Source organism: Nycticebus coucang, chromosome 1 (genome assembly GCF_027406575.1).
Source record: "Nycticebus coucang isolate mNycCou1 chromosome 1, mNycCou1.pri, whole genome shotgun sequence".
NCBI lineage: Eukaryota > Metazoa > Chordata > Mammalia > Primates > Lorisidae > Nycticebus > Nycticebus coucang.
In genome coordinates this window covers 185,475,672-185,547,760 of record NC_069780.1, presented here as the reverse complement: position 1 = coordinate 185,547,760, position 72,089 = coordinate 185,475,672, and positions in this window count along the sequence as shown.

Below are 72,089 nucleotides of genomic sequence, written 5' to 3'. Positions count from 1 at the left end.
ATATAGATGCAAAAATATTCAACAAGATCCTAACAAACAGAATCCAGCAACACATCAAACAAATTATACATCATAACCAAGTCGGTTTTATCCCAGGATCTCAAGGCTGGTTCAATGTACGTAAATCTATAAATGTAATCCAGCACATAAACAAATTAAAAAACAAACCCATAAGATTCTCTCAATTGATGCAGACAAAGCTTTTGATAATATCCAGCATCCCTTCATGATCAGAACACTTAAGAAAATTGGTATAGAAGGGACATTTCTTAAACTGATAGAGGCCATCTACAGCAAACCCATAGCCAATATCATATTGAATGGAGTTAAATTGGAATCATTTCCACTCAGATCAGGAACCAGACAAGGCTGCCCATTGTCTCCATTGCTTTTTAACATTGTAATGGAAATTTTAGCCACTGCAATTAAGGAAGAAAAGGCGATCAAGGGTATCCATATAGGGTCAGAAGAGATCAAACTTTCACTCTTCACAGATGATATGATAGTATATCTGGAAAACACTAGGGACTCTACTACAAAACTCTTAGAAGTGATCAAGGAATACAGCAGCGTCTCAGGTTACAAAATCAACATTCATAAATCAGTAGCCTTTATATATACCAACAACAGTCAAGTTGAAAAAATAGTTAAGGACTCTATCCCATTCACAGTAGTGCCAAAGAAGATGAAATATTTAGGAATTTATCTAACAAAGGACGTGAAAGATCTCTATAAAGAGAACTATGAAACTCTAAGAAAAGAAAAAGCTGAAAATATTAACAAATGGAAAAACATACCATGCTCATGGCTGGGAAGAATCAACATAGTTAAAATGTCTATACTACCCAAAGCAATATATAATTTCAATGCAATCCCTATTAAAGCTCCACTGTCATACTTTAAAGATCTGGAAAAAACAATAGTTCGTTTTATATGGAATCAAAAAAAAACTGGAATAGCCAAGACATTACTCAGAAATAAAAACAAAGCAGGAGGAATTATGCTACCAGACCTCAGACTATACTACAAATCAATAGTGATCAAAACAGCATGGTATTGGCACAAAAACAGAGAGGTAGATGTCTGGAATAGAATAGAGAATCAAGAGATGAATCCAGCTACTTACCATTATTTAATCTTTGACAAGCCAATTAAAAACATGAAGTGGGGAAAAGATTCCCTATTTAACAAATGGTGCTGGGTGAACTGGCTGGCAACCTGTAAAAGACTGAAAGTGGACCCACATCTTTCACCATTAACTAAGATAGACTCTCACTGGATCAAAGATTTAAACCTAAGACATGAAACTATAAAAATACTAGAGGAGAGTGCAGGGAAAATCCTTGAAGAAATGGTTTATGAAGTGAGTGTATGATGCCCCATAATCATATCATTGTATACACTTATGATTTAATAAAAAAATTAAAAAAAAAAAAAAAAAAGAAATCGGGATGGGCGAGTATTTTATGAGGAGGACCCCCTGGGCAATTGAAGCAGCTTCAAAAATACACTACTGGGACTTGATCAAACTAAAAAGCTTCTGCACAGCCAAGAACACAGTAAGTAAAGCAAGCAAACAGCCCTCAGAATGGGAGAAGATATTTGCAGGTTATGTCTCCGACAAAGGTTTAATAACCAGAATCCACAGAAAACTCAAACGCATTAGCAAGAATAGAACAAGGGATCCTATCATAGGCTGGGCAAGGGATTTGAAGAGAAACTTCTCTGAAGACAGGCGTGCGGCCTTCAGACATATGAAAAAATGCTCATCATCTTTAATCATCAGAGAAATGCAAATCAAAACTACTTTGAGATACCATCTAACTCCAGTGAGACTAGCCTACATCACAAAATCCCAAGACCAGAGATGTTGGCGTGGATGTGGAGAAAAGGGAGAACTTTTGCACTGCTGGTGGGAATGCAAATTAATACATTCCTTTTGGAAAGATGTTTGGAGAACACTTAGAGATCTAAAAATAGATCTGCCATTCAATCCTGTAATTCCTCTACTGGGCATATACCCAGAAGACCAAAAATCACATGATAACAAAGATATTTGTACCAGAATGTTTATTGCAGCCCAATTCATAATTGCTAAGTCATGGAAGAAGCCCAGGTGCCCATCAATCCATGAATGGATTAATAAATTGTGGTATATTTACACCATCGAATATTAGGCAGCCTTAAAGAAAGATGGAGACTTTACCTCTTTCATGTTTACATGGATGGAGCTGGAACATATTCTTCTCAGTAAAGTATCTCAAGAATGGAAGAGAAAGTACCCAATGTACTCAGCCCTACTATGAGACTAATTTAGGGTTTTCACATGAAAGCTATAACCCAGTTACAACCTAAGAATGGGGGTTGGGGGGTAGAGGGAAGGGGATTGGTGGGATTACACCAGCGGTGCATCTTACAAGGGTATATGTGAAACTTGGTAAACGGTCTGTGAAGCTAGTGAATGATGCCCCATGATCATATCAATGTACACAGCTATGATTTAATAAAAAAAGAAAAAAAAAAAAACAACGGAAATGTGAAAGATACTGCAGGTTATTCAGGCTTTAAAAAGGATCACAAAGTGATCTGATGAATAATTGTCTGCTCATAAAGAAAACCAAATAAGGAAAAGGGAGCAATTCTTAGTATTAATCTGAATAATCCTCTATCCATTGAGATCATTCATTCTATGCTGGCAGCAGAAATCTCACCAGGAAATAAACAGTCCCAGCTGACTTTGTTCAACAGCCAAAACTCATCGCAAAAAGTAAACAGGCCGTGATCTGGTTAAGGGTGTCCAGAAGGTACCAAGAGCAGCCTCATCCAGAGGCAATACAAACACAGTAGGCATGTTTTTCCCCTCTCACTTTGTCCGTACACTCCACAGGACATCCGGAGACCCTCTGAGGCATGATTTCAGGGAACTTCATCATAAAGTCACCTTTTATTCATTCTCAGGTCTCAGGATAATGATTCCTCTGATCCCATATAGACAAATTATATTTTTCCAAGATTCCCTGAGTTTGTCAGCACAGCCTCTATGTGCGTTTCTGTGTGGCTCCTTGTACATGGTAGCAACGTGTATTTTAATGAAGGTAGTAAGAGTGTCACATCATTTTACAGTGTGAAACTTCTAGTTTATTAAAAATCTACTGTAATACATTCAGCCAAGGTCCAGCCTCTTAAGACACTGGGATATGATCCATAAAGCTATATAACAGCATGAGTAAAACAGAAGCAAGCACCCTGAGAAGGTGAGTGTTCTTAGTACAAGTGCACACCTCTGCTCACACATAAACATGTATGCGCATTGACACCCTCATCACACAGCCCTGGTGTGGCGAAAATTTCCACTCTGCTTCCCCTTTTCCTGATTAAGAAAAGTGCTATCAAGATATTTCGCTTATTTCTTTATCCCAATTATTGAATGGTAGTTAAAAACTCTAATAGGATAGAACCAAATACAATATCTTGACTATAATCTCTATTTTTCTTTCTTCCTGAATGTCTGGTATTCCCAGATTTTTTAAACCATATTTTCCCTCTGATTCGGTTTCAAAGTTAAGTTCTACAAACGTGAGCCAGGCAATGCCACTCGAGCAGATTGCGGGGAAGAAAGCATGCAAACATATCAAAGAACCATTTCCTTGTCAGCCTTCTCTTTTTACAAAGAAAATAAATCCTCAGAAGACTAAAATGTGCTAGTGAATACTAACTGGAGAATTTTCGAGCCCTACTTCAACATTTTGATTAAACAGGATTATTTTTCCATGTAGACATTTATTTTAACTAACAAAATTAATACTTTAGTTTATGAAAGTATAAGAGGAATAAAATTTTGTGTCAAAATTCCTTCTTTCATATTGTTCTTAATCAGAAAATATTTCAAACAGCTGAAGCTTTCAAACAATACATAGTAAATATATAAACCCTAACTCCATTAGCCAGTGCATCGGACTCTAGATTTAATGTTATCAAGAATATTTAATTTGTATCTCATTCTAGAGCCCTTTTAAATGGCCAGTCTCCTCCAAAGTCTCAAGTCAGGTTAATAAGTCTAGGCATTTTATCAAGTCATGTCAAACAGTTGTAATAATACTGGTAATGTCGGCCAGGTATGGTGGTGCACACCTGTAATCCTAGCACTATGGGAGGCCGAGGTGGGTGGATTGGCTGAGCTAAGGTGTTCAAGACCAGCACCAGCCTGACCTAGAGCAAAACCCTATCTCTAAAAACATCTGGGCACTGTGGTGGGCACCCATAGTCCCAGCTACTTGGGAGGTGTAAGCTCAAGCGTTTGAGGTTGCTGTGAGCTATGATGCTACATCACTCCACTGAGGGCAACAAAATGAGACACTATCTCAAAAAAAAAAAAAAAAAGGATTTTTTTTGAGATAGTAATGTAGTAAATAATAACTAAAACTTCAATGACACTGAAGTTTATTCACTTTTCTAAACATTTATTTATTTAAACCATAAAAGTCATAATTTTTGTAGATATAAACGCATAGAGTATTTAAGTAAGTTTCTGAAGCCCGCCTTGTTACTCAGTGTTGAAATTGAAATTCAAACTGAAAAATTTGCTCAGGAAGTAAAGGTTTGTTGAGGTTGTTCAGTCAGAATATCCTTTGGGATAAGACAGTTCTAGAAAGACTGTATGATCAAGGAAAGCAATAAAAAAGCCAAACTTACGGCTGTGAAAAGGGAAAATTGTTTAGAAAAGGATTTGACAGTGTTGAAGGTTGTGAGATTCATGCTGCCCACAGGGTAGAGATCAGAACTGGACACAGAGATTTCATCAGCAGCAGCAAAAACTTGAAAAACACAAAAAATGACCATCCACCCAGAATTCCATGAATGTACAAGCTTTTACATAGGAGTTAAAGAGAAACAACATTATTGGTTTGTTTACCTTCACATGATGAAAGTACGCAGCAGCTCTAATGAAGCCAGCCTTACTATGCTAAGTCCACTTAATTGAGGCTCAGTCCTTATCCTTGGTCCTTGTTCTCTGTGACTCTAGATTCTGTCCCCCAGGTCACCTTTCCACTTCCATAAAAAGTATCGCAGGCTTTCTAATGAGTAGCTAAGAGCTGAGTCATGACACAGGGTTTTTACATCACACCCTTGGTTTTAATTTTACCAGGTTTTCCTGAAAGCACTCTAGAGCAGTGGTTCTCAACCTGGAAACTGTATAAAAGGGCCGTGGCCTTAGGAAGGTTGAGAACCACTGCTCTAGAGTATATCTTTGTTTTAGAAGCCATTATTCAATGTGAGATTTGTGTCATCAGGAGGAGGTGTGGAAAATTTTGCAAAGATTTCCGAATAAAACAGACTACTCTTTGCCATGCAGGAAATACACAAACAGAAAGAGGTAAAGTAAATATGCTAATTTCTAACCCACTGCAGGAAGCAGACTTAATCAGGTCTTTCTGATATTTCAGTCTCTAGTATGGCTGATTTCTGATCAATCTCCTTCATTTAGTTGATCCAATTCAACTATTAAATTCTTTATCCGAGTAATTATCCCTAAAGTATACTTCAGCATTTTCTAGACTTGGAGAAATGCAAGTCCAGGGAACAGGTTATAAATACACAGCATGCCTGGTGTCTAAAGTCGCTCAGTGAGTTCTCATAATAGTTATCACATATCTGCACAAAGTGAATTTTTTTTAATTTATGTCTTCCTTAGGAGTGAAGCTCTGCTTTTAAAATGACATATGACCTGAAACTGCGAAAGGCAAGGAGTAAGTTATCAACTACATTGTTGATAACTTCCTAACAAAATATCAAGGCATAAGTGTGCATTGGCTACGTGCATGGGAAATTGGTGTCACAGAATCCCCAATTTTAGTGAGTAAGAGATGAGGGGAAAGCTGTTTTCAACTGTAATTTTAAGAGCATGTCCAATTGACTTATCTAGGATTTTCATCTAGAAATTGTAGTAGACCATATAAGCAACAGTAAAAAATTAAGATGCTATATGGGTGCAGAAATTCCATTTTAAGATGAGAAAACAAATATAGAAAAAATACCACTTAAGCTTGGTGCAAACAGATTGAGTGAGAAGCATTATGCTAACCTGTGATAGGAGTGTAGTGAGAATACTCGAATAACAAACTTTACTTCTTACAGGAGCACTTCAGGAAACTATTAAATGGATATCTCTGATGTGGAGTAACATTATAGAGGAGACAATAAATCCCTAAATCTTCTACTTGAATGTACATGGGCTGACAATGAAGTTCCTAAACTCATTCCAGAAAAAGTGCTACAAACTTCACTGGTGAATATCACTAGGGTCACTTTAAAATACTCTCCTTGGAAAGCTGTGCACCAACGCCAGGACCCAGTCTGCACTTCAAAGCAACTTTGGAACCCTTTCTCTGGAATAGTTATCAGAGATTTTACTGAATGGGACACAACAACATGCAACAACAAAAATGAGTGCCACACTACAAGACACTGCCACACACTGCCACAGACACAGCTGGGAGACACGTGTGTCAAGGCTATGAAATATTACCGGGCTGTTTGTACAGGGCTATCAGCATAAGCACACAGTGGCAAGTTCACGACCCTAATCACCAGAACTTCTCAGGATGACAACTCTCACAGCCATTCCAGAAAAAGTGTTCTGATTTGCTCTGAAGGGTGGCTGAGGTGCTGGCGTGGGTGCAGCGCCCTCGGAAGGCAATCTTCGTGATGCTTAGCAGTGAGGTATGTAACACTTTTCCAGCATGAATTTGTGAACTTAATTGGCAGACTTCATAATTAATTTTATTATTTTATACATCCTGCAATTCATACATTTGTACTGTATACCTACTAAGTGTCAGTGAACATGACATGTATTGCAGATTCTGTGAACTGATTCCTCTCCCAAGGAGATCACATGACTGATGAAGGTGCCCCAGATAAGAGAATGTCAAAGTTATACCAAGGGAGACGCTTTGAGCAAGCTATGTTCCATCAGTGAAATCTATTAATCTGCTTAACAAACATTTATCCTGACCATACTATGTGTTAAGGGCTGGGATAGAATGATACAATCTACAAAGCAGCAAAGACAGAAAAAATGGAAAATATCTACTCATACTTTGCATAGGAATGACTGCCATAACAAGAAGATAACAGGAAAGGAAATTCGAATCACATATCAGGAACCAACTATTTTCTAGAGTAGAATGGATTATTTCAAATCATTTTAGCCTAAACCAGACCTACCCTCTAATTTGCCTCTGATTCCCTGTCTACTTATGAATGATATTCAATTATCTTTCATATCTGATTATCTATAATGTTTCCAACATCATAAGGGCACTTATAAATTGTTTTCCCCAATCTCTAATGTTTTTATTAAAGCCTGTTATTTAGAAAATGTTCTTCAATTATGCAATCAGGTATATAAATAAATCCTGCACCTAAATCTAGATTGAGATTAAGACTTAGAAACATGAAAATAACACAGCTCAAAAAAAGACATAGGAAGATATACTGTAATTAATATTTTGTATAGAATCTTCAAGATTAATAAAATGAATACTGGTCATCATACAGTTTAAATTATGTCAAAGAGTTAATACATATTAGATAAGCAATTGTAATGAAACTTACCGTAGCCTTGAACTCCTGAACTGAAGCAACCTTCCTGCCTTATCCTGCCAAGTTGCTGGGACTACAGGCTTGTGTGATCATGCTGAGATTCTTTTGCCTCTTTTAACACAATTCCTAGAAAATAGAAGGCAATCCATGACATCTTTATTTACGTTAATCAGGTAGTTTTTTTTTTTTTCATTGCCAGTTACCCCATAATATAGCTGTAGTGTAAGAACATGGACGGAACAAGTATAAAACAGAGAATTAACATTTCTCAGGAATAATAAAATGTGAAAATAGAGAAATCTTCATATCTTTTAACATCACTGTCTTGAGAACTTTATGAATACTTCTCATGCAATGATGATTAATTTTCAGTGACAATGTCTCTGTGGAATCCCTCATCATTTTGATGAGTTACTAGGTGGAATCATTATTTATTCCACTTGTGCCATCAGTCAGTAATGCTCACTCCATACCCAGGACATAATTAGTACGTTACCATTTTCACAGCAAATATTAATCAGCAGGAATTTTACTATGGTGCTGAAATATCATGAGTTAAATTGGACTGAATTATGATGCACATTAATAAAGTAGAACTCTCCAGAGATTGTTAATATATGGCAGTTGTAATTCCACTTTTATTAATCACACATGCAATTGTATTAAGGTGCAAAACACCCATTAAATAAATAAATAGACTCTGGTTGAATAATTCAGTTCATAAATCAATATGTGAACATGGTCTGTGAGTCACTGCCTTCCCCAGATCAACTATTGTGATGGAGATAGATAGAATGTGCTCAGTTACTATTCACTGCCCTCTGGCTGGTAACTCCTGCTTCTAAGAATTAGAGATTAGTTAACATTCAGCATGTTAACTAACATTCTTTATTAAAATGTGTTATTGTTGCCTTTTCTTTATCATTAATATTGATTCATTGCTGTAGGGGTTAGAATAAAACCATTAGGGCTTCATAAATGTTCATCAGTAGTTTGCACAGCTGAATTAGATTTTAAATAGTAAGTTTTTTTATTCACTTGTTGCTGTTTAAAATATTATTTTTCTCAACATGTAGAAAATAATAATTTATTACATCAAAGGAATAAGGGAAATATCCTTGCAAAAGGTGTATGGTTTATTCTAGGAAATCCAAGCGAATGCATTTGAAATATTCTGTGTTAAAAAGAGATTAAATCTCATAATTTTGCAATGATTCATAGAGCCATTTAAATCGGTTATGTATACTGTCAGGCACACAATAGAACTTTCTTATTCAAAGTAGTTTATTTCTTCTACAAAACATGCTTATTAATGCCCAGAGTGGGTTGAAAACTTTCTATTAATGGACTATGCCTATTTCCATCAAGTGAAATATTATGATTAACAAGAGTTAACTGTGTTGGCTCCTAATCCTCTTGTCTCAATCAGGGTAAGCTCACTAATAGTATGGAAACAAATTACCCTAAATTCTCAGTGTCTTAACATAAGGAAAGTTCACCTCTTACTCATGCCACGTCGGCTGCACGTTTGGCAACAAGTTAATCAACTGTTGTTTATCAAAAAACTTGACTGTTTCTGTCATAACATGGCAAGTTACGAGATCGCATCGTTTGTATTGCTGCTATAGCAAAATGCCATAAACCAGGTAGAATAAGCAACAGAATTTTATTTCTTGCGGTCCTGCCATCTGGGATGTTCAAGATCAAAGTGCTACTAATTTGGTGCCTGGTGAGGGCACCCTGGCTGGCCTACAGACAGGCCCCTTCTCTGTGTGTCCTCACATGACAGAGAGAAAAAGAAGGCTCTCCTGTATCTTCTTAGAAGGGCACTAATTCCATCATGAGGGCTCCACCTTCATAACCCCATCTGAGTCCCTTATCTCCCAAGGGCCCTGTCTCCTGATACCATCCCATTGGGATTTAGGATTTTAACATTTGTATTTGAGGATGGACACAAGCATTCGGTTCATAACACAATCCAACACTGACTTTGATCCATTTGTTAGCCTTTGTAAAGGTAATATTTTACTGTCAGTAGCTGTCTCAGGAGGCTTGGGCTGCCCTAGTACAACGTTCAAGACTCAGGTGGTTTAAACAACTTAAGTTTGTTTTCTGGCAGTTTTAGAGAAAAGGAAGATGTTGGTTAAAGGGTGCAAAGTTTCAGTTAAGCAAGATGAATAACTTCAAGAGATGTACTGTACAGCATGACCATAATTAACGAGCTGAAAATTCCCAAGAAAAGAAATCTTAAATGGTCTCACCGTACACAAAGTATAAGTCTGTGTCGTGATGGATACGTGTCAGTGCCACACGCAGGAACAGCCAGTATGGGATTGAAAGTACAAGCTTGCCGGAGGTGAGGCTCACCAGAGGTGCAGGAAAACCACCCTCTCACCCCACCAGCCGAAGAGCCCCAAGCCTCTTCCGCAATGGCTATTTACTGAGGAGATTGCAGGTGTGGGGAGTGCCCAGCAATGACATACAAGGGCTAAGTGCTTAAGGATCGCCACATGCTCTTTTCCCACGGGCTTGACGCCCACACAAATGTTCAAGGTTCAACACCTGTTCACTAATGAGCAACCACTTTCATTTCCTCCCCAGAGCTCTGAGCTACCCCAGGGCTTGCCTCCACCCCAGACTCAAAACATCTCTGGGCTTCTACAGATACGTTAGCCTGATGTAATCATTTCACAAGGTAACATGAACACGTACCACAATGTCACGTTGTACACGTTGTATATTTATTGTATGTAAAATCTGTACAATTTTTATTTGTTAATCACACCTTAGGAAAGCTTGAAGAAAAAATAAATAATAATTTGGAAATAATGCAATTCCTTCTAGAGTTTAAGAAACAAGAAGAATATATCAGAAGGAACAAGACGGCATTGAAATCGTGAGTCCAGCATGAATCAACAGCATAGATGTCTGTCAGATGGAGGAACACAACTATTTCAGAAGCCACAATATTTAGACATACAAATAGCTGACAGGAAGCAGGCGCCGGAAAGCCTCTAACAAACAGCCAAAAACATCAAAGACGGATTTTCTCTTCACTTTTCATTCAATTAGACTCTTAAGGTTATAGCTGAGTGTGGTTGAGGCTGAGGCTAAGGATCCCATGAGTTTAGGAGATGCAGGTTTCAGTGTGCTGAGGTTGTGCCCATGCGCTGGCCTGGATAACCCAGGGAGGCTGCAACTCAAGGAAGATAAAGATTCTCCGTGAACGTGACGGCCCCTAGACGTGGGCGTCTGTGACAGCTCACAGCATACTGTGAGAGACCATTATGTAAGTAAACAAATTGAGGGCCTGGAAGTTAATGCATGATAGGGTTTTATTCCTAAAATCATAGGGACAGAAAAAAAGGGACATTTTTCTCAGCTGCAGAAAAGTCATAGATGGAAACCTTTCTCATAGGTGTGACTGAGGAGTAACAGGTATTGAGTAATCATGGGGGAGTCAGCAGAGCATGATCTCCAATTGGAACCTCAAGAGTAAAGTGAGGAACCAGGAAAAAGCATGTTAGGTAGCGATAACGGAGTAACTCATATGATTTATTTATAAACCGCCAGGCAGGCAGTTGGGCGGTGAGCTGCCTAAGACTTAGTTGAGGACCAGTTTGAGGGACAGCGGTCATTTCCCAGCTGTGGAGTGCAGAGTGAGGGAGTCAGTGAAGGCTTCCTTGAATCACAAATCCACCCAGACTTGGGCCTTAGAAACTTCATCTTGAGTTTATGAGGAGATGGATTTAAAGAGAAAATAATACAGGTAGAAAGGCATCTTAAAAAATAATTGGGGCTTTACCAAGAAGAACATTCAAAGAGTAAACAGAGAAATATGAGCCTACAAAAAAGCAAAGAATTATCAGAAAAGTGTGAAGAAAGCCAAAAGAGAATGGTACCTTCGAAACAGCCACAAAAGCAAAACAGCACATTTCTACTGTGCTTAGAATATATATAAGTTTCTCTCAAGCAGTTAATAACTAGGTCACATTTTAAAATGCTTCCTCAGGCAAATACATTAGAGAAATGCTGTTAACAAAGCATAATTATTTTCTTCAATGCAAGGCTTCTTGGAACATGAATACGGTACTTCACATCATAACCTTCCAGGAGGCACACAGCACCTATCACTGCATGGCGGAGACCAGTCACCGTGGAATTCATATCCTTCAACTGAAACTATCATCCATCCAGTTGAACAAACACTCATCCTGGGATTAATCCCCCACTCCTCCTTTTTCTTCATAATAATAGCCAAAGAATTGTATCATGCTAATTATTTTTGCTACTCTAGTATTTGTTAAATGGTTCCATTTTATCTCTATTACTCCTGATCTATATTCTTTGACATGTTTAACACAGTCTTTCTCAGTCTCTTCTTACTCTTTCCCTGCATCATTTCATTCACGGCAGGCAGAGTAATACATTTTGTTTTCCCTACGTGTTTCCTTGTAGCTTTTTTTTTCTTAGAACTTTTTACTCCATCTTCCAGGAAGCTTATTGCATGAATTTCCTCAAGACTTTCTATGAAAAACAATGGAACTGTCATTGGATGTCCAAAATCCTAAGTTTTGATTTTAAAAGGCTTCAGGAATATAAGGAATTTTGAATCTGGGGAAAATATTAATTAATTTTAGGAAAGATTCCTGGACGTAGCACTAGATAAAGAATCAGTGCTTTTAGTGAATCAATGCAGAAGAGAATTTGAGAGAAAAGAAGGGTACGTGTGTGTGTGCATGATATGTTTATGAGAAAAAGAACTAATATTTCTCCATACTATGTTCCTGGCATGTCTGTATTTGTAGATTTGCTTCACTCTTAAAAAGATAATTATTGTCCAACCATCTTCAAAACCTTCCATTATAAAACTGTTTGGTTTTTCTTCTGGGTTTTTTTTTTTTTTTTTTGGCCTGGGCTGGGTTTGAAGGTTTGAACCTGCCACGTCTGGGGGCACTACTCCTTTGAGCCACAGGCGCTGCCCTCTTCTGTTTGTTGTAGTTGTTGTTGTTGTTTTTTATAAACAACACAATCCTTCACATGTCCCACCAGGTCTTCATGATCCGGCATCTGCCTTCTTCACCTCCCACATAATTTGCTGATCTTCTCAGCATCTGTGTTCCAGGATGAACACAGGAGAGAACTTTCTTTGGCTGATCCCGTATGGACAACCTTTCGGAAAACACACGTCCAACTCACTCTTATAATATGAAACAAAGGAAACTCACAAAAATTGTTGTTGTTAAGATGTGATATTCCTGTTCTGCAGTTCCCCCCCCTTCTGGGGGAACTGACTCATGAAATATTATTCTCAAAATGAGTCCTTTCTCAAGTGTTCATTTGCAAATTCCAAGTATACTTCAGAATTTTTCTCATTTGATGTCAGTTTAATTACTCCAGGTACTAAGCTTTTTTCTAAATTTAAGCCAAAGGAAGGTCAAAATCACTAATTATATATTCTTAAATCATGAACTATATATTTTAGTTGATTATCTTTCTGAGTAATCCAATCAATTCCATTCTATCTTGACATCTGTACTTCAAGAGCATGTGACATTATATCAGGAGGTGACTCTATTACATGTCTAAAGTAAGTTCACACTTTAACAACTAACTACATATCGAGCTCATTAATGGTCCTACATGTAACCAACAAAAGATATATGAGAAAACATATATGATTTATTTTATAAAATTATACTGCATAAAAAAGTCCTCAGTTCAGTACTCAATAGGATGTGAATTCTAAGTAAAATATGAAAGTATTTCCATTTACTTTTCTATTAGTTTCATTTTTTCTTAGATTATTAGGGCAAAAAAATGACAAATCCAAAAAAATTTACAATAAAAATGAAAATGCTTAAAAGAACAATCATCTGAGCTGATTTTCCTCTCCTCTGTAATTGTGAAATGATAATTGTAAAAATGATACGCCAGTGTCTCTTGTGGGTCTTCTCACACCTCTCTGCTTTATCAGGGAAAACAATTGACCAATTTCACTGTTTTTCTGCTTTCTAGTCAAATGCTAACATTAATTGATAATGTCAATTTGAACATATTCAAATTCTACCCAGAATGAAGCACACAATTTGCATTTATTTTTATCTCAACTGATAACTTGGGTTAGGATCAAACATTCTGCCTAAAACCAAGAGGACCTTTAGTTTTAAGTCTGATGAAGTCTTTATACTTTAGTGTAAGGGGAAATAACTCACTTTAGAAAGAGATTGAATAAACAACTCACTTCGCAGCCTCCCTCAATACTTAGACTTTGTGTTTGGAAATTCATAGCTTCTATAAGTTTGATGGAAAACATTGAATTGAAAATATCGTACTGCATTTTTGAAATCTAACAAAAGAAACTTATTTAAAAATAAATGATGTAGCACAACTTTCAGAAGAGCTTCTTGCATATGGCTTGTACTGCCAAATAAATTTAAACAGAGCAGCTGGTTTCAGAGTGAGATTCCCTGTGGTCCTGCGGATAGATGTGTTCCCAATGGTTAGGAGAGTTCTGTTTTATTGTCTTTGACAAGCATAGCAGTCTGGTCACAGGTGTGGAAGACAGCTAAAATCAAAAAAGCAGGAAATACCCAAATTTGGGCCATCATTTTGATTACATTTTTATAGACATTAAAGTAAATAAAATTAATGTTACAATTTTTTAAAAAATGTGAAATCTAAAAGTATGTTTTTTATTTTCATCATAGGAAATCTGCTTTTAAAAATGCATGGTATGGTTACCTTGTCCACGTCCTTCCTAACATTTTCACATATACATATGTTTGAAGGGATTCATAATTTAGCAACATTTATTTGTTTATTCATTTAATTCAATAGGAACATCTTAAAGATGACACAACATTTAATAGAAACAAAATTGGCATCTAATGTACAAGACTTATTATTAAACCATAGGCTATAATAATTTGATGGTTTCAAGAACCCTGTATATTCCTTCAAAACAACTTTCAGAATAAAGCAGGAATTGCAGGAATTAGGTCAATTAAATTAAATTGTACATTCTGAATGTATGTTTTTAAAGGGTTTCTGTCTTGTCACCCTTGGCTTCCTTTGTAGTTCCTATAGAGGTTTATATTTCTCCGATATAAGCTTTCATTTTAATTACAGATGATGTAGAATCCAGATCTAATTCTTCTTTGTAGTAAGTTTTACAGCCTGGTCCTCCTCAATTCCTGCCATTTTCTTAATATTCATATACTCTTGGTAGGTCTAACTCTGTGTAGATGTATTTATTTATTTTATTTATTTATTTATTTATTTTTTGAGACAAGAGTCTCACTTACGTTGTCCTCGGTAAAGCGCTGTGGAGTCGCAGCTCACAGCAACCTCAAACTCTTGGGCCAAAGCAATTCTCTTGCTTCAGCCTCGCAAGTAGCTGGGACTACAGGCACCTGCCACAATGCCTGGCTATTTTTTGTTGCAGTTGTCATTGTTGTTTAGCTGGCCTGGGCCGGGTTGGAATACACCAGCCTTGGTGAATGTGGCTGGCGCCATAACCACTGTGCTACAGGTGCCAAGCCCATGGAGTTTTATAAATGTATAAATCCCCATACTTTTAAAATTTTTTAAATTTTTGTATCAAAACAAATTATTCCCCTTCTAAAGTTTAATTCGTGTTTTACAATGAAATTTTAGAGTTCTCACAATATAACCATTTTAACAAATCCCCCCAAAGAGCTGAACCAGGAAAAATAAGGCTATATTCAAGTCAGAAATAATTTTGGTGCTCTATTTACAATGGTTGTCACATGTGTCCGTTTATATACCTCAGGCATTCTAAGCATGAAATAAAAAGTCAAGAATGAAGGACATAGCTCCTGGGTGAAGGGCTCAACTACGACTTGGACTTTACTGAACAGATGCAAACAATGTAATCTGATTGTTTATAACCTTATATTAACATAGTATCTTTGAAAAATCAAGTATGAAGACTCCTGGAAATATAATAATACTTGCAGCAATCATTCAGTCAATGTTACAGTTTAAAAATTAGAGGCAGAATTTCTACATTATGATGCTCATTAAGCGAATTGAACTCATGCAAGTTACATTTTGATGGACCCTGTGATATGCCTAAATATGTCACAGTACAAAGTTCCTTCTCTAATACCTCACCTGGTTGTGAGAAACTTTGGAACCCTACAAGTGAGGGGAGGGGTGATGAAACTCTACTCTCGCATCTCCAAATCCATCTACTACACACACATTACACTTTCTTTCCTACCCGAGGTTTGTCTTGGTGGAAGGATTCTCAGAGGATCATCAATGTCTGAACTTTTTCTCTTTTGAAACTTGTACCCACTATACCAGCCAAGAGACCTACATCTATTCTGGTGGATGGAACAATCTGGAACTTCATGAATTCTTTCAAAGTCATAGATTCCTTAAGGACCAAATATCAGAATCTAGGTTCATATTGTCTCTGTGTTTTACTATATATATATATATTTTTTTTTCTTAAAACAATGTGGACAATGGGTTTAAATGATTGATAAGGAAAAGTAAATAACAGAAGAAGAAAACAATGTGGTTTATAAACCCCAGGGGGGACCCTGAGACATTTTCAGAGTTTTCTTGATGTCAGAGAAAGAAAGAAGTACCCTCTAGCACCCAGGAGCTGGCCACACCCAGACCAGCCTTCATTCTGCTGAACATAATTTCATAGAATGTCAAGAACAGACAAGGCCATTCTGTGACCATATTGGATCAAAACATGAATATTTCCACTTTGTAATCAATTCTGAACCCAGATAACCATGGCCAGTGTCCATCCCCTGATTTCAGCTCAGTGACTGCTAATTTCTTATGAGTTATAGCTTTTGTGGCATCTGTAATCTGCACTCTAGAAGCACATATTTATTGAGATTGTCAGTAGAATTATCCCTGCTTCCTAACAGCAATTCAGAGCTAAACTTCACTTCTTAAACCCTCTTTAAAATGACCAAAACATAGGCCTGTACCCTATAACTCCTTTCTAACACTCTCTACTGAGACAAGCCATAGTTCTTCACGATGATGTGTGCTTTACTAAGAAGAGGAATACACCTGACCTATTCAGGTGTGTCCCAGGTGGTATTGGGAGGTCAAAACTATCTTCATTATAATACAAAGATATTATTTAGCCTTTCCTTTGTTTTAGAATTTGCATTGATTTTGGAAAAATCAGTAAGTGATAAATCTATTAGCATCCTTACCACTCAGTGGCTTGACTAACTGCCTTGTGATTGCTACACTAATAGTAGTACATCATGGGAACATCAGCACAACACACTTGTAGAGAAAAAGGAAAAAAGAAACATCATTGCTTAAAGATGTCCTTGTCAAACTAGTAAAGGTAATTTATTTTGTGATATTCTATCTGATGAAATTGGAAGTAACACACAGGGCACTTCTGCTCTCTCCTGAAGGGTGATGAGCCTTGGGGAAAAGCAAATGAGTGAGTGATTGAGCTGTGAACAGATCAAACCAATTTTCTAAGTACCAATTGCACTGAAATGAATGAATAACAGACAAATTCTGATTATTCAACTGGGGTCTTTGGCAGACATTAAAAAAAATAGACAAAGTGAGCCCGTCACTTCAAAAGAAACAACTGGTAGAATTTGCTTTCAGTAACAACATCCATGCCTTCCGTTCAAGATTAGAAGTTTGGAGAATATAACCACCACCATGAGCTCTACAGCTTCCAACACTTAAAGAAAATATATCAACATTTGGTAAATTTGCATACTCACTGAACTGATATTTTCTAAATGGCAAATACATGATAATCATACACATGTTAACAATTCATCCAAGGTTCAAGATAGTTCAATGGATTTTAATGCAACAAATTATGAAAAGTTCATTGATCTGGTTTCAAATTAAAAATTGTAAATAACCTTTAAGTAACTAATACATATCAAATTTTAGTGTGGCATGAAATACAAACACCATGATTACTTTAAAAGACAATTCAAATATTCTTCCCATTTCCAAATACTCATCTGTGTATGGCTGAACATTCTTCATAGACTTAAAATAAATCAGGCAATATTGATTCCAAACACCCTGGATTACTTCAGGCATTAAAGAGGCTTAAAAGATGTGAAAAGATGCCTGTCTTATCATTCTAATTTTTTGATAATGTAGTTCCCATGAAAGATAAGCTATTTATGTTAATACACTATGCATTTCTGTATTGACATATAGAAATATATGTAAATTGGTGAACTTTACTAAAAATCCTAAGCTCCCCATAAACTGTACAGACCTCCTCTTGGCCAAGGGGACCCCAAAGAAATCATAAAATTGAGTTTCCAGCCATGATAAGATGGGAGTTGAGACACATTTTATTATATCTCCTCCCTTAATAAAGACCAGGAAGCTGTTTTTTTCCCCCTTAAGGGCTACACAGAAATCAATGTCATGATCTATTCCTCCCTTTTTGTGGTTTTAGCAGGGCAACTAACCAGCATTCTTTTTTTTTTTTTTTTGTAGAGACGGAGTCTCACTTTATGGCCCTCGGTAGAGTGCCGTGGCCTCACACAGCTCACAGCAACCTCCAACTCCTGGGCTTAAGCGATTCTCTTGCCTCAGCCTCCCGAGTAGCTGGGACTACAGGCGCCCGCCACAACGCCCGGCTATTTTTTGGTTGCAGTTTGGCCGGGGTCAGGTTTGAACCCACCACCCTCGGTATATGGGGCTGGCGCCTTACCGACTGAGCCATAGGCGCCACCCCTAACCAGCATTCTTTTCTGATAAAAGACCACCAATCATGGAGTAGTTCTAACAAGACTACAGAGCATGCAGAGAGGGTTTCATGCCCTTGCTACATTTTTGACATCAGAGGACCACCAGTTCCTGAATATGGACCCCATAAAGCTCAACTGCACAGGTGTGTGCTTCTTCATTCATGAATATTCATGACTCCTCCTATAGCTTATTAAGTACCTATATTGGCCACCACACTTAGAAACTCCTGTTCCCATTTTCTTTTCCTCTAAGTAGGTGTTCCTGGGTTCTGGCCAGGGCTCTGCTTCCCAGCCTGTCAGAATGGCTACCAACAGACTGCAACCCTTTATGAGAAATAACGCTTTCCTGTCCAAATTTATGAACCTTGTCATTTTCTTCATTTAACAAGTAATGTACAATGAAATAAAATATACACAAACAATATTTAAACATTCATTAGTTTTAATCCCTAATAAAATAAATACTGAGAGAGAAAGAGAGATAGGTATTTAGGCTATTTAGAAACTTCAATAATAGTTTTACAATATAAAGTCTTCCAGAGACCAAAACATTTGAGAAATTCTTGGTTAATATATTAAAAATATTTTCCATTATAATTTTAAGTTATTCTTAAAATTAAGAATAACTTAAAATTTAAGTTATTCTTAATAATTTTAAATTATTCTCCTTTCTATTAGAAGCTGAGTACATTAAACATAATACAGATAAAAGAGTGGAAGGATGTCTTTTTTTATTGAGCAATAATAATAATACAAAACTAGTAATATTCACATTGTCAAATTAGAGTATGTCTATTATAGAATGCTGTGACGCTGAACTCGGTAAGGAGTCATCAGTTAAATTCTTATTTTTTTTCCAAGTCTCAAAAAATAGACAACTAATATTTATAAATAAAAATATTTATAAATAAAAATAAATGATAATTTCAAAAAACAGATCATGCCAAATCTTATAGACAATAGAAAAAGAAGAAACACTTCAAAATCATTCTACTTCATCTGGATATACCTGATATTAAAATTGGAAAAAATATATTATTATAAAGAGAAAATTACAAACATATTTCACTTATAAATGAGGATGCAATATCCTAAACAACATCTTAACAAGGTTGAATTAAAAATTAATGTTTAAGTTAATGTACATTTAATATTTAAGTAATCTACATCCATCCTTTCAAAGGTTGTCTTTAATTAGATATAAGAGATTGTCAACAAGCTAAGAAAACAAAAAAATTGAAAGAAATCTGGTTTCTTTAACATACTGATTTCCAGGGTGACCCTATTTTCATGACAATCTGACCAAGATTCATTTTTGGAAAACTTTTGTTTCCTGACATATTTTGGATTTAATTTTTTAAACACTTTAATATTTGGAATGTATGGGTGGTAATACACTATAAAACAATATCAACACTTCATTATATATGGGTATAAATCACACATAAAAAGTAATATCCATTTTTAGAAATCAAAGAAAGGGGAAGTTATAAAATCTTCAGAGTTTAGAAATAAATTGGGCGGCGCCTGTGGCTCAGTGAGTAGGGCGCTGGCCCCATATACTGAGGGTGGCGGGTTCAGACCCAGCCCCGGCCAAACTGCAACAGAAAAATAGCCGGGCGTTGTGGCGGGCACCTGTAGTCCCAGCTGCTCGGGAGGCTGAGGCAAGAGAATCGCATAAGCTCAAGAGTTAGAGGTTGCTGTGAGCCATGTGACGCCACGGCACTCTACCCGAGGGTGGTACAGTGAGACTCTGTCTCTACAAAAAAAAAAAAAAAAGAAATAAAATATGAAAAAACAAGGACTGTGTATAAATAGTGATAAAAGAGAGTTTCCAATGACAAAAAAGAAAGTGTATATGAAACCACAGTCTTTATGTTACTTTTAGTGAATCCAATTATTTGGTATTATTAAGTAAATTGAGTTCTATTTTTATATAGCAAAGCTAGTTAATTTTATTTTCCATTAATTGTCTTTGCCTTTGTTTTTTGTTTGTTTGTTGTACTAAGAGGAGGGTGAAAGGAATATTAAACTATACTATCACTAGGAGTGAAAAAAACTCTATATTATTAGGACACTCATATTTTCGGAATAGAAAAAATATTGTGGTCACCAAGAAAAGCTGTTTTTATGAAAATTAACTAGATAAGTTCAGTAATTTGTGTAACTCCAATAAATATTAGATGAACCTAAATTCTTAAAAGGATTTTAAGAAATTTACCAGTTGAGAAAAATTTTACTATTAAAACCTAAAAATATTTTTCTGGGGTACTCAAAACTCAATGTCTTTTGGAATATTCACAAATAACTTAGATAGTTAACATTATTCTAAGAGAAAAATCAAAATATTCTTTGAACCCAAATTTTAAAAGAGTTCCTCTTGGCTTCTGGACAATCTAGCCACTTCTCCCCACTTTTCTTTGGTACATGCTGATTTGTACTATCCCACAACAATTAAAAATATTATATGTTATATTGTAATTACGGGTAAAGGAAAAACATGAGGTTTTCTAATATTGTTGCTACTGAGATTTTAATCTTAAACTGAAAAAAAGCAATTTTCTTAACAATAGACAGAAAAATTTTTATTTACAAGGCTTTCAGCAAGTTTAGATTTACCAAGGCTTAAAGTAAGCAAATGGGAGTGTAACCCAGATTTCCTGTCTCTTGTCTAACCAACATTCTTTAAATACTGAAGTCAATAACTAGGACCAAATACGCCATGCAAAATATCATCCTTGTTAAGTTTGACTTACTTTATTGGGTAAGATGATAAAAATTACGAATATTAATAAATAGCATTAACATTATGAAGGTTAGCTCATTTGAAAGAGAATTGTGCACCAAAACAAATTCTCTACTTTCACCAGAATCTACCCCTTACCTGATTTCATTGCCATCACACCAACTTGCCTATCAATATTAATCTACTCATACTCTGCTCTTAAAATATTTCCAAAGAGATAGCAATAAACTCAGGGAAAGCTGTCAGAAATAGCATTTCGTCTGGGGGGAGGGGGTGTATTTTCACAATTTTAGCCAAGAAAGATTTGGGTTTTACTTACCTATAAACACCAGCAAACTGAGTGCTTTCAGTAACAATATTTTTCTTCTTTCTTAAACCGAATGTCAAGTAATTTAATAGCATTTTTAAGAGGGGACACTCTTCTTTCTGCCCTTGTTATTTAAAAATAATAGAAATACGCCTCAAAACAAACATTTTAACCTTTCCTATATGGAGAACTGGGCACCCTGGCTTATCCCTGAACGTTAAGAATAGATGTATCCGAACTTGTCATAATCCATATCCATCTTGCCTCTGTGCTTCCACATTTTGGTTTTTAGTCCAAACTTTGGATCCCTTGAAAAATAAAATCCTGTTCATCCTTCAGGGACTTCTCCTCTGCCTGAGTTCCCTAATTGGGGTTAGAGGATAAAATCAATAGCTCAGCATAAAGGTGTCAACAGTTATTAAACTGCCTCTTTAGTGCTGTTTATACTCTTAAGAACTTTGGCCGGGGTGTTGGGAATCCATTTTGAGGAGACAAAATTGTCAAACGAAGCTGTTTTGCAGAGAAATTTCCAGTAAGAAATGTAAGGATATGAGCTTAAACCACTGACAATGTGAACTTTCCATACTTTGGGCCTTCAGGGGATCAGGGTGTGTCGGTGAGGTCATTTGAAGGGACCTATCAGGACAGACTTTGCATCAGCTTTGAGACGGGGCAGTAAATGAAAAGAAGTGCCGCCAGGCAGTGACAGGGCGGTGAGTCTTCATGCAAAGGACGCAGTATCTTAATTTGACTCTGCACATACAACCCACTTTCAGAGAAATGAATAGTTCCCTTTAATATTCTCTATTAACATCTATAAGAACATTTCCTCAACTCAAAAATATGTTACAATTTATATACTAGCACTTACAAAATGTTTTCCTGCCATAAGCAAATGACCGAATAATATTTGTTGATTTAAAAACACATTAGAGAAGTAGAAGCCTCTGAAAATAAAGATGCATGATCAAGTTATAAAATATTTATTAATGCTTTGTTAATTATGTCTGGGAGCACAAAAGCTCAATCAATTCAAAATAGCATGAGAAATAAAAGTGCAGTCCCCATCAGCCAAAAGGAAGAACAGGTTCAAAGTACTTAAAATTCACAAGCACGTTAAGATGCACGGGTCCCGTAGAGCTCATTAGAGCATAGATCTTATAAAGCTCGTTACATTAGACTTCTCTAAAGGAATTTAAACTCAGGTATGATTATTATTATTATTATTATGAGGAAAATGAAAGTTAAAGTGCCATCCCCCTTAGAGGCTAATAATTTATCAGCCTAATGTCTTATAAAATGGATTTAATTGTTAGATAAAAATCAAATAACTTTGCTAACAACTTTAAACAAAGAAATACTTTAAATCAAAATGGAATAATTGAAGCAAAGAAAAGTAATTGCTATTTAATGACAAATCATGAATAGTTACCATTTACCAGCAATCGATAGGTAGAAAACACAACAAAATATTGACCATTGAAATAGCATCTTATCATGGATCTTTATTGGGATGCTATATACTCTGTCTCATTGAAGCTTCAAAGAAACAAAACATGATCTGTTCTGTTTTTGTCATCCAATTTTTCTTTCTTTCAAACCTTTATTTATTTATTTATTTATTTATTGTTGCGGATTCATTGAGGGTACAATAAGCCAGGTTACACTGATTGCATTTGTTAGGTAAAGTCCCTCTTGCAATCATGTCTTGCCCCCAGAAGGTGTGGCACACACCAAGGCCCCACCCCTCTCCCTCCTTCCCTCTCTCTGCTTTTCCTTCACCCCCCATGACCTTAATTGTCTTAATTGTCCTCATATCAAGATTGAGTACATAGGATTCATGCTTCTCCATTCTTGTGATGCTTTACTAAGAATAATGTCTTCCACTTCCATCCAGGTTAATACGAAGGATGTAAAGTCTCCATTTTTTTAAATAGCTGAATAGTATTCCATGGTATACATATACCACAGCTTGTTTTTTGTTTTTTGTTTTTTTATTGTTGGGGATTCATTGAGGGTACAATAAGCCAGGTTACACTGATTGCAATTGTTAGGTAAAGTTCCTCTTGCAATCATGTCTTGCCCCCATAAAGTGTGACACACACCAAGGCCCCACCCCCCTCCCTCCATCCCTCTTTCTGCTTTTCCTCCCCCCCCATAACCTTAATTGTCATTAATTGTCCTCATATCAAAATTGAGTACATAGGATTCATGCTTCTCCATTCTTGTGATGCTTTATTAAGAATAATGTCTTCCACTTCCATCCAGGTTAATAAGAAGGATGTAAAGTCTCCATTTTTTTTAATGGCTGAATAGTATTCCATGGTGTACATATACCACAGCTTGTTAATCCATTCCTGGGTTGGTGGGCATTTAGGCTGTTTCCACATTTTGGCGATTTGTAAATTGAGCTGCAATAAACAGTCTAGTACAAGTGTCCTTATGATAAAAGGATTTTTTTCCTTCTGGGTAGATGCCCAGTAATGGGATTGCAGGATCAAATGGGAGGTCTGGCTTGAGTGCTTTGAGGTTTCTCCATATTTCCTTCCAGAAAGGTTGTACTAGTTTGTAGTCCCACCAGCAGTGTAAAAGTGTTCCCTTCTCTCCACATCCACGCCAGCATCTGCAGTTTTGAGATTTTGTGATGTGGGCCATACTCACTGGGGTTAGATGGTATCTCAGGGTGGTTTTGATTTGCATTTCTCTAATATATAGGGATGATGAACATTTTTTCATATGTTTGTTAGCCATTTGTCTGTCTGCTTTAGAGAAGGTTATATTCATGTCTCTTGCCCATTGATATATGGGATTGTTGGCTTTTTTCATGTGGATTAATTTGAATTCTCTATAGATCCTAGTTATCAAGTCACCAATTTTTATATATCGGACTATCAACCATTTTCATCTTTCTCTTGACCCAATTATCTGAAACTCTTTACTATACAGTCTTTCAAGGTTTAGGCCACTCTAATGTCCAAGGAAACCTTAGACAAACTTGTGTATTGAATTCTATAGAGCATATTACAATCCTGAACTCCTTGGTATAGTCAATGTCATTTTGATTCTATTTTAATCTTGCTTTCTATTTCCTTATAGTTTTGCTTGGATCTCCCCTGCCAGAGTAGAGAATAACAGTTAACAGAACAGTTTCTAAAGCTATGCTAGCTGTTAGGGTTTACAAGTATGTGTAACAGAATGACCTGCTTCACCACAGCATTTGATTAGGTATCAATCTACTATGTAGAGTGTTAGAACAGGCCTTGGCCCTTCGCAAGTGCTCCATATTCTTTATGTAATTCATATTTATTTGGACTTATTCTATCATACCTAAAGTTAGGTCTTTTATTTATCAATGTTCAGCTTTTTTGTTTTCTAATTTAATTAGATAAGGAAAATCAATAATGATGGTGCCAAATGTACGAAGTACATGAGTTTATCCAGGGCTCAATTTTAGCCATACGCTGCATTTGGCCAGTCTGACATAAGCCTCCCTCACCTGATGGTGAGACGGGCCATAATGCAGAAGTTGAGCCTTGGTCTCTGGGGTCAGCCTGCTCCTGCCACCTACGTGCAAGTGAGCAAGCCACTTAACTTTTGTGAGCTTCAATTTCTCATCAGTAGTCTGGGTAATAGTTCTCATGACCTTAAAGGATGTGGGAATGTCTAACTACAGTCATAAAATGCCACGCTCAAAATTGTGTCCGGTGTGCATAGCCAACATATAACAAATGCAAACTATTAATTTCCCACCCAAAATTAATATTTGTTTCACACAATTTTCTGAAAAACCATTACTACTTAAAACATCAACACATTTTACTCTGTAAAGAGTTTTGCATTCCTTCCTACATTATTTATAAAAAAATAAAAAATAAGTGACTAAAGTTGAGCCTCTCCTGAGGGCTTAGGTGATGATCCTTTTCATGGCCACCCATTGGAAAGCCCAGAAATGAACAGAAGGTTCAGAATTTATTTCTGCTGGACCTGGTTGCCCCTGTAAGAAAATGATTCAGGTTGCACTGATTTGCTAGAAAGAAATCTTGTTCCCTCACAGTACACATGTTTTTACTCTCCTGAAGACACTGAGTTTAACAGCCCTTGTCTGCTTAAGACTACCAGAAAAAATACCACAAAGAAATTAGTAAAAAAAAAAAAATAATTGGAGTTTTAAAAACAATGCAAACTCAAGTGAACTTCAGTTCTTGCAGAACAAAGTAAAGAAACTAATTTCAGTGCTTTCCTGCTATTTATAAAAGCTCGGAAGCCTTTATGCTTATTTTAGCTTGATAATTTAAACTATGAGTTTAAGTTGTGGATTTCTATTGAATTGGAACATTATTTTTTTTTGTCTGAGATATAAAAATTTCAAACCCATATGGCTTTGAAATACATACCATGCCAAATACAAAGAAGTTATACAAGAGGGTTAACTCTATGGGTGTTCAGTAGTAAATCAGTGCATCAAGCTCGGTCAAGTCAGAAAACAGAATCTACAATGGATATTTCAATAGAGTAAAAGAGATACAAAGCAATGAAAAGACAGGAAGGGTAAAAGGCAGACGATGAGGCAATCCGGTAATATGTAGTAGCACAAAGCTGCTACCAGGCCTTGGATTCAAGCCTTTTGATGGAAGTAAGGACCAAAGATGACACCAACCTATTTCAGAAACGTCCCTGGAACCACAGAAAGAGAATCTTCCTCCATCCCTCACCCAGCAGATTTCTTCTGGTGCCTGCGTGTTGTTGGGAAAGTAGTTGATTAGGACAGAATACATAAGAGGGCAGACAGGCAAGAGGCAACAGGGAGAGTGTAAGGAAATAAATTAAAATACAATAACAACCCCGAAACTACTACGGGAGAGATAGGAGTGTGTGTTCAGATAGTCTCAAAGGCATGTTCTTTGTTTTATCCTAAAATTAATGTCCCATAATGACTTGGTCCCTGGTTTCTTCTTTTCTTTAAGTGCTTTTGCCACAAATAAAAACATAATTAAAATAAACTTGATTACATTGATGAAAAGTCAACTCCATATTGAACTTTAAAGTAAAATTAAATGTCACTCAAATTCCAGGTAAAGTTGAATGTGGAGAAAAAGAAACCAATCTGTAATCATGTATTAATGATACGCTGGCAGTCTGAAGCAGCCTCACTTCAGAATAGCCTAGAGCCTTGTTGATAATTATATCCTGGGCCTTCTAATAAACAACAGCAATAGGTAGATATGATATATTTTTTCAGTAGATTAGCCTCTTGCAATACTTTCTAAATAGGCTTAGAGAAGAAAAGTGTTCCAAATAAAAACAAATGTTAATAATGAATAAAATCTAGTGTAGCCCAATTAATTTAAATGGGGCACTTTTACAAAGTTGTACTCCATTTCATGCATCCTATACGGTTTCATTTCATACAATACTGAAAGTACTGACATTTCTATTGTGCTCCATCAGGGAAGGAAAATATCTACTCTGATGTGTTGAGTAAACTTCACTCTTATTCTCTTGTCAAAGTTCAGAAATTAATTAAATGTCGTTGAATATAGCTTCAACATTTAATATAGGAAAGAAAGTAATGAACATAATTTACCAAGAACAACATTTCCACATTAGGAGTGTATTTAAAGGATGTCACTAAACTCTCACAATATCATACGGAGGTGTTTACCCCATTTTTTTAGAAAAGAAAAGAAACTAAACCCAAGGGAGTCAAAATGCTAGTTTCCTACAGTCATAATTGAAGAAAAGCCATAATTTTGGCAAAACCTCTGTCCTATAACACAGCAAGTAAGTCTATGAAAAGATGCTTCAGGCCAGGGGTGGTGACTCACACCTGTAACCCTAGCACTCTGGGAGGCCAAGGCAGGTGGAACTGCCTGAGCTTAGGAGTCCCAGACCCCATGTCTACTGAAAATAGAAAAACCAGCTGGGCCTTGTGGCATATAGGTGGCTATATTCCAGGCTACTGGGGAGGCAGAGGAAAGAGGACCACATGAGCCCAACAGTTTGAGGTTGCTGTGAGCTGTGATGCCACAGCACTTACCCAGGCTGACAGTGTGAGACTGTCTCCAAAAGATAAATAAAAATAACAACAACAAAAAAGAGGCCTATATCAGTCATCAACTGGGAATTGCACATTAAAACAGCAGAGAGATATAGCTGCACACCTACCACAATGAACAGGATCCAGAACTGTAACAAGACCGAGTAAATGCTGGGGAAATGTGGAGCAACAGAAATTGGCATTGCTGAGGGAATCAACAGTGATACAGCTGCTTTGAAGGATAGCTGGGCAGTTTCTTACAAAAGTAAACATGTTTTATGATAGGGTCTAGCAATTATATTTCTTGTTATTTACTCAAAGGAACTGAAAAATGTGTTCACACAAAAACCTGCACATGGAGAACACTCAGAGATCTAAAAATATATCTGCCATTCAATCCTATAATTCCTCTGCTAGGCATATACCCAGAAGACCAAAAATCACATCATAACAAAGATATTTGTACCAGAATGTTTATTGCAGCCCAATTCATAATTGCTAAGTCATGGAAAAAGCCCAAGTGCCCATCGATCCACGAATGGATTAATAAATTGTGGTATATGTACACCATGGAATATTATGCAACCTTAAAGAAAGATGGAGACTTTACCTCTTTCATGTTTACATGGATGGAGCTGGAACATATTCTTCTTAGTAAAGTATCTCAAGAATGGAAGAAAAAGTACCCAATGTACTCAGCTCTACTATGAAACTAATTTGGGGCTCTCACATGAAAGCTATAACCCAGTTACAACCTAACAATAGGGGGAAGGGGGAAAGGGGAAAGGGAGGGGGTGGGTGGGTAGAGGGAGGGGGATCAGTGGGATCACACCTGTGGTGCATCTTACAGGGGTATTTGCGAAACTTAGTAAATGTAGAATGTAAATGTTTTGGCACAGTAACTGAGATAATGCCAGGAAGGCTATGTTAACCATTGTGATGAAAATGTGTCAAATGGTCTATGAAGCGAGTGTATGATGCCCCATGATCATATCAATGTATACAGTTATGATTTAATAAAAAAAAAAACCTGCACATGGACGCTTATAGCAGCTTTATTCATAACTGCCAAATCCTGGAAGTGACCAGGGTGACCTTCAGTAGGTGAATGGATAAATAAACGGTGGTGTGAAAAGTAATGAGAACTGAATATTCTTCAACATGACAAAGTGATGAGCTGTCGAGCTATGAAAAGACAGGAAAGAATCTTAAATGCACTGTAGTAAAAGAAAGAAGACAGTCTGAAAGGCTGTGTTCTATAGGATTCCAAATACATGACATTCTTCAAAAGCTGAAACTATGAAGATGGTAAAAGTATCAGTGTTTTCTCAGGGTTGGGAGTAAGAGAAAGAATGTCTAAGAACACAATGGAGGATTTTTAGGACAGTGAAAATGCTGTATATGATACCCTGTTGATGGATACAAATCATTTCGCATCACCCGAGCCCAGAACTCAAAACACGGAGTGAACCCCAATGTGAATGGTGGATTTCAAGAGATGATGGTGCAAAAACAAAAAGTGTCAATACACGCACAGTGTTTTATTATTAATCATATCTAAGTAGGTAATTAATTCAATCAAATAAAATATATTTAATCCATCATAGTATCTCTCCATGAGGAAAGAGACTCTGTGCCCACAATTGTGCATTAAACAGCTAAAATATAAATGTCATCATGTATGCCCTCCTTCTTAATATTACCCTTTAATTCGACTTTCACTCTTAATTCCATATCAGAGTGCTGAATGTTTAATGTCATGTCTGTGTCTTACTAACTTTAGATTTCTTCACTTCTCATCCAGAACAAAATTATTAGTTTAATTCTAATTGTAATGTTAGAATGTTGATGTTGAAGAAAAGAATTTGTCACTGAAAGAACTGATGTCTAAATCTGGGTATTTAATGCACATTAGGAAGCTATCAGTTTCTTTCTTTACACTCTTCTAATTCTAAAGGAGACTTTACCTCTTTCATGTTTACATGGATGGAGCTGGAACATATTCTTCTTAGTAAAGTATCTCAAGAATGGAAGAAAAAGTATCCAATGTACTCAGCCCTACTATGAAACTAATGTATGGCCTTCACCTGAAAGCTATAACCAATTATAACCTAAGAATAGGGGGAAGGGGGAAAGGGAGGGGAGGGGAGGGAGGGGGGCAGAGGGAGGATGATTGGTAGGATTACACCTGCGGTGCATCTTACAAGGGTATATGTGAAACTTAGTAAATGTAGAATGTAGATGTCTTAACACAATAACTAAGAAAATGCCAGGAAGGCTATGTTAACCATTGTGATGAAAATGTGTCAAACGGTCTATAAAACCAGTGTATGGTGCCCCATAATCACGCTAATGTACACAGCTATGATTTAATAAAAAAAAAAAAGAGTTCAAACACTACAAATAAAAAAAAATAAATAAATAAATAAAGGAGCAATAAAGGAAGCCTGTATTTCAATAAAATGAATATTCCAAACCACCAACTAATGTTCACTAAGGGTAAAGCATTGGTTTTTTTGTTTTTTTTCAAGTTACTTACACTCTTTTTTTTTTTTTTTATTAAATCATAGCTGTGTACATTGATATGATCATGGGGCATCATTCACTAGCTTCACAGAAGCATTTGTATAGATTTCAAAGAGACTTATCTGGAGGAAAAAAAGAATGTCCAACAGTCTAAAATGGAGATTTGGTGGAGTAGCAAAGTTAACATTTGGAAGAATAAATATTATTGCTCTCATAAAATACGTTTATAAGAAAGCAGAATAAGTCCTGAATATGACTTTTAATGGTCTTTGGTATATACTTATTTTCATATTTTACAAATCTAATTTTCTATACCTACTAGTTTTGCTAATTTCAATCTCTCTAGGCTAAGTAATAAAATAAAGAGTGGATTTAACAGAATATCCTCACTTTCCTTGTATTGTTTACAAGAGGATGTCTCTGTCAGTTCAATCACCAGTGAAAGTTGCCCTCCTCTAACATTGGTTTTTGTCCGTTGGTTTCTTGTTGTGATTTTCTGACGGATGTTTTCCTTAACTTACTCCACTGATTTGTTCTTTGTTGCACAGTTTGGGGAGGGCTGTATCTATGATAATGTTGTAACAAGAGACACCTTTATGGTTTATGGGATATTTATAAAACAATGAATACAACTAAAATGCTTCAAAATTTGACCTAGCCTAGAACGTTTTTGCAGTTCTTATTTCTGCCATACCAAACCTTGAGATACATTTTAAATATAATGAAAATCTTTGCATGCAGAAATATATACAACTGTGAGCAGTTTTGTGACAGATGAAAACACAGTTTTGCAGAGCTTTAAGAAGAAGGTATTGATTTATGCAGACTGAACATAAGCCAAAGCTTCATAAAAGAGGGTACAACTTAGGGGAGTCTTAGGAGATGAACAAGATTTTGACAGTTGAAAATATATGGCTGAGTTTACTAGATATCCTATTACTAAAAAAATTGACCGTGCAACATTTTTGGAAACTTTTCATTAACTTTTCCTCCCATGTACTTTGGGCAGAAATTTTAGTAATTAATCTTCTAGTGCTTCAATGTGATTACAGTTATGAATTCTCAGTGTGAAGATAAAAGCAAACAACAAGAACAACAGCAAAGACGAAAGAGACAAGTCTAGAATAATAAAAAGTAATCACTTGCCAATGATTAGAGTTCCCAAATTCTAAATGTCACTACACAGCCTTTATCAAGCACAAGATGTTAATGCTTTTTTCCTATTTACTTGCCATGATGGTGTCTCAGGGAAAGAGAAGGCTACAGGAGTTTGCTTTTTACCAACTATACCCTAGCCTGAAAATAAACTTTATCTGAGGAAGGTAAATTCATCATTTCAATGACCGATTAAGAAAGAGATGGTTCACTAAAATGTGTAATTAAATATCCACTTACTTTATAAACTACTTATCTTGGCTCAAATTTGAATTAAAATTGCATTTGTATTCTCTCATCATCAGTATCATCAATCTCATCTTGTTCTCTATATCATGATATATGCACTTACTTTCATGACAATGTTCCAGTTTTAGTTTTGTCATATTTTCTGTTGGTATCATTGTATATTTAGAGCATACTGTATGCTATTTAAATATTTTTTTCCCAAAATCCTGTATGTTCAATATGGTGAATTTATTTTTCTCCCTGGTGGCAATATTTAGGAGATTTTTAAGCTAACAATTAACAAATCTTCCAGGATAAAATGTGCTCTTGGCTGAGGTCAAGGCAGGAAGATCACTTGAGGTCAGGAGTTCCAGACCAGCCTTGGCAATATAAGAAGACCCCATCTCTACAAAAAAAAAAAAAGAAAGAAAGAAAAAGAAAAAATAGCCAGGTATGGTGGTGCTCACCTATAGTACCAGACATTCAGGAGGCAGAGACAGGAGAATTGCTTGACCCTGGGAGTTTGAAGTTGCAATGAGCTATAATAATGCTGCTGCACTCTAGCCTGGGTAGCAGAGGAAGACCATGTCTCAAAAAAATGTGCTATTGATGAAAGTGAAAATATCAAAAGTTTGTTAAACACAGTCTGAAAACTTTCTAGAACTAATTAAATGATAAAATTAAATACAAATAGTGCAAGTATATATTTTTGATTTACCTTTTACTAAAGAACCAGAATTCTGCAAATGGTTTGAACTAAGAATTTGAAAGATGTGTCTACTTTTGAAAATCGTAAGAAAATGATGTGGAATTGAGGAGCTTTAAGTAAAAATGAGGTCTCAGACTCAGGATACATAGCCATTTGCAACAACTTAGAAAGGACATGTGACTATCTTACAGCTAGAAGGAATTATCTTTTTATTTTCATCTAACAAAGATTATTCTATCTCAAGAATCTAAACTTTACTAAAGAATAGAAAAACATAAACTAGCTAATGAATACATATTATTTATGCATTTTATACAGGAGCATACCTGTAGACCATACTAGAGATAGCAGAGGTTCCAGAGCCACAAAAATTAGTCAAGGAAAAGAACATGGTCATAAAGTAATGCAAAGGGGTCATGGGCTAAATTCAGTAATCCACTGATTTGCTACTGGTTTGCTACTGTTCTGTTTCTATTGACATATTTTTCTCTTGACTCTAGGTCACATTTTCCCCTTCCCCCCCCCAAAATGTCTTATATTTAATTTATTCTTTACTTATTTTATTTCATATTGGAAATTCAGATGATACAGTTTAGACTCCAGGTTTTTTGTTGATTAATTTATTAAGATTTTTCTTTGTTTTATCCTAGAGGAAATAAAAAAATAAATTAAAAAAAAAGAAAATTTGACTACTGGTAATTATGTTGATTATGTGAATTCAGGTACAAGTAGACATATACTAACAGTTTCAATCAAAGTATCAAGAAGAACTAACCAAGACATCTATAAGATGTAGTCTGGTATGCCCAAACACAGCACTTGAAAATACTATTTGGCCACAATAAGAAAAGGAACAAAGTCACAGGCAACAAGAGAAATAAACCATAAAAGCCATAATGTTAAGTAAAAAATTGAATACGATATGATTCCACAATGGGTCCAATGAAAACCTACTGTAAAGTTCAAAGTAAAACAAGGAATTGGTTGCCATAAACATCAAGCAGGTGATGTGAAAAATACTGGAAAATGTAGCCCCCAAATTTAACACATGTAGAAAAGAAAATGCAAACTATAACAAATAAAACCATCTGTACCAATGGCAATAATAATAATACAGATAATAATGATGTTTCTAGTACTGGGGCTTTTAGCTATAAGAGCATCACAGCATAGAAGAAATAACAACTGACACATTAGACTCCTGTAAGGTTATATGTTCATTATCTCATCATTGAAAACAATTAGTAGAACTTTTGAAATTAAATGATAGCACTTCCGTAATCCCTCAACCTGAAATTTGAAGGTTTTTAATTTCAAGTACACTGTAACAGGTGAGAAAAGACAATTCCTTGGGGTTCTGGTATTTTTTTTTAAATGAGGAAGTTCTACTAGATGTTCACAAGTGTGCACTTTAGATTTAAATTTCTATTTCTATACCAGCATATTTGTATATGTAATTTTTCTTTTTAAAAAACTATACGGTATATTTGCCCAGGGACAAGCCAAGTAAGAGAAAATTTATAATTTTCAAATGAATGATAATTTTAGAAAGTGATTTTGTATTTCCATTAAACTTAAAATAAATACATTGCTATGATTTACCATGAAGCTTATTTTTCTATCTTAAGGAATTTTGAGTGAAGATAATGCTCGAAAGATGATCTCCAAAATTCAAGAGAATGCCAAAATGTATAAAAATTAAATATTGTGACTTTTAAACATCATTTAGGAAGTAGGACTCATATACAGTGACTTCAGTTAAGACTGATTGGGACAATTGCTTCCCATTCAAAGGTCACTCTCAATTATATGCAGTTTTATAAAAATTTTTGCTCCACTCTTAATTTCGTCTCTTCAGAAACAAATGACTGTGCCCTCTTCTTTTTTAATTAGTCAGAGATTGAGAGAGAGAGAGTTAGCTCATGCTTTAATTTTAGCATGCCACTTCATGCCAGTTTCTTCTTGAGACTTGTAACACTAACAACTGAAATGTAGTTAGAGCATCCATCTTTAGATCATATCACTGTGATTTGCCTCCATGTTACCTTCATAAGCCATGTATGAATAGGAAAAGTTCATATTGGAAGTGCATATACCATTCTGTTACCATTTAGGGACATGAAATAGGAGATATTAGGGGATCACCGGCAAACAAAAAAAACACTTCAGTTCAGAGGGTAGACAGGATATAGGAAGCAAAGTGTCCCTTCACCAGAGAATTATTTTTCCTGTAGTTAACTGGTGATTACAGCAAATGCAGTCATGATTCATTACCACACGGCAGTCTTGGGAAAATTGTCCTTCATATGTTCGTATCTTTCAGTGACTTGAATTATAATTGTCAGAGAAGAAAATAACACTATAAAGATATCTCCAAGTAATTAAAAAACATTTTACTAAGTCACATCACAAAAGCAGTTTGTTTTATCCACAACACTCCGTGATATGTACTTAATGAATGTTTCAGTCTCTGTAATCTCGGGAACTATGATCGTAACTGAGCCGTACAGATGCATCACTCAGGTCAACACATTATAAATATTCATGTGATGAAATCTGTGTTCAGGTTTCCTACTTGCCCCCCTTGGCCCCAGTGATGACTAACCAGTGAAAGATCCGTACCTTAATTGCTCAATAAGGATTCATTAGAACCAAAAAGAAGAAAGTGGGCTACGTGTGGTCCCTCTGGCTGGAAGAAAGCCAGTCAAATGAGAGTGATCCCCAAGGATGAGTCTACCACTTTTAAAGCAGCCATAGATAGAAGCAAACACCAGGATGATTTGTCACTAGGGCCAGAAACTACTGGAAATGTTTAGGAAGATTATACTTCTAAAATGATTATGAAAAACTGTGTTTTAAGCAGACACACAAAAGCTACCCCCTCTTATTGTTTTGAGGGGATTATATGTCAGATTAAATAGAAGATCTTGGATTATTCTAAGTGCATGATTAGAAATGAACTGGAATAATTTGGAGAATTCCAAAGAATATAGGGAATCTTTAGGTAAAGGAAATAAAGGAATTTTTCCTTTAACTGTAAGAATTTTAGCATAACATTCATTACTGTGGGCCTGTGTAGATAAATTTCTGAATCATAGAACTACTGCTATCCTAGTTGGCCTACTGCCAGGAGGATTTGGGAATTCCATTGTCTTTACAGTAAAACTCCCAGGATCTTAGAAAGTTGCAGTAGTTATAGGTTTGTGAAATACGAATATACTAGAATATATCTATTAACTTCATTTTTTAATCATAAGGGAAACAGCATTAGTTTTAACAACAAAAGTGCCAATAGAAAATCAGCACAATTTTCTAGGTGCATGACAGTATGAGATTCACAAGCCCATTTTTTTTTAAAGATTTCAATGAAATTAAATATTAGCTTCTGGAATTAAAAAACGATGCAAAGTTTTATATTTTTATATTTAGTCTTCTAAGCTTTAAATTGTATTCTTGAGATAAAAACTTGAGGCTGAAATATTTATCTACTATTATTTTTTTGTAAAGCAACTATAGTGACCAGATGGCCAAGGTGATTGAGTGAGACTGTAGTGATATTCAGAAATGAGGTATGAAATGAAAATACTGAAATGAGAGATAAAAAATTCCAAATAAAGACTATAAGGATATACAATGAAATTCAAAAGAATATGGAAAACTAATTAAAAGAAACTGGAAAAGCAGAATAATTTACTAAATAAATTGATATATATATTTAAAAAAAAAAGAACTTAGATGAAATTCAAGACACTATGAAAAACCAACTCAAAGAAACCAGAAAAACAATTCAGTAAGTGAATCAAGAATTCACTAAAGGGAAATATATATAAAATAAAAAAATAGAACTTGTAATGTGGGATAAATTCCCACATTGTGTGCCATTGAGGCAGGGAAAAACGAGTTGACATGATTTTTGCTAACACAGTAGATGAAAGCTAGCTACCTTGGTCAGCATATAAGGCCTGCAAAGTAGGAAGATAAAATTCTATTCATAGTGACTTTATGATGTGGTTGTTAAGCCCAGATAGGTCATAGGTTAAGAGCCTGCCTACTGGAGATACAGCTCAGAGGTTGACGATGTGAGAAAAACATTGTTTTAACAGCTGTATAGCTTCAAGCTCTGTGGATAAACAGAATCATAAAGCTTGAATCTTAAATCTCAATGGGCACATGGAAATCCTGAGTATTATCCCCCAAGTTTCTTATTTTTACAGACAGTTGAAGCTTGCCTGTAAATAATGTAAGATGGAATGTTTTGAATAGATATTGTTGATTTTTAGAATTGATGTCCTCAAGCAAAGTTAAAATTAGCTAAGAACTGTTAAAGAAAATTCTTTGATTATAGATTAATGGAGTGCACGTGACTGCTTGACTATATAAGGTGGTCCCAAATAAAGCTCATTTGCTACATGCCAATCTGAGATGTAGCCTGCTTCTTGTTTTCTAAAACATTACAGGAGCAAGCTTGCATTCATGGCAAAGCTGCTGTTCCCTCGAGTCGTCCATCACTGCAACATTGGAAATACAAAACACAGTGGAAAATGTTAAGAACAGACTAGTCCAAGCAGAAGACTTTCAGAGCTTGAAGACAACTCTTTTGAATTAACACAATCAGTTAAGAATCAAGAACAAGAATCAAGAATAATGAACAAAGTCTACAAGAAATACAGGACTATGGGATTACATAAAGCTACTATATGTAGGCATCTCAGGAAGCAAGGAAGAAAACCAAACAAACTAGAAAATATATTTGTGGACATAATTGAGAAAAACTTGCTTGGTTTTGCTAAAGAATTAGACATTCAAACACAAGAAGGTCATTGAACACCTGGGAGATTCATTGCAAAAAGAAAATACCATGACATATAGTCATCACTCCAGCCAAAGTCAACATGAAGGAGAAACTCCTACAGGCCATGAAGGTGAAAATATCAAGTAACTTACAAAGGAAAACCCATCACCCATCAGACTAACAGCAGACTTCTCAAGAGAAATCTTATAAGAAGTAAAGGAATAGGGACCTACCTTAAATCTTCTTAAACAGAACAACTGCCGGCCAAGAATTTTATATCCTTAAACTGTTTCATAAATGAAAGAGAAATAAAGTATTTCCTAGACAAGCAAACATTAAAGGAATTTTTTACTACTAGACTCACCCAAAAGAGAAAAAGAGCATACACATGCAAAGACAATGGATATGAACCAGTGTGAAACACCCAAAATTAATGCCTCACAATGCCTATAAAATAAAAGTGAACACTAAACAAGGTATTATGAAACATTCTGTATTTGCTTTCAGTCTCTTAGTCATAACTTCTTTCTCTGGTTCTTTGATTTTTTCCAAAGTCTAATAAGAGAGATCTTGGTTTGGCTATTGCATGTTTTTAAAATATGATAACCTATATGATGAGCATGACCCAAGACAATCTTCCTTCTGCCCTCTAAATTATCTTTGTCTCTTTATACTCCAGCATGGTCACTCAAACTATATACCATTTGGTCATGAATTTCTATCTCCAGGTATCTTTTGTATGGTTTAATAAAGGCTGGGGAACGATGGCTTTGATGGCATAGTTCAAAAAAGTCTATGTTATAGGACAAAGGAAAAGACAAAGGAAAAAGCTGTTAGCTACAAATAATTCCCTTTCCAAAGAAAAAAGTTGTTAGATTATCCTATTTTCACTTTTTGGGTTCAAGACAGTAAGACCCCAACAGAATGAGAGGTTAAAAATTGCATTTCATTGAACAAGTCACACCTTTTGTATCACATTACTCTTGACCAATAATTGATCTGGCGGAAGGGGGGGACTATGATGATTTTTTTGTGGACATTTTTGCTTATCTGTGGTGTCAGATAGCAAGAAAAGTATTCACAGACCTTTTATTTTTGATAATTAGCTTTTGTCAGTGTTTGGGTATGGCCCAAGACAACTCTTATTCTTTCAATATACGGCACAGGAAAAAAAAATAGAAAAAGGTTGGACACTCCTGCTTTAAATAATAAAAAGGGCCCAATTATCAAGGATAGTGATGGTTTTTTACATTAAACTGCACCTCAATCATTTCAGGTAAGATATTTTCTGAAAGAGAAGAACTATATGACCATATATAAAGATATATACAAAATCATACATAAAAACATATATAAAGTCAATCTCATTCTTACTCCCTAAAGATATAACTTGGGACCAGATATAGCATCTGGATTCAAACATGGAACATTTCTATATTCCAATAGCTAAATCAGTTCACTTGAATTTCTAGGCCTCCCCTATAGCTCTGAACTCTGCCTTTTAGTATGAAAAGCATGTAGTCTAAGTCACCTTAGAAATAGCCAAGCAAACCACTGACAGTTTTCTGCTCCTGAAGCCTTCTCTGCCATCTGCTATTTTAATCATTCCACAATCAACCTATGACCATTACTCAAGGCCTTTTTCCGTCTAGTAGCATAAGGACTGGCGTCTAGATGTAGTACAGAATGTTTACACGTGTACAAGGTAAATCTGCAGTAATGGCTTAAGTGCACCTGATCTTGAGGAAGCCCATGAGGAGTGTAGCCTTCAACAGACACAACTTATCCAATATAGAAGGCCATGACATACACCTTCCTATTGCTATGCCATTTTAATTATCTTTTTCTCTCTTGGTCTATAGCTATCTGAAATCTGTGATGACTTCATATAGAACTATGTTATATAGTAATACTATTATTCAAGTTTGTATGAGTTTATATCTAAGATAGATTCTAAAGCTAATGGGTAAGCTTGACTATAAGTTCTCGATCTAAATTCGATTGCATAATTACCATACCAATTGAGTGATCACAGAAATACTGCTTATGTCCTTTTAAACCACTTAAAATTTGTGAACAGAACTTCTTAGAAACTCACTCAAATTTATATTATAAATTGCCTATACTTAAACAACCTTGTTCATATTATAAAGGTATGAGGCTCTTTGTGTGTGGTGCCAACTCTCTTGCCAAAATTCAAAATTACTACCAACACACCCTCTGCCCACAGCATTTTCCATTGTATTAGATATTACTTTATATTAAATACTTTAGTATAATTCTCTAGGATGGTTAAGATTTAGTTTAATCGATTAGATTTTCTCCAATGAATCTTAATTGCAACAAGGTAAGTTAAATTTGTTGGATAGAGAACAGAGAGACTTCAAAACCAAGAAACACTTTTCAATTTTAGAGCAAGCCAGGGAATCTCCTATAAAGGAATGTTTAAGAAAGTTTCAAGTTCATTAGGAACCTATGGGAAATTAATAGTTTATAGAGGGCCGAAGAAGAAATGTGAGAAAAAATGATCTAGCTTGAATTCATACCTAGGATGAATGTGATGGTTCCAAAAGTAGAAAAAAAATTGTTTTTCATTTATACATGTATGATGTTGAATAAGGTTTTAAAAATGTGCTTAGACTATTCATACCATAGTTACCGTCTTTGTTTAAATAAGTACTTAACTTTCAAAAACCAGATACATAAATATAAGCCAAATTTATATTTTAATATCCTGTTCCATTATAAGATGATTGCAAAAGAACTGTTTCAATTTAAATAGATAATTAGACATAAGATTGTCTAATAAATATGTAGAATTTAAACAGGTTATGGCATATTTATGTAACCATTATTTTTATTCTTTTTATTAATTTATCCACATCTTTTCTAAGATATAAAAAATTTCAGGTCTTTATAAGGGCTTTAAAATTCATCTGGGAAGAGAGTCACATTCAGCCCTCTTTTAGGCATCTTGGGTGTGAAAAGATTGCACTATGACCCCTCTTCTGAAGGAAGCTTCATTGCCCTTGTGGAGACAGATTATGAGATGGTTAAAAAAAAAAAAAAAACAAGGAAACAGAGCACAATAATATTTTTCAAAGTCTCTGATCTTCAGACTTCCTCTATGGGCTCTCATGCTGTGCTTGCCAAGTATGAACTCTTCTGGACTGTCCGTTAGGTCCACCTAATTATAGTCCCTGAGGATGGAGATATGGATTTTCCACTTTCAAGAAACTCTCAAGCTGATCTTTATGTACACTATACATTAACAACCAGAAGAAAATGTATTGACACAGATGTAAGAGAGATAATGTGTATAGTAAAAGAGACCATGGTGGGAAGAGGGTAAGGAGCAATACACAGGCACATGGAGTGCAGGACTCACTTCATAGCAAATGATACAGCATTTGCTGAAAGAGCAAAGACTGAAATTCAGAAATATGAATGTCCTGATGATGAGAGCCAGCATGACTGGCTGTACAACTGGAAATAAAAGTCCATGGAGCCAGTGGTAGGTATACAAATGATGCTGAATATATATTTGTTGGTTGAATGGTTTAACAAAGACCTGAAATGGATAAACTGAGGAATCCAGAGGCATTCTCTGAAGTAAATAATAGCATTAGATATTTATTTCAAATATGCATGCAAATGCAGTCTTTCCTGACATCACTTAGCTACCTGGTGAACTTAGGGTGGCTTTTGCTGAGTTAAATTATTAATTATTATTTAATTTATGCTATTATAAATCAGTTTAACACATTTTCTATTTGGTCCTGAGTCGATGCTGCCTCCCCCCATCCCTTCTGGGAGGGGAAGACATCGTCACGTGCAGAATACGTCCAATACTCCGGTCCACATTCCATCTGGTTCTTTGTAAATTTTGTTCTCTACAAGCAGTTCCTCATCTATCCTTAGAATACATATTGTCCTATCTGAATTATTTTTCTCCCCTTTGTTGAGAGAGAAATAGTCTCTTCCACTGGAGGCTCTCTTGAGTTATTTTTTAAAGCATATAAAACAAATACCGTTTGATGTTTTTGAAAGTTCCCATTTGGAATCACCAAAATCTACATGTAATCATGTCATTGTTCTTAAAAGTGAAAATTGTCTTTCTTGCCTTGAAAAAATCAGCTGGTTGACCTTAATCCAGCACTAAACTGGGGAGTATAATTATTTTGATGGCTGGTTTGCACAGACAGAGACCTTGTAACAATTCTATGGTGAGGACAGTTAATGAGGAAAACACATTAACCTATGTTTAACATTTCCTTTAAGAAATGAGATTGTGATTTCAATTTAGATTATAATTACCAGGTCTGCACATCATTGAATCATCATCCACATTACACACACTGATAGCCTCAATGGCAGTACAATAATAGCCATTGCAAAGTTATAGTGTGACAATAATCCTCCCACCTACCTCTTAAAATTTCACTCGAGTGTGCAGATATGAGAATTTCATACTGCATTTCTTTCTGTTTGGACTAGGTTGTGACTGCTGTTGTTAAAGTTACCCAGTCTATGCTATTTTGTTATAGCAGCTATGGCTGTTAAAACCAGCCCTGTTAACATTCCTGCTGCTATTATTACCTTGAAAAAAATGTAGTTGTTTCTCATTTTATTTTATTTATTTATTTTTATTAAATCATAGTGCAATCAAGGAGTACAATGTGCTGGTTTCATATACAATCTGAAATATTTTCATCAAACTGTTTAATATAGCCTTCATGGCACTTTCTTAGTTATTGTATGTAGACATTTGTATTCTGCATTTAGTCAGTTCCACCTATACCCATTCTAAGATGCACCATAAGTATAAACCCAACAATTACCCTCCCACCACCCCAATCCTCCTGGTCCCCTCCCCTCCCCTTCCTTGGTCCTTTCCCCATATTCTTGTGCTATAGTTGGGTTATAGCCTTCATATAAAAGCTATAAATTAGCTTCATAGTAGGTCTGAGTACATTTTCTTCCGTTCTTGAGATACTTTGCTAAGAAGAATATGTTCCAGCTCCATCCATGTAGACAAAAGAGGTAAAATCTCCATCTTTCTTTAAGGCTGCATAATATTCCATGGTATACACATACCACAATTTCTTAATCCATTCGTGGGTCTATGGGCACTTGGGCTTCTTCCATGACTTAGCAATTATGAATTGGGTTGCAGTAAACATTCTGGTACAGATGTCTTTGTTATATTGTGATTTTTGGTCTTTTGGGTATATACCTAGTAAAGGAATTATAGGATCAAATGGCAGGTCTATTTTTAGATCTCTAAGTATTCTCCAAACATCCTTCCAAAAGGAACGAAGTAGTGTGCATTCCCACCAGCAGTGTAGAAGTGTGCCCTTTTCTCCACATCCATGCCAACATTTCTGGTTTTGGGATTTTGTTATGTGGGCTAATCTTACTGGAGTTACATGATAGCTCAAAGTAGTTTTGATTTGCATATCTCTGAAGATTAAGGACGATGAGCATTTTTTCATGTGTCTGTAGACCATGGGCCTGTCTTCTTTAGAGAAGTTTCTCTGCATGTCTTTTGGCAACCCTGAAATGGGATCACTTGTTCTTTTCTTGCTAATACGTTTGAGTTCTCTGTGGATTTTGGTTATTAAACCTTTGTCAGAGGTATAACCAGCAAATATTTTCTCCCATTCTGAGGGCTGTCTGCTTGCTTTACTTACTATGTTCTTGGCTGCAGAAGCTTTTTAGTTTGACCAGGTCCCAGTAGTGTAATTTGGATACTGCTTCAATTGCTTGGGAAGTCCTCCTCATAGAATAGTCACCCAGGCCAATTCCTTCAAAAGTTTTCCCTGTACTTTCTTCTAGTATTTTTATAGTTTCATTGTATTAAGTTTAAATCTTTTATCCAGTGAGAGTCTATCTTAGTTAATGGTGAAAGGTATGGGTCCAGTTTCAATCTTCTACAGGTCACCAGCCAGTTCACCCATCTTTTCCCCACTGAATGTTTTTAATTTGCTTGTCAAAGATCAGATAACGTTAAGTAGCCAGATTCATCTCTTGGTTCTCTATTCTGTTCCAGACATCTACTTCTCTTTTTTTGTGCCAGTACCATGCTGTTTTGATCACTATCGATTATAGTACAGGCTCAGGTCTGGTAGCGTGATTCCTCTTGCTTTGTTTTTATTTCTGAGTAATGCCTTGGCTATTGGAGTTTTTTTCTGATTCCATATAAAATGAAGTATTGTTTTTTCGAGATCTTTAAAACATGACAATGGAGCTTTAATAGGAATTGCATTAAAATTGTACATTGCTTTGGGTAGTATGGACATTTTAACAATGTTGATTCTTCCCAGCCATGAGCATGGTATGTTTTTCCATTTGTTAACATCTTCAGCTATTTCTTTTCTTAAAGTTTCATAGTTCTCTTTATAAAGATCTTTCACATCCTTTGCTAGGTAAACTCCCAAATATTTCATCTTCTTTGGCACTACTGTGAAAGGAATAGAGTCCTTGACTGTTTTTTCAGCTTGGCTATTGTTGGTATATATAAAGGCTACAGATTTATGGGTGTTGATTTTGTAGCCTGAGACATTGCTGTATTCCTTGATCACCTCTAAAAGTTTTTTAGTAGAATCCTTAGTGTTTTCCAGATATACGATCATAATATCTGTGAGGAGCGAAAGTTTGCTCTCTTCTGACCCTATGTGGATACCCTTGATCGCCTTTTCTTCCCTAATTGCGATGGCTAAAACTTCCATTACAATGTTAAAGAGCAATGGAGACAATGGGCAACCTTTCCTGGTTCCTGATCTAAGTGGAAATGATTTCGATTTAACTCCATTCAATATGATATTGGCTGTGGTTTTGCTGTCGATGGCCTCTATTAGTTTAGAAATGCCCCTTCTATACCAATTTTCTTAAGTGTTCTGTTCATGAAGGGATGCTGGATATTATCAAAAGCTTTTTCCACATCAATTGAGAGAATCATATGGTCTTTAGTTTTTCACTTTGTTTATGTGCTGAATTACATTTATAGATTTATGTATATTGAACCAGCCTTGAGAACCTGGGATAAATCCCACTTAGTCAGGGTGTATAATTTTTTTGATGTGTTGTTGGATTCTGTTTGTTAGGATCTTACTGAATATTTTTGCATCAATATTCATTAGTGATATTGGTATAATTTTCTTTTCTTGTTGGGTCTTACCCTGGTTTGGGATCAAGGTGATGTTTACTTCATAGAATGTGTTGGGTAGTATTCCTTCATTTTCTATATTTTGGAAGAGGTTTAGTAATATAGGCACTAGTTCTTCTTTAAAGGTTTGGTAGAATTCTGACATGAAGCCATCTGGTCCCGGGCTTTTCTTTTTAGCGAGATTTTAAATGGTTGATGCTATTTCAGAACTTGATATAGGCCTGTTCAACATTTCCACTTCATTCAGGCTAAGTCTTGGTAGGTGGCATGCTTCAAAGTATTGGTCAATTTCCTTCAGATTTTCATATTTCTGAGGGTAAAGTTTCTTGTAATATTCGTTAAGAATTTTTTGAATTTCTTTTTTTTGTTGTTTGTTTTTTTATTAAATCATAGCTATGTACATTAATATGACCATGGGGCATCATACACTAGCTTCACAGACCGTTTGACACACTTTCATCACACTGGTTAACATAGCCTTCTGGGCATTCTGTTGTTATTTCGTGTTTACCATTTCTGATTGATAAAATTAGAGATTTTACTCTTTTTTTCCTGGTTAGTTAGCCAAAGGTTATCTATTTCATTGATCTTTTCAAAAAACCAACTTTTTTGATGTATTGATCTGTTGTATAATTCTTTTGTTTTCAATTTTATTTAATTCTGCTCTGATTTTGGTTATTTCTTTTCTTCTACTGGATTTGGGGTTGGAATGCTCTTCCTTCCCATTAATGAGATGTCCCATTAAGTTGTTAACTTCCTCTCTTTCCGTTTTCTTGAGTAAGGCTTGCAGTACTATAAATTTCCCTCTTAGGACTGCCTTTGTAGTATCCCAGAGGTTCTGATAATTCGTGTCTTCATTGTCGTTTTGTTCCATAAATTTGGTAATTTCCTTCTTAATCTCGTCTATGACCCATCTACCCTTCAGCATAAGGTTATTTAGCTTCCATGTTTTTGTATGAGTATGTATATTTCTGCTGTTATTGAGTTCAACTTTTATTTCTTGATGGTCTGAGAAGATGTGAGGAATAATTTCTATTTTTTTAAATTTGCTGCAGTTAGACTTGTGACCTAGGATGTGATTGATTTTGGAGTATGTTCTGTGGGCCGATGAGAAGAATGTGTATTCAATTTTGTTGGGAAGAAATGTTCAGTAGATGTCTGTTAAATCCAGATGTTGAATGGTTAAGTTTAAATCTAAAATTTCTTTGCTCAGCTTCTTTTTGGAGGATCTATCCAAAACTGCTAAAGGGGTGTTAAAATCTCTAACTACTATGGAACTGGAGGATATCAAGTTGCTCATGTCTGTTAGAGTTTCTCTTATAAATTGAGGCGCATTCTGGTTGGGTGCATAAACATTAATAATTGAAATCTCATCATATTGAGTATTACCTTTAACAAATATGAAGTATCCATCCTTATCCTTCCTTATTTTGGTTGGTTTAAAGTCCATTGTATCTGCGAATAGGATTGCAAGGCCTGCTTTTCTCTACTTTCCATTTGCCTGGAATATAGATGACTATCCCTTCACCTTGAGGCTATATTTATCTTTTTAAGTAAGATGAGATTCTTGTATGCAGCAGATATCTGGCCTGAGTTTTTGTATCTAGTCAGCCAACCTGTGCCTCTTTAGAGGACAATTTAAACCATTCACATTAATTGAGAATACTGATAAGCCTTTTGAAAGTTCAGTGGACATTTTTAATCCTTTTGCGACTGTGGAAGTTGAAATTTGATCAAAAGTTTCTGGGTGAGTTTACATTTGTGGTGGAGGATTACACTGGTCTTTATGGAAGATAGGTCTGAGAATATCCTGGAGAGCTGAATTACCCTGTTTCCCCGAAAATAAGACATCCTCCAAAAATAAGACCTACTTACAGGAAAGATAAGACGTCCCCTGAGAATAAGACCTACTGCATCTTTGGGAGCACACCTTAAAATAAGACACTGTCTTTTTTTCAGGGAAACAGGGTAGTTATGGCCAATTTCTTCAACATGTGAATGTCATTAAAGTATTTAATTTCTCCATCATAAATGAAACTCAGTTTAGCTGGATACAGGATCCTAGGTGAAAGTTATTTTGCTTTGGGAGGTTAAAAGTCGATGACCATCCTCTTCTAGCTTGAAAGGTTTCAGCAGAGAGATCTGCAGTTATTCTAATATTCTTCCCCTTGTAGGTTATAGTTTTCTTATGTCTGGCTGCTTTCAGAATTTTCTCCTTCATATTAACTTTAGTGAAATTGATTTTGATGTGTCTGGGGGATGTCTTACTTGGGTTGAGTCATGCTGGAGTTCTGAAACTGTCTGCTGTCTGAATTTCAGAATCTCTTAGCATGTCTGGAAAGTTCTCTTTCATAATCATGAAGAAGAGACTCTGTGCCTTGTGAAGCCACTTTGTCACTTCCAGGGATCCCTATATGGCGAATATTAGTTTTCTTTGAATTATCCCAGAGCTCTCTGAGAGAGTGATCTGTTTTTGCCCTCTATTTCTCTTCCTCTTTGAAAGTTGGGAGCATTCGAAAGCTTTGCCTTCAATGTCAGAAATCTTTTCTTCTGCATGCTCCATTCTGTTACTGAGGGATTCTACTGGTGTTCTCAGATCTTTGAGGGCTGCAACTTCTTATCTCACTGTGTCAACATCTTTGGTCATTTGGTCTTTGAATTCGTTAAATTCTTGAGACATCTTTTGGATTACTGCTTGCAATTCTAGTTCGATCTTGTTTGCTATCCAGATTCTGAATTCAATTTCTGACATCTCAGCCATTTGTTTATGCATGGGATCTTGTGCTGTGTCTGCCTTGTTGTTCCTTGGGAGAGTTGATCTTTTCTGATTATTTATATTGCCAGAGTTTTTCCATTGATTCCACCCCACTATTGTTTTCACCGTTGCCTCTGGCCATCTTCAGAATTGGGGAGGTGTCTCTCGAAGATTAGACCCTGGCGGAATCACTCTATTGTTGCTAGATCTTTGTAGGGAGTGACCCTGTGTAGCTCCTCTGGGAGCCCCAGCCAGGGAGTTTTGGCTGTAGCACACCAGATCAAGCAACAGGGCGGGGGGTGGTACACACAGCTCTGCGAGTGCCTGGTACCTGGTGACTTTGGCACAGAGAGCCCAAGGCTCCAGCCTTCTCTGGCCAGGAGGAGGGGTCCACACAGAGGTAGGGAAGGCTCCGAAGGGAGGGCACAGGTCATGCAGCTACCAGAATCCCTGGCCGGGGTGGGCAGAGGCCAGGCTAGCATGGGACGCGAGGCTACACGGTTGCCAGCAAAGTCCTTGGCTGGGGTGGGTGTGTGGAGGCCCAGCACGCATGGGGCATGGGGCTGTCCGGTTGCTGGCAGAGTCCCTGGCCTGGGCAGGCGTACAGAGGCCCAGCGGGGCAGGGCACGGGGCCACGCGGTTGCTGGTGGGAGTCCTGAGCTGGCGGGCATACCTTTTAATTGTGTTGATTCTCTCTCTATCACTTCTTTTCTCCATTATGGACACCTACTCCTGGTAGAGCCTTGATGACAAAATGCTTTCCGGAACATGTTCTAGAAACTCCTTTAGCACACATGCTAAAATGTAGGGATTTTCACAGCTGAGATCAACTTCAACTCCTGCATCCAGTTTTTCTATTACATCTTTGCAGGAGTCCCTGTCACCAGGTACCCAGAAGATGCCAGCAGTCAGTTGTACCTTCCCATTGAGAAACCAAAGGACATCATGTGGGCTGATTTTGTTTTCTTGGACTTGGGCACTTGATTGAACTGCCTTGGGAGATCTTGGGCCGGTGTGTGCAGACGGCTTTGGGTGCTGTCTGGGGGCCCAGTTTGAGACGCTGAGCTGGAAGGGAGCTAATATCATTCAGCTGTGGGCTGCTGGCACAGCTGCTGTGTTTCTCATTTTATTTTGGGTAGATTGTTGATCTGAGTTACTTGAGGCAAAGTTCTGAGAGTCTAGAGTAAGATGAATAGAAATATTATGCTCAAAGGTAATTAGGGGATTTTATTTGTGTGGGGGAGTTGTGTGTGTATGGATGTGTGTTTGTGCTACAGTGTTAGCTGAGATGTGTCTCTAAGGTTTTCAGATATTTTCATCTAAATAATCCAAATGTAATCCAAATACTAAATATGATGGGAATAAATTTAAAATATAAAGTAACTTTGAAAGCAAGAATGAAATCATGTATTTAGCCACAACATTAATGGAACTGGAGGTCATTATCTTAAGTGAAACAAACCAGGTACAACTCAAATATCACATTCTCCATCATAAGTGGGTGCCAAAAATATGTGCACTTGGAAATAGAGAGGGATGTATGTGATAGATCCTGGAGACTTGGAAGGATGAGGGAGTGAGAGGGGCATAGGTGAGCCTCACTACTTAATGAGGACAATTTATGTTATTTGGAAGATGAAATCCTAATAGCCCTGACTTGACTACTATGCCATCCATGCATGTTACAAAGTTATGCTGGTACCCCTAAAATTTATACAAATTAAAAAAATAATAATTTAGAAAGGATCCTCTTTGGATCATGATGAAGCTGAAATTTTAGGCAGCAGAAGGGCAAGAAAATGTATCTAATTAACCTAACCGAAGCTTTTATATTAGGGCTATCTCTGTTATGAGTTTTGTTCTTAAAGACACAGCTGAGAATGCCAGGAGAAGAAAAAGATTTGCCCAAGCCAGTGGGAAAGGTGTGCCTCCCAGGGGTAAAAGAGGTGACATTGTGACATTGGCTCCATCATTGCCCACCTGAAGTTCTGCCCCGTTAAGCCATATTGAAAACTTCTCTTTATTCACGGACCAAGAAATCTATCGTAAATCAATGAAAATGGGCATCAACCTGACTCTCTGCACCATGATAACTTTGAGGACACAATGAGCCCTGGGGGCAAAGAGGCACAAGGCTGAGTCAAAATGAAATTTCATTATTTCTATAAATAGAGGGCTTCTGCCTTTTGCTTTAGTCAGTGATTTGTTTTGTTTTATATGCTTTAGTCTATACAAGTTGCAAAGAGAATATAAAAAAACGAGTGAAGAGGCATAGAAAGGAGGCAGGCATTTAAGTCCTGATCTTTCTTTGTCTCCATTATTAATGTATTTCTTAAAGTATTCAAGAGGTAAAATCACCTGGATAATTAACTTAGTAATGTTTTAGAACCAATTACTTTTCTTAACAACTTAGAAAATTAGGGTCATTAGGAATTCATATTTCAAAATTAAACACAATTGAATTTTTTCTAATTTTTTTGTACACAATAAGAAATGATGTTTCTATTTACTGAAATATCTTACAGACATTTTTGTACATAGATATATGTCAAATTAAATTGTGAAGCACAGCTAAATTATCTAATGATGCTATTCATGTTTTGAGAAGAAGGAAATATGCATGTATTCTGTTTTCATTTTTGTTTCTCATTATAACATACAAAAAACACAAAACACAATAATATGTCAAGATACTGATTAATTAGAAATACATATGTAAAAATTCATTTCACCTATACAGTATTTTTCAAATAATGATAATGTTAAATAAAATGTATGGCATACCACCAAATTTTCACTTTAAAGTCAAGTATCTATATATTTTTAGTGAAATTATGCTGAATACTAAATTATGTAGACAGTAGCTTCAATTTTCAATTACATTTCCACATTAAGATAACATGCAAATTTAAGTTTTTCTAGCCCATTAGTGTGTACATGAAATATATATTTAGGCATGGGTGTACATAGCTATAAGAATGGTGTGAAAATTGAAGTACTGAAGAATTTCAGTATCCAAATTCTGAAATGTGTTCATACCAATACTTTTCTCAGATACTATGAATAAGGGATATAAAAAAATAATAAGTACAAACAATGCCAAAAAAGAAAAAAAAATAATAATATATAGAAAACACATTTTAATAATAATGAAAATGAGAAGATGTAAATAATTTGTTGAAAGCAGAGAAATGCTAAGCTTTGTTATAGGCTATGCATTTAATTTATACTATTATAAATCGATTTAACACATTTTGTATTTTTTGCCTATTAAGTGGAATAACATGTAGACATGACCATCTTAAGCAATATATCAGATACCCAAATATAGAATTACATTTGTTTATAATTGAAGTGACATGATTACGTGATCCGTACTAGTAAGAATACGATGTATTTGTGTATTGCCAATAGGTAGAAAGAAAAGAGAACCCAATGAACATTTGCTAACACGGTGTTTAGCATATGCTCTTAAGATAACATCTACTGAGACTAACCCTAGGTCAAAGTAAGCAAGACATGACGTTTGTCCTCAGTGCCTTTCTTACCTATGTATTTTTAATTATGGTAAGATATAGACAACATAAAATTGACCATTTTATCTATTTATATATATATTCAGAGATGTTATAATAATTACATTCACAATGTTATAATAACCATCACTGCTACCTACTTCCAAAACATTTTAAAATCCCCCTGAAAAAGAACCTACCATACCCACTGAGCAATAATTCTCTGAATGCTCTTCCCTAGTTCATGGTAACCTTTAAAATACTTTCTGTCTCTATACATTTACCTATGTTCGCTAATTCATACTGGTGGAATATAATTTCTTCAACTTTTCTATGTTCCTTTCATAGTCTTTAGCCACTCAGATGCACATAATCATAATTGGTAAGCCCTCCCTGGGTACCTATGCCACCCAAGGCAACTACTCACCCTAAGCCATCACATGACCCTCTGGACGGTGTTCTCATATTAGTAGTTTATTCTCAAGAAAGAAATTCTCTTCACCCAAGGTCTTGTGGAAGATTGCTTATTTTCCAATAGACTAACATCCCCTTGATTGAAAAAGTTAAATACTTGTAGGGCGCTGACCCCATATACCGAGGGTGGTGGGTTCAAACCCGGCCCCGGCCAAACTGCAACAAAAGCCAGGCATTGTGGCGGGTGCCTGTGGTCCCAGCTACTGGGGAGGCTGAGGCAAGAGAATCTCCTAAGCCCAGGAGCTGGAGTTTGCTGTGAGCTGTGATGGCACAGAACTCTACCAAGGCAATAAAGTGAGACTCTGTCTCTACAAAAAAAAAAAAAAAAAATTAGGTAGAGTTTTGAAACATCTTCTAGAAATGGTGGAAATTTCAGCACCAAGATTGACTATGAAGAGTGGGAGCCTTTCCAAAGACCTTGTTGCTATTCTGAAAAGCACATTGCTCAGGATTTCCAACTCTTCTAGAAATGGTGGAAATTTCAGCACCAAGATTGACTATGAAGAGTGGGAGCCTTTCCAAAGACCTTGTTGCTATTCTGAAAAGCACATTGCTCAGGGTTGCCAACTCTTTAATGTATAAACCTGCGTTTCAGCAAGAACAAGAGTGATGTGATCAGCTATGGAGCAGCCCCATTCCCATTGAGTCTCTGCCCATTTTAGGTATAAGCATCACCCTTCTTGGAAGTGTCTGTCAGCATGAACAAAAGCAGTCTCACTAGCTACCACATACCCACCTGAGGGGATGCTGTCCCTGAAGCTTCACTCCTAATACCCTATCTCTCAGCTGGAACTTCAGAGTAATGGTCTATAGCTCACACATTTCATGGAATGTCCAGTGAGCCATAAGCTGTTGTTCGATATTAAAATTCAAGTGTTTCAACAGGGAAAACTTTAGCTCATTTATCTTGTGTGACATCTTTCCATCAATAAGTCTCCTTGAAAATTGTTATTCATGGACCTTATTTTCACACACACCTCAAATTCCTCCCTGCCATTCTAATTAATGGTTTCTGTTCGCATTATTAAAATGCAGGTGTTGAATTCATGAAGTTAATTACCAATAAGTATGATTTGGAGAAAATAAAATCTTTTGAAACAACAACCTGGAAGGTAAATATGTGATTGGTGAACAGTGGAACTTATAGGGCACTGTTGTGTAGCAGTTATAAAATAGTAAAGTCTCATGAAAATTATTTCTATATGCTTAAGGCTTAAGTCACAAGATCTTAGATACTCTTATTATATTATCTCAGGAATTGGAAGAAAGCTCTGCCTCATAATTCCCATACCTTTAAATATCACCAATGCATCTATTGTTTTATGTTGCTTTTAAAAATCTAATTCATCCCTGAAGAGGAAGAAACACCATTATATCCATTTTACACTCTGTACATATGGCTTTGAATTTTAATTACCAACAGATCACAGAAATTTTTTTTTTTTTTGCATTTTGGCTGGGGCCAGGTTCGAACCCGCCACCCTTGGTATATGGGATGGTGCCTTACTCCCACAGGCGCTGCCCTAACTATTTCTAAAGAATGAAAAATATTTTTTTCCAGATGTATATGTTGTCAGATAAAGATGTGAATATCTAGATACTTAACTACCACAGAAATTATGCATATACTATATATAAATATATATGCAGACATTTATATATGTATACATATATAAATGTATGAATACAATTATGAATATATAAATCGTGTGCATATATAGAGAGAGAAATATATGTGTATGCATATATAAATTGTGTGCATGTAAATATAGAGAAATATATGTGTATGCATATATAAATTGTGTGCATATATATTTTTATATTACATATATATATAGTTCCTCAGTTCCTCAAAGGATTTTTTGTTTTTACTAAGATTGGCTTTGTAAGCTGAAGTGCCAGCTCTGAGCTCAAAGTTCCAATTAATTCAGTTTAACTCTGACACGCATGTTGCTTGATTTACTTGCCTGTGTGTATACAATGATCGTCTCGTTGAGATGTAATATCAAAAACTTGACATTAACTCACTAGATATGAGAATGCACCTGCTCCCTTTCAAAATCTTGGTGGCAAAGGCTCTGCTGAGAACCTGTTCATTGGCTGTCCTGTTTCCTCTCAGGACACTGTCTTCTGTTTCTAAGAGAAACCGTTATTGTAATTTAGATTGTATTTCAAGCAAACAACCTATGATAGTATTTCCCTATAAAGTTAAAAAATAAAACCTTGGCTTTGTAAGCTGAAGTGTCATCTCTGAGCTCCAACACAAACACAAACAAAAAAAGTAGAAAGAGAAGAAAAGTTTGCAAGAGAGAATTCAGACGTGGGGTAATAGAGTAATTTTATAAATAAGGAATTCTGTTTTCTCTCTAAGTGACTAGACAAAAACTCTTTAAACTATTTAAGCTACTAATAATACTATTTTAATTCCCTAAAAAAAGAAAATAAAATATTACTTTGTGGACATAATTGATTTCATCAACTATTATGTCTTGTATAGCATTTATTAAATTACAACTGCAGTCATTCTATTTCTACATCTATTTAATTTTCCATTCTGAGAACTGATAATATTTATAAGATTAATTATGCATGGCATGGTGGTTCATGACTGAAATCTAGCACACACTTTGGAAGGCAAGGTCTTTCAAAATCGGGAGTTCAAGTCTAGCCTGGGAAAGATCCTGTTTCTACAAAATGAAATAAAGAAAAAATAGCGGTATGTGGTGGCTGCATCTGCTGTCTTAGCTACTTAGAAAGCTGATCAGGGAATATCTCTTGAGCCCAGGAGTTCAAGACTGCAGTGAGCTATAATCACACCACTGCTCTCCAGCCTGGGTGACAAAAGAGATTGTTCAAAAAACAAAAGAAATTAATTGATAGTTTTACTATATCATCAAATGAATGCCATTCTTGATTTCAAGGTCTCAGAATAAAGGTAATAGAGACCAATACTATGTTGTCAATCTTCAGAGTGCACTAAAATAAACTGCTGGGATTGTTCGAACTCAGACTTTTGTGCTGCTGGGTCCCAGCAGAATTTCTGATCCAATATATCTGGTGGGAGGCCTGAGAATGGCTCTTCTAACTAACTGTGGGTGATATTAATGTTTTTGATCCAGACTCCAAACTCGGGGAACATTGGATCAGAACAATTACAAATTCAGTTTCACATTTTTTTAAGTAAGTCATTTCAAAATTGAAAATTAACCTAGAATTGCAGTGTAAGTTCCTAAAATCTCTACGTCAAATATAATTCATGCCTCACAGAGAATCCTAACTAGTTTCATATTTGAAAGCACTGTGGGAATTTAAGTGTCTCTGAAGTCACCCAGTATGTTCTTTCATTAGATGAATTTCCTGCTTATTATATGGTATTCTTTGATGTTTATAAGGAATAACAGATCTATGAAAACAGATTATCCACCTCTCTTTGATTTAAAATTGATAATTTTTGAAAAATACCTACCACTAAGGTTTCTTAATCAGCCCTTGTAGCTTTTACTATCATATGACCACAATGTTTCACTTGCTTCACCTTTAATCAAAGTCTTTTCTCTCAGAGAACATGAAACTTACTAGGATCTATCATTTCATGAGGGGGAAGAGGGATGAATGGAGGAAAAAAGAAATAAAATAAGAAATAAGGAAGAAAGGAAGGGAGAAGAAAGAACCACCCCAAAAAAGGAAGAAAATACACAATGACTTTTAAAGACAACAGAATATGCAAAAAATACACCACCAATTGAAACTCACACCTGAAGATAAAATATCTCCAAAATATTTTTTTCTTTTGTTGATTTCCATCAGCAGATACCCAAGCAGAGCTGGCTTTCTGTGGATGAGAGCTGTGTACTCACACAAGACTGCGTGTCTAGAAGATCCCTGTGCTCAGTTAACTATTCTGCTGTCATTGTCTTGAAATTCTTAATTTTTGAACCAGTAGCCTCAATGTTTATTTTGGAACATAACCTGTCCTATGCATAACAAAATTAATTCAAACACTGTTTGTTTTTTGTTTGTTTGTTTTTTTGTAGAGACAGAGTCTCACTGTACCGCCTTCAGTAGAGTGCCATGATGTCACAGGACTCACAGCAACCTCTAGCTCTTGGGCTTCCGCGATTCTCCTGCCTCAGCCTCCCGAGCAGCAAACACTGTTATTTTCTAATGTTCTGCTATAAATTTGTATGTGTTACGTAGATGCCTCAGACTTTTAATAATGAATTAAAGCCCCAAATACTTCTAAGGATGTTTATATGAGCTTTGACAATAAGTTCACAAACTCATCCAAAAAAAAAATGCTCCATATCACTACACAACCTTTGAAGTATTCCCCTTGGGAAGCTATGCACCAACACCCATGCCTCGTCTGCCCTTCAAAGCAATTTTGGAAGTCTTCTTCTGAAATGGCCATCAGGACTGTCATTGTATTGACAATGTCCTGAACTCCACCCAAATGTCTTTCTTTCAATATTTCCTTTACTTCTGGTAAAGAAAAAATTCATAGAGGGACATATCAGGTGAGTAGGGAGGGTGTCTCAATACAATCACATGTTTACTAGCTAAAAGTTCCCTCACAGAGGGAGTCATGTGAGCTGCTATGTTGTCATGATGCAAGAGCTGCAGCTGCTGGCCAAGGTTTTCAGTGAAGATTTTCCTGTTTCTCTATTGATGTTTGTTTGGCCTGCTTTGCTTCTCACAGTGAACAACAATTTTGCAGTTTGATAGATTTTTGCAATGTTTCCATCAGTTTTGCTTGTTACTGGCCCCTCTGACCTCTCGTCATCAGTGAGACGTTTTCTCCCCTCAGAAACAAATATTTAATCTATTTGTGTGCCACTGTTTTCTTTATGACATTATCCCCATAACTTGGACTAACATATCCCTGATTTCACTTCCATTCTTGCCAAGCTTAACAAGAAATTTAATGGTCAAAAAGAATAAAATTAAGTTTGCCATTAAGTTTGCAAGCTTCATTGTCATACCTCCTACATAAGCAACGCATTTCGTGTGTCAAAATAATCAAAGAGAAGAAAACTAAAGTTGGAAGGGCAAAAAAGGAAAGCGAGCACATGTGAGATGGGAAAAGATACACCCTGAAATCGAGGAAAGGAGGATGAGAAGAGTTTGAGCCAATGGATTCCAGGCGGGGGAGGAATACTCTGTGGTTACAGAGGGAGGGATATCAGAGACTTGTAAATAAAGGGATCCTATTGTTAAGCAAATGGATTATCGTATAATCTCCTGTGAAATATTCACCAGCAGATCTAACACTTTATAAAGTTTGAGGAGAGGGATTTCAGGTCTAGATGAGCACCAATAAAATCTCCCTGTACCAAGCCTCATTTACTCAATTCATGTGGGCATGTCTTCCATTTGAAAGTTCTTAAAAATCATTTTATTAATGCATTTTTATGTTATCCACAGAAACAATGAATATTTCTTTATTTTTATCAGATTGCACAAGTACCCAACGTCAAAGAACATTTCCAAAAATGTTCTATTGTGTTGCTTTCAATAGATCACCCTAAGAAAAAGAATGCCTCTGTGTGCGCAGCGAGGTGGAGTAGACGGAAGGTGAAAGAAGTAGACAGACTTTTCTTTATGATGAACTTCCAAGTCTCATGAAAACAAAAGGTCCTATGCTTTCAATAATTCATCTTTTGTTTGAAATAACAAAGCACAGTAAAAATGAACTGCCCAAAGAAGAAAGCATTCTAAAATAGAATATTGGGTCTCCTGTCCAGGAAGGATTTATTCTCATTAAAAAAAAAAAAAATTGTAAATGGTGGATGCTGAATCAAAACTACTGTAGCATTTCAGTAGCAAAACTAAAATTGATGAGTTTCATAAAGGTAAAATGTATTCTATAGTACATCCTATATTTCTATGTATTTACAACTTTACAAATAGGATTCTAGAACTTCCAATTCTTAGCCAAGGTCATGTAAAAAATAATTACTGTAATCCATCTATATTATTATTTCATTCACTTATAAGACTAGAAAGCAGGGCATTTTTTTTCAAAAACCATAATAAAATGTACTGGAGAAAAATGCATAAGATTCAGGCTACTAAGATTTGAAGATTGACTCTGACACTTAGTTGTGAGAACTTAAAAAAATTCTTAAATTGTCTACACCTCACTTTTTCATTTTTTGTTAATGGTAATGACAGCAAAACCTTGTAGGATTTTTTTCTTGAGAATTAAATGAATTTGTAGATATAAAGAGATTAGAATGGTACCTAGTATTTTATTCACAGTAAGCATTATTATGGTTTTTAATATTATCAGAATATAGCAGGGTCCAGGACTAATGAAATAATCACAAAAAGCTGCCCAGAGAAACTGCTTTTTGAAAGTGAATTTAAGTTGCCCAATAAATATACTTACTTGGTCTCACGCATTAGATTTGTAGTAAGCAGGGTCCATGTCATATTCACCTTTGCGTGATTTATGTAAAATTCCATGCTCATAAAATGTTTTCTGAATTGATATTGCCATATGATTTCAACTATGTACATACCTTTCTTCCAAATAATATTGAAAAGGCTATATTCCATAAGAAAAGATTTTTTAAAAACCCAGGAAGGCATTGAAATTTTAGATGTGGCCTGTAAGAGTCCCTGGACATAATAAAGACTATAATCATCTTAGAAAGATGAGAAAACTGGTCCTCAAAAAGCAGAACCACATATCAAAATATATAGCTGGTGAACGCTTCAGTGAGGTTGTCACCCAAATGTCTTAATTCCCTCATCAGAGCTGCTCATACCAGCACTGGGGATTATGAGTCCTTTTGGCTTCTAAACCCCAGGTATATAAGGGGATCACCTTATAACATGTACAACAACCTTCTTTGTACTGTTGGAAATGCCTAAGAAAGGGCTAAACCTCTAACAATTGCTTTGCACTGCTAATAGAAAAATGACCTCTCTGCTCCCATAGATGCCGAGATCTTTTTTAAAAAGGGGAAATCAATGTAAACCTTACTTGCAAAGAAAATGTCATCCAATTATATTTCATCACGTTTAGCGTTACGGATATAGGAAGCAAGTGAAAGCCAGGAAAGTTTCACAAAAATGTTAACCCTAAATGTTCTTCAGTAATGAATCACATAAACAAAAATGCAACATTATTTTTCCCAATAACAGCAATCACATCTTTGCAAGGATCCAATTAGAGTTGATAAATATGTTTGTCTGAGATATCACATCTTTCTGATGAGCAAAGGACATTGGGTTTTAGACCTAACATATATTTCTGAAATGGGGGTTTACTTCCTCTTACCATAGGACATCACATCCCAGCCAAAAAAGAAAAGATGTTTCCAAAGGCTAGTTCCATAAATGAACATTTAAGTTTTTTATCAGATTTGTTCAATATACTATCATGTTGATGAGATCAATAGTTGCTCTCCTAAAATAATTTTATCATTTTTACTTGGAGTATAGAATGTGGACCTAATTTTGATATTAACAGCTTATCATACATTGTCATTTAGTTCTCTTATTTATATAGTAGAGTTTATATTATGTCTAGAATTAAGTGTTGAGATTAACCAAATGTTCTAATTAGCATTATTTTTCACAGTGCCTTCCACTGCATGCAAAATTCACTAAAATATTTCATCAATATTCAAAAAGTTATTGTGTGGACACCTTCACAGCTCTTCCACATTTTAATGCTATATTCTTCTATTACAGTCACTTGATTTATTTGTTTATTTTTTTGCAGCTTTTGGCCGGCGCTGGGTTTGAACCTGCCACCTCTGGCATATGGGGCTGACGCCCTACTCCTTTGAACCCAGGCGCCGCCCTTGATATATTTTTTTAATTTGAATTCTTTTCTATAAAGCGTATAGAAGTGCTCAGGTATGCCAAGGAGAGCTAAATAACATAAATGAATACAAATACCCACGAGATCATAGTCCACCAGATTCATCGTATGAAAAACAGGTATATAGAATTATTTACTGTATGTGTACTAACTGATTCAAAATACCTAGGTTTATTTCATATAGTGGTCACTGTATCAGTTCTGGGAGAATTTGTGAGAAGTTGTTAAATTACATTCTTGAGAAAAAGGGAAGAGTTGAGTTCAGATAATGACTTGGAGAAAATTTAGGGATAAATTTTCCCAGATAAGGAGTATAACTGGTCCAGGAACAATGGTTCATGCCTATAGTCAGTATTTCAGGAGGCTGAGGTGGAGGATCACCTGAGGCCAGGTATTAAAGACAAGCCCAGGCAGCAGAGTGAGACCTCGCACTCCAAAATTAAAAATAAGAAAATTAGCCAGGGCGGTATCCAGCTACTCTGGGAAGATCGCTTGAGCCTGAGAGTGAGATATGATAGTGTCACTATGTCACTGCACTGCACAGATAAATACACATATATGTGCATATACAAACACACACACGATGTGTGTGTGTGTCTGTGTGGAAGGAGATAAGAATTATTAGTTCCAACCAAAGATTTAAAAATAAAAGAAATTTCTACTACCCTATTAGGGTTAACATAGACAAGGTAGGTGGAAAGCATAAGAAAATGTGATATTTTCCCTTAAGTGACCTAAATCGCACACATCAAATGAGGAATTGTCTTTTGGAAGGCACAGCACCAGGGCAAAAAGCTGCAGAGGGTTTTTCAAGCTAATGATTTAAGGCATTTATTATTTTCCTGAATCATTGGCCAAGGAGTTGAGAACAGCTTCTCCTTGTGTTGTGTTGGCGGGAACCCTAGCAGCTGAATTGAATAGAGAGCATCTCACTGGGAAGCAGATGACTTTCTTGGCTCTCCAGCCAATTACAACTTCGCCAACAGCCCGAGGATGGCCCTTAGTTACCAGGAAGCAAAATAACTGTGGCACAGAACACTGGGCTTCCTTTTGAGGTGATAATAAGTCATGGAATTCATACCAGCATCAAGGTAATTAATAATCAGAGATTGTTACTTACAAATCGCATCATTTGCAAATGAGTAAATAACTAGGCTAAGATTCTGGATTAAAGCTCTCTTTGCCAGGTGGTAATCAGCCACCCTCAGCCTCTGCTTGCCTGGGAAGACCTCTGCATGCCTGAGCCTTCAGCCTGTGCAGTGCCCCTGACTTCCACCATATCATAGTAACCTAGGCTGCTGCCGACTCTGAGTTTCAGAAAGGTACCTGGAAGACAACCCTCTCACAAAGTCCATTTAATAACATGGTAAACAGCCTAAGGACCAGAACAAAAATACAATTTCAAAATCTTATAAGGAAACTAATTAAATTTAGCCATGCACTATTTTTATTAAATGGAAAGCACAGGGAGTCAGGATGAAAAACAAAACCAACAGCAATGATCTAACAAGGGAGAAAGTGCACGCCAGTTGTCATAGGTTTTGGTAAGCAGAGTTTTTGTTGTTTGCTTTGATTCATTTTGGGGGCAGGGTCTAACTTTGTTCCCTGAGTATGAGGGCACTGGCATGATCCTAACTCACTTCCACCTCAAACTTCTGGGGTCAAGCCATCCTTCCACTACCGACGCTCCAGTGTAGCAGGGACTACAGGTGCATACCATCACACCCATTTAGTTTTTATATTATTTGTAAAGATAGGGTCTCAATGTGTTGCTCAGGCTAGTCTTAAATTCCTGACCTCCAGTGATCTTCCCCTCCCAAAGTGCTGTGATATCAGGCTTGAGCCAGCACCTCTGACTGAGTTTTTGTTTTAAGGCACAGGCTTCTATCCCATAAAATGTAACTTTGTGTTGATTAAGATCACAGATGACTGGTGAAAACATCAGGAAACCTAACTCTCATGGACCTACTACGCATAGGGAATAATTACAAGTGTATACATGTATAAAGTGTGCACACGTGTACAAGTGTTTACACACATGTTAAAAATAGGTTGTTCATATTTTTTAAAACTGCACTATTTATATTCCTATATAGTAACCTAAGTGCTTCACGCTTACATCAGTCTTTTACCAGTGATAAGCGTTAGCCTTATAATCTAGAAAAATCCAGACATTAGATCAATTATCCTTCAAATATCAGCAAAAATCTAATAAAAATCATCTGAGGACTCTAAGACCCATCATCCTTCACTGCCACAAGGAAAACTACTTCCTTCCCTTCAAAGCCCAGATCCCATTCTAAAGAAAAAGAGAAGAATCCTGAAGACTGAGGTATTAGATCTATACGAACCAATAATTCACTTAGCTGGGATGATTAAAACAGTCTTCGTTGGCAAATTTGCTGGATTCAACTATGTTTATTTAGTTTCCCTCCATCACCTTTCCAGTGAGTCCCAGTGAGTACCTATGGGGGAAAAAAGCAAACACAATTTTTTACATATAATATGGTCAAGACACATTCATAAAGTAAATAAAACAGGAGATGAGAAGAAGAAAGAAAAGGACAATTAAAAGTAGAAGAAATGTAACTAATTGCATAGATTCGGAGCTCTTCTGTGGTTTCTCACTAACGTCCTTCTCTGCCTCTTTCCCGGCCGGTTCTGCTCCAGCAGTTCCATCTCCGTGTGTGAGGATGGCCTTATCATTCCACAGTACTGTTCCTTCAGACTTTGCCGCCTCTGGGCCTCAACACATCCTAGAAGATTCTTTCCCATTGCAGCTTCCTCTCTGACTACTTTCAGCAGCGGGGCTCCTCGCAAGTCCTGCCATTGTAGCAACGCCCCGTGATCAGGTGCTTACATTTGTGCCTGGGGAGGAGGTATATATGCTCTTTAGAAAGAGAATGGCAGACCACCCAGCAAGAAAGCTCTCGTAAAAGCTTCAAAGAAGAGATGTCTCCAGGTTGCTAGGTGAGAAATCAAACTAATAAAGATGTGATATAATTCAAAGACAGACAAGCCTTTTGTATGGAGCACATTTCTTATTAAAATTTGATACATCAATTGCATTCCTTGCTGTTACACTAACAGCTCTCCGCAGACTGTGCAGCTAAAGGTAAGGAAAAGGCAATTATCATATTCTGACCATGGGTTCTATACTTTAATCTGGCTGGATTGTTTCTCCACAAAAACTTTTCAAAGACATATCTCATTGGAGGCTCTCCCAAAACTCAAGGCCATACTTTAAATATATCATGAATTTGTGATTCTTTTGTTCAGTTTCTCTGTATATTGGCTCTGCCTTACAATTAATTTTGTGCCACACCTCCTATCGGCTCTGAATCTTACGTTCCCACAGCCCTATCCTCTCATTACAGACATGGGTACAATTTTACCCAGAAAAAAATAGTTCAGGCTCCCAAAGAGAAGGAGAAAGGATGACATGGATCTCACTGCTTGGGGAGGGTGGAGAGCAGCCTCTTCTTTGGGGAGGAGACTAGAAATGGTTCCAGGAAAAAGCTGAAGTAAAGGCAATTTATTAAGAATTCTTCAGGCTGGGTGTGGTGGCTCACGTCTGTAAACCCAGCACTCTGGGAGGCTGAGGCAGGAGGACTGGAGACCAGCCTGAGAAAGAGCCAGGCCCCATCTCCAAAAATGTCCCTAAAAAATAGACGGGTGTTGTGGTAGGTACCAGTGGTCCTAGCTACTCAGCAGGCTGAAGCAAGAGAATTGCTTAAGCCCAGGAGTTTGAGGTTGCTGCAAGCTGTGACGGTGCAGCACTCTACTGAGGGCGACAAAGTGAGACTCTGACTCAAAAAAAAATAATAATAATTCTTCAAACCAAATCATCTGTTCTAAAACTTTCTGTACACTATGAGAACAGAAAATTTGAAGATCTAAAATTAGGACTTTTGGTAATATAAAAGCTCCCCAATTGACAGTTATAAAACATAATCCAAAACAGAGAACTCTTGAGTGTTAGAGCAAGTTAGTCGATGGGGGTAAGTACTAAGTGGGTGAAGGGCAAGGAGAATAGCTTGTTTTTCTTCTAACTCCATGTAAAAGAGTATAAAAAATAAAACATTTTATTCAAGCAGATTGTGGCATAAAGACAGCCTATTGTTACAGGTCCCTTATCTCTGTTCTGAATTGTCAGATAAATTATTAAAACTTCCGCTTCTATCTGGATGAGAGATGTGCTAATTTTCTGCTTTAGAATCAGTCTTTTACTAAAAAAAGGTTTAGAAATATGAAGCTTATATTCTTATGAGCTTTTTTTAATGCATCAACACATTTCAGTTGTTTGCAATTAAGAATTCTGTTTGTTTGTTTTATTTTTTCAGACAGTGTCTTACTCTGCTGCCCCAGGCTAGAGTGCTATGGCATAATAGCTCACAGCGATCTCAAACTCTCAGGCTCAAGCGATCCGCTTGCCTTAGCCTCTGGAGCAGCTGCGACTACAGGCACCTGCCACAAGGTCCAGCTAATTTTTCTATTTTTAGTAGAGAAATGTCTCACTCTGACTCAGGGTGGGCTTGAACTCCTAAGCTCAAGCAGTCCACCTGCCTTAGCCTCTTGGAGTGCTAGAATTACAGGTGTGAGCCAATGAGCCAGCTACAAATAAGAATTTTGTTTATTTGTTTGCTCTCGTGCAGGTCTCCCAATACCACCTGCCTTACTACTGTGGATCTCATCTTAATACTGCCTGATGTCCTCGACCTGTAGTCAACTAGTGCACAGGAAAGATAACATCTACTTATTTGTGCTGACCTGTGACAGTATTCCCCATCTGCACCAGTAAACCAGCTGAGCTCCTCAGTAGATGTCTTCGAGATGATTATTTCATAGACTAGAATATTATAGCTTGTTATACTATATGCTATGTTTGTCATCCATTTCTTATCTTGAAACTTATCATTCACATTTGTTGATAATTAATGTACTTCCAGTTAGTACTAGGAGAAAAAAAAATGCTCTTTCTTAATGGTCACCAGAGAAGTTTATGAACTATAGAACCTAAAATTATTCTCATATTAAAACTAAGTCCAAATACAAATCCCAATGAAGTCTCACATGTTCTGTGAAGTTTTTCCTTGTCAACCTTAACATACAGAAAGTTGTGTCTTCTCCAAGTACTTTTTGCATCTGTGGCTCTCAGGATGAACTCAGTCATGTGTATTGAAATTCTAAAGCTGTTCTCTGTGTAAATTATTTCTCCAGCAGCTTAATCCCCTTACAGTAGGATCTATATCATTCTTCCTCCACAGCCCACAAAGTACCTGGGATATTGCTCAGTGGGTACTCAAAAATGTTGTTAGGTTTGATTTTTATAAAGTCATAAAAAGGAAATTATAAAAAGAACACATAATCTCTTCAATTATTCAATTTTTTTTTTTGAGACAGAGTCTCACTTTGTCGCCCTTGGTAGAGTGCTGTGGCATCACAGCTCACAGCAACCTCCAGCTCTTGGGCTTAGGCGATTCTCTTGCCTCAGCCTCCCTAGTAGCTGGGACTACAGACACCCTCCACAACGCCCAGTTATATTTTGTTGCAGTTCAGCTGGGGCCGGATTTGAACCCACCACCCTCAGCATATGGGGCAGGCACCCTACTCACTGAGCCACAGGTGCCACCTCAATTATTAGATTTTGAAACATGGATTCTCACTTGTAAGTCACTAAAATGTAAATTCATGGAAATCAGAGAGAATGTTTCCTGTTGACACAGGTACTCAGCAACCACCTTGGTCTCTTGCAGGTTAGGCTGAAATGACTGTCCTTCCACACCTATGCCTGGCACACAGGATGTGTCCTAGATAAAGTCTGGGTGAATAAAGAAAGTGAGTTGTATGAGATCACTGTTGGAATGTTATTCTAGACCATATTTCTCTTTTCTGAGAGCATGCAATGGTTTGAGTATGGTTTTCCTGTCTCTAAAACTCATGTTGAAATTCAATTCCCAATGTGGTAGTGTGGGGAGATGGAGGCCAGTGGGAGCCTTTGGGTTATGGAGGCAGATCCCTTGTGAGTGGAGAGGTGTACTTCTTGCAGTAGTGAGCGAGTTCTGGCTCTTCAGAGAGTTAACTAGTTCTTGCAGGGATGAATTAGTTTTCACCTGACTAAGGTGTTATGAAACAGTTACACTTTTCAAGTTTTTCCTCTCTGTGCATGTCTAAATTCTCTTCGACCTTCTCTGTCCTACTGTGACACAGCATGAAAGCCCTCACCATAATCCTGGGCTTTGCAAATTGAACTTCTTAGCTTATAGAACCACGAAATAAATAAGCCTCATTTGTTAATAAGCAACCTGGTCACAGGCATTCTTCTATAGCAACACAAATGGACTAAGGCAGAACTCAGTTTCCTCAACCAAAGATGAGCCCTGTGGACAGGGAAGCCTTTCCACTTTTGTCATATCTGATAGGACACATGGCTTTAATAAATACCTAACCTGGCCCAGACAGTCAAATTTGGAGAACATGCTACGATTTGGGAATGTTGCAATATTAGTTTGTGGCACTAGAGTACAGTACAGTGACTAAAGCTGGAAGCTGAGGTGAATTGCAGGGCTGGGAGAGCCACGTGGTGCCAGCACTAAGCATGGCATTCCTCTCAGGCATGATGGTGCTTAGCAGAAGAGAAAGCTGAGATGTGGAAAGAGGTGAACAAATGCCAAGGGGACAAGGCTGGAGGAGCTTTGCTCCAGGGCCCTGGTCTGACTCTGCGTCTGGTCACTTTGCAGGCCCCCTTGTCTCCTCCCCTTGCCTCTCGGGAGGGCTCCTGAGCAGTAGTAAGGGAGCTCTCAGAGTTTCCTATCATTACGTCATCAAAAATCTTTTACTAAAATTCATAATATTCAATAGAAAGAGTATGATGGAGATCAAATTGAGAAGACAGTGAAGCTGACACTGGGGTCAAGTCCTCTGAATCCCAGTATCAGCTGCACCACAGTTTGTGGCTGAGTAAGTAATATCTTACTATTCTTATTGATAAGTTCTTATTGGCACCAGTCACTTCAATGAAAACTATAATATTCAACTACACAAATATTTCCAAATGCCTAATTTTTTTTGTTTGTTTTGTATTGTTTTGTTTTTCACAGTTTTTTTGCCGGGGCTGAGTTTGAACCCACCACCTCCTGTATATGGGGCCGGTGCCCTACTCCTTTGAGACACAGGCACCACCCAAATGCCTAGATATTTTGTTATATGTGAGGACATGTCTAGACATTTATAGCATTTCTTACTTTCCACCCAGATAGTTTAAGTTAAATTGGTACAGTTTCTTTCTGAATTCATTTCTAACTCTTCAGATTCATGAATCACAGGGCTTTATTTCTTTTATTCTGGGATCTTTCCAAATAATATTCATGAAATCAAAATGATCTTTATATAGGATTTTCTAATCCATGTGCATGAAACACCTGCCTTTTTTTACATCTACAGAAGGCTCTCTCTCTCCCATTAAAAATTTAGTATCATGGTTTTATGTTTTTTTGTGCTGAATACATTAAAGTAGAATCATTTACAAATTTTTCTGGGCATATATAAATGTGAAACGCTTGGTACAAGGCCTTGATAGCAATCAATACAGACCCAAGGGACAGAAGCTGAAAAGATGGCAGTGTGCAAAAAGAAAACCAATAAATATTTATTATCACAAGCAACTCTAAATCTTTTAATAAACTTTCTCACACTTACTGCTATTCAGTTGGATGATATAGCTTATTATATTAAATTACAGTTGGTAAAAACTGGAAAAAAACAACTCATAACTCATTCTATTCTCTCTTCTCTTAAGCAGTTGCAAATTATGTCCTCTGACCCAAATGAATTATATGCAGGAAATGATGCTTATGTAGTTACACAACAACATTTTCTGCCTAAAATATATTTTAAACTTTCTCTCATAACTAAGCCCAAATGTAAAATCTTAGTTTTATTCATGAACTACCTATTACATGATCATGTCATGTATTCCTCCAGGAAAACTCACGTTAGAGACATGGAAGAATTACCTTTCTGATCCCGAATTCATCCCTAGAGCCACAGTGTTAGCACAGGGACCTAACCCATAGCAGAATATCATTCATCTCCATGCTCAGAACCACAAAGGCAAGCAGCGTATCCATAGGCATAAGTCCATGACTCTCTGGTGGGAGCGGACCATTCTGACATCCAGACTCATTTCAGTGGAGCGGAACAATTCCTAAGTGGTGGCAGAAAGAGTGTGGGAAGAGCTGGCTGACTACCATGGTTGGGGAGGAGAACCAAGAGATATGTTAAAATAAGGACTCAAGGAAATCAACAAGTGCAGAAAATGACTTTAGTTTGGCTGGGTTATATGGTGAGTGACATGGTGAATAGAAAATAAATCTGGAAAACTAGATCAGAACCAGATTGTAAACGGTATTGATTACCAGGCTAAGGAAACCAAAGTTCAAGATACCACTGAGTACTTTCAAACAGAAATCTTACTTAGAACAAAGAAAACAGGAATGACAACATTTAATACTCTTATGCCATAATCGTCTACACTGGGCAGGGTTTTGCATAGAAAATAAAAATAATAAGACACAGTACCTGAGTTTGGGAAGGAAAAAAATGCATAAAACATAAAATAATGAATAAAGTATAGCTATACTATAAAGCTGAGAGGGTTAACTTCTATAAGAATGGACTAGAATGCTTTGGGGGTTATACTGGTCCCCAAAATTGCTTGCCTGCACATCTGTTTTTTTCCAATAACTGACTCTATTTGACCAACTATAATTTAGTCCTACTTTTAGATTTTGAAAATAAATATGATTTCTGTTAAAATTATTGAATCAACTTTAAGCCAATACTCTGAGACTTAACAAAAATCGCCTTTACCATCCATACCTAAGAACAGCTAACATCCGTTGAGCATATGTTACACGTTACACATTTTGGTAATCTTATTATCAATCTTATCTCATTCAGTCTTTCCAAAATCATTACATGGTAAGTTCTAGTATCTCCTTCTGAGGCTGAGGGATATTAAAGAATTTGCCTGAGACTGCAGAGTTTATGCAGTTTGATGTTATAGACAACACATACACACATGCACTGCACATTACACAGTTTAGAAATGTAAACTCTGACCTGGCATCAAAAGCTCTCACAATGTCCATAATGTCTGATGCTCAAATTCTCTCACACTGGCTTCACGTCGCCTTCTCTGCTTTGGTCTCTGCAGTAAGCCATATTGCTGTCCATGCATCTCCAGCACCCCACTTCAAGGCACCTACCTCTCCCTAAGAGATCGCTACTGTGTTAAACTCATGCATGGTTCCATGTAGTGTGTCGAAAAATGACATCTGAATGCAAGCAACATGAATTCTTTCTGAAGAGAATCCAAGAGGGCTAGTAATTGTTCTCCATGACATTCTTGCTCTCCAACACAAGGCAGTCAATATACCAGAGAAAGAGATCTCCTTTAGCCTGGCTTCTGGAATAAGAATGTGTAAAAGCAATATCAAAGCTGACCTGCAGTCAACACTACTCCCATGGCCAGACTCAAACATCTTTATCGGGTCCTGTCCTAGATATCACGCTGTTTTTTTCTCATGCCAATGCTAAGACTCTCCTCAGAGCACAAATTTCTACCTTAGATGTGCTATAGGTCTCATTGCCTGGGAAAGAGGCCCAGAGATTTGTGCATGGTGAGTTTATAGGATAGTGGCCTTTTAAAGAACCCCTCTGACAGGTGAAGGAGGCAAGATTGGCAGATGGAGAAATTGAGTTGTAATAAGGTTGCAATGACGACTTCAGGCCATCTATTTGGAGATGTGGATCTGGAAGACCCTTCAGAATATTTCCAGTTGATACGAGTATATGTGGGCTGGAGCTTTGTGTATACTCATTCCATTGACCTGTCTTTGGACTCAGGCTGCCCCCTTGGGTAAAGAAGCTTCTTTGACTAAGGTTAATTCCCAGAAAAGGACATAGCCTTTAACTATCAGAGTCAATGTTCCCTGCAGTTGGGACCATGAGTTGTTTCATTCTAAAGATGGCTCCAGACAGACAGACACCACAGCACCCACTGTATCCCCCATAGTGAGTCCCTTCCATCTGGAAATAGCTTCTCCAGGATTCTTCTTGGTCTGCTGTCCTACAAAAACTTGCCTGAGGAAGGTTAGACAGTAAGCTCTATCCACTGCCACTGGAGCTGGTCTGAAGGCCACATGGATATTCACAATTTCTCCTCTACTACCCACGTTATGTTCCCCACATATTTGCCTAGAACCTAGACTGTCTTTGGAGATTTATCTGGTGTGTTGAACTAGATTCTCATGCCTGAGTCTTTTCTTTTCCTGTCCACCTTGTCCTTCTCTAACTGTAGTTGTTAGTTTAGTCCATTTCCAGTCAAAATTTAATAGGTGAGTACACTTATGACATATCAGTGGGTCACCTGGCTGTTGAAAGATTTTCACCCCTGCCCAAATCGAAAAATAGCAGCTTTCCCTCAATTATCCCTTGTAGGAAGGGGCCTCCTTTTTTGTTGGCTAGTCTCTTGGGACCAGGACCCCAAAGTAGTCAGGTAGCAGCACAGATTTAAGTTCAGTCAATTCCCACTAAATCCACAAAAGGAAGCATCTGCCCCTCAGAATTAGGACCTTCAGAACTTCAGAGCTTAATGTCTTGATGAACAAGAAGCATAATTTCCAAGTGTTATACTGGGAGTAAGTTCTTTGTACCTGTATTAGTCTTCTCAGGCTGACATAACAAAATATCATAGATGGGGTGGTTTAAAATACAGAAAATTATTTTCTCACACTTCCAGATGCTAGAAAAGAGTCCAAAACCAAGAATCTGCCTGAGTGCAGTTTCTCGTGAGGGTTTTCCTTGTGGCTTACAAATGGCCACCTTCTGTGTCCTCAAATGGCAAAGAAAGAGGTAGAACTCTCTCTGGTGTCTCTTCTTATAGTGAGACTAATACCATCAAAATTAAAGCTTTTCTTCATGAACTCATTTACTCTTCAATTACTTCTATAGTTGTCTTATCTCCATATGTATCCTATTGAGAGCTAGGGCTGTAAGATATGTTTTGAAGTGGTTGGGGGGACAAAAACAGTTCATAGGAGGGCCACTTCTACATTTATGTCCTGATCCTGGTTAACGGGTCTACATATACTCCTGACTTGGGACATAATAAAGCATAGCATGCTCATTGGTTTTGTGAACATAGTATTCTTGGACATGCAGAGAATTTTTTCTGGTCAATGGAGTCTCAGCTGTACATTCTTCCCTGACAGCAGCTTCCAGGTTGTGTGGAAGATAATATAACCAGTGGATATCTTTGCCATTAGCTTTTTTCCTTTCTTTCTCTAAAAGCTGTTACTTGCTCTGGTGCAGTGTTACATGGTACTCCATGTCACTTGCAGAGATGTCCATGATCTTGATAATAATGATTGCCAATGCCATATTCATTGAAGGCAAACTACACGAAGTTTATATGCCTACTCTAGTCATAATGAATAACTCACTGTTCATTGTAAAAGCAGATTGATACAATCACCTCACTGCCAGGATGATGGAGTGTTTCCTCGGGGGATAATGCTATATCAGGACCTCAAGGCTGGTCTATTTCTGGAAGTTTGGACTCTCCACAGAAGCAGTAGATAATTCAACTTTGTGAGTGGGACTCTATGTTAAGTCAAGGTGCAGCCTACGTCCCTGCAAACATTGCCATTCAGGCCACCATGGACACCTTCTGCCAGCACTAGAGCTGCCAAAGGCATAGGCAGAGGACATAGCAGGTCATCCTGTCTACATGTTTTTAGTAGTGCATCTTTCATGTTCTCTGTTGGAGATTTATGGGTCATATAAAATTCTTCACTCCTTCTACTAACTTCTTAGCCACATATGTCAATTCCTCCATTGATCTCTTTGCCCTTGATCTTCCAGTATTTTCATATCCACCATTTACTAACCAGCCACTCCATGCTCATTGTTCCCTTACTCAAATATATTCTTGTATCAGGCCATCTTTCTTTCCCCCCAAAATATATATTTAACTAGCATATAAAATGTTATATATTTATGGACTACAGAGGGATATTTTGATACCTAGCACTTAAACTTCAATGTAAATTTTAAAGAGAACAATATTCAAACAAAAGCATTTTCCTTGCAATTGGTGGATAAGGACTTCCTTGTGGCCGTCACTATTTCAAGATCCTGTTATCTTAATTGCTATCAGGGAGCAAAACTGCCTTTTAATTTTACCCCTCTTGATAGAGCACTCTCAATATCTGGGCCTATATCCATTATTCCTACTCCTGCTAGAACATACAGGTTGGGTCCAGCAGTGATGTGGCATACAGTGTCTTGCCTCCCTTTGGAGGCTGAGCACTTTCCAGTACAGCTCAGGAGGGAGGCAGAATGAGATCCACAGAGAGGTCTCTGTGTCTTACAAGACAGAAGCTTCTGTAATGTCTCAAAGAAAGGGAAGCGCTCCAGCCTGTGACAGGGAAGTATGGGCTATTTCCAAAAGACTAAAACATGTAAAGGAACCTGGGGACTCTACACTTTGATACATGCTCCTATTCCAAGGAGAAGGGTCTTATCTCTTCACAGTCAGTGTCTTTGGTTTCACTGTCCCGTGACCTGGCACCCGGATCTGCAAATGTTGAGGAGCCAACCATCCCCTGCCATACTCATAAATAAGACCTGAACCAGATGCTCACCCCTCGCTTCAGAAGTTTGAAGTCACTCTGTGTGCTGCAACAACAGCTCTCCATCCTTCATGCTTTGCCTGTGCTGGAGTCATATGCCTTCAGCTTTTGGTTGTCTTTTTTTAATGTATTGATGACGCCAACAACAGCCACCACCTTCCACATAGTCATCACACCCTCCACATCCATCAGACACCTGAGAAAGTGCACATCAGTGTCATGGATGGGCGATCCTTCCATCCCGTGTCAGCCCCCAAGAAAGCTGAATGTATACGTCACAGCCAAGCAATGCTCCACCTTCCACAGATGATAAGGGTTTTTCATGACAGTCTGTTGAGTATACCCATTTCAGAGTCAGCTTCCTAGGACAACAGTGAGCACCAGCTTCCCAGGGAGCAGATATATAGGGCCTCTGAAATTTCCATACCAGTGGTTCATCAGGAAGAGAGACAGGGAGAACGGACTAGGCAGGTAGAGAGATTGAACTGTGAGAAAATTGCCGGGAAGGCCTCAAATGGAGATTATGGGAGGAAGCCTGGAGCTGGGAGGACACTGATTTGTTTACATCGAGGCAGGGAACCCATATCTTTTTACTCCTACATCAATTCATTAAATACAGGCTGCCCTCAGGAAACAGGCATAAAATCAGGCAAAGCAGCTTGCGCTAGCTGAGGGCAGTTCTTAGAGAGAAACTCAGCTGTGAGCAGACAAAACGAGACGGACGAGAGCAGCAAGAGCGAACGCCCGGTTCCTAAAGCAAAATTCAACTGGTGTATCACA